The sequence below is a fragment of the Lepisma saccharinum genome, chromosome 4, assembly GCF_977018435.1.
Source record: "Lepisma saccharinum chromosome 4, izLepSacc3.1, whole genome shotgun sequence".
In the NCBI taxonomy this organism is placed as follows: domain Eukaryota; kingdom Metazoa; phylum Arthropoda; class Insecta; order Zygentoma; family Lepismatidae; genus Lepisma; species Lepisma saccharinum.
The window spans coordinates 74,140,898-74,212,986 of NC_139232.1; the positions used below are offsets into that span (position 1 = coordinate 74,140,898).

Sequence of the window (72,089 nt, forward strand, 5' to 3'; positions counted from 1 at the left end):
TGATCCAATCACAATTTATCCTCGTCGTCGCGATCAGTTAAAAGTAACAGGAAAACGACGCAAAAAATAAGCAAAAGTACAAAACCGCGTACAAGGGTCTCTTTCCTGTAAGCAGAGTGTGATAACATTAGCAGCATTCCAAACGCCAAAAACCACTTCCTTCCACAGGTCTTCCGCTCGGAGAGGAGATATGTTATCTAGCTGAAAATAAAATTGACATTGAAGAAGACGGTTCTAATTTACAATTGTACATCTTTCAGGAGCAACTACAGTTATAAGGAAACAAAATAATGGCGGTAAGCTTTCATAATTTTTCATGAGATTTCAGAATTTTCAATATAGCTTCTTGATATTAGTTTTTAATGGGCGAACCTTCCCCAGGCCAAATTTGGCACTAAATCATACGCCGGTTGCTAGTTTTTGCTCCGGTGATTGTGAACTAAGAATTTTAATCCAGTATTCTGCAAATGAGCAGCCACAGTCATGGGCGCCCACAGGGAGAGTCAAGAGGGGTCACTAGAAACCTCCCGGAAGTATGGAAAATTTGCTCAATCATTGCTAATTTCAGTCTTATATTTGTATTCGATTTTGACCTCCGGAAGAAAATTCTGTGTGCAGCCACATGCGCACGGGTGACCTACATGTAATCTGGTACTGCGCATCATGATAGTCATTGTTTTTATTGAGAATTTTCGATCGAAAATATCCGTGAGAGCTATTGATGCATATACAATACAAATTAAAATATGTTGACATCTCGCATAATATGTAAATATAGGAGATGCCAGTTTTGTTAGCATATGAAAGCAATGATATTAGCTAATACAATATCAAAGTATACAAAAACTGTCTTACTTTTAGCAGTGACGTGCCCAGGATTTTCTAAAAGGGGGTTGGGGTTACGTGTATTTTTCTTATTACTCAATCCCCATTTTGCCATCTTTTCCTGTCTTTGACATTTTTCTTTTAAGCCAAAGGTGGAGGAGATATGTCCCCAACAACCCTTTTGGGAACGCCACTGACTTTAAGTTTTTTTATTTTAGTGCAGTAATATTATACAGGGTGTAGCCGTATAATATGACAAACACTCACAACGTGTAGTGGGCGTCAAGACAAACAACTTTTCTCACGAGCTCTTGAAAACTTGCGTTTCTTTCCTAATATATGCAGCCGGGAGTGAAGGATTCACGGTTGCTACTGTCATTTGTTTTATCTGTCGGAAACATACTAAAAGCGAAAATAAGCTATAGCGCGCCAGGAGACGTTCTGCCTAGAAGTATTCACTCTCCACAAGATGGCCCGTGTATTGATTGATTGCATAGTCTGTCCTTCCCATGCTAACAATTCTGTCGTTTTCCGACAGAAAATATATCTCTCAGTTGCAACAGTGAATCTGTACGCATTGATGCATGCATTCACAAGGATAAAAATTACTGTTTATCAAGAGTTTGTTGCGTCGAAATCGAATTTCAACGAGTAAAAATGTAGGAAAAAAAGTTGTTTTTCTTAATGCCCTCTTCACCAAGGGAACACATGCAGTGAAAGTTTGTCGGTTATTGTACGGTAACACCCCGTATAAAATACAATCCCAAAAATAGTTGTAGGCATTTTACTAATTAACCCCCCCCCCCCATATAACGAATATCTTGAATATCAACAAGTGTTTACGCTGAGAAACAAAACATAAAAATCTAAAATTATTAATATAAATAAGTTATAGAACCACTTTTTATAAATTCCCTGTCCACCAATTAATTCACTTCAGTTGCTAAGACTATTTCTTATGAAGTAAGTTTGGTTTTGATTTTATTATATTTTATTATGCAACATAAATTTACTATAAACCAGCCTGAAATAGGTATATATTTTTAGAAACCTCGTATGCTATTTTATTGAATTCTGTTTTCTTTACTCCATATTGAAATAATTTATTAGTTGCACTAACTCACACTTAAATCGTTTTCCAGATCCTGTGCAGAATGCAAAATGTTATTTCCGTTATCCTTCTCATCCATTTGCTACAGACAGTTTCTACGAGTAGTATAGATTTCTACGGTGGAGATTTCTCTGAAGAGGAGGTAAGGCGATAGTTTCAAGCCTAATTTACACCCTGCCAGTGTCTGGTATGCCAGCTTCCACCGACGGGAAAGGCAGTCGAAGGTGGACGAGCTGGCGTCCAGCTAAAAAGCTTTGTCAAAATGTCGGGAGCCGAGAACGGATTTAATTCAAAAGAGAGTGTGATATTTTCCTTTAGTGTTGTGTGAAGAGTTATTAGAATTGTAGGAGAAGAAAACGAACCAAGACCTTTTGTAACTTAAAGTTCTTAATCAAGTATGAAATGCAAGCATATGATGAAGTTTGAATTTTGAATTTGAATTTGAATTTAAAATTTTGGGTGCGTCCGCACTAAGGCTATTTTGCACCCGTCACATTATACGGGGTCCAGCCCCTTATCGTTACACATAACAACTCTAACGTTGCATAAATAAAATAATAAAATATTAAAATCTTCTGACTTTCTTTAAAAGCTGAGACTGTAAAGTAGCACTCAGCACGAATAAGGACAAAACACAGGACAACACAAACAAAATTATACTGGCCATGGGGCCAGTCGCCAGAGCCTCGTTAGTCTGCAGTCCAGGGTGTACTACATGGAAGTGAGGTTGACTATTAGGTGCACTACGTGGAAGAAGCACCCCTTACACCGCACATGATGAAGTGAATGTGTATTTGTACTAATAATATTATATGTTAAAAGTTACAAGGTTGGAATGGCATTGAAAAGTGGAGTAAAATTATTGATATTTTCGCCAAGTCATTTAGAAAAACATGGTGGAGGCACATTGCACAGTGATTCGGATCCCACTCCAATCCCGATTAGTGGACTTTATACCCAACTCAAAGAAACAAATCATTTATAAAACTTTAAAAATTCAATTATGAATACATAATCAGACAATGCTCCTTTTTGTTTTAAATCCACCTTTACGAGTATTATCAGATAGACTAATGAGAATTGGACCTGTACCCAGCTTAATATGGATTGTGACCATGAGAATCGAACTCGTGACTCCTTGAATACAGGACGACAGCCTTACAATTTTTCTGTAATGTCAGTTACATAAATTATTTAGTACTTTGTTCTCGATTTTGTTATGGCTCATTAATTGCAATATGGATCCAGAGAGATAATATTTAGTTTAATGAGGAACGTACGAACAAAGATTCGTTTGTAAATTAAGTACTGAAAGCATATTGCTTTGACACAGAGAAGTTTCATGGCAATTTCGTTTTCCTTTTCAGGTTGCTGACGAACTTTCTGTTCCTTCTGCGAATGCGCAGCGTTCAAAGGAGGAGCAAATTTCTCCACGGAAGAGAAACTCAGAGCTAATCAATTCTATCCTAGGTATATCCAATTCGATGTATAACAATGGCAGGAAGTAAGGTAAATCGTCTGTGGATAAAATACAGGGTAATGATCTATGTTCGTTTGGTTGAGTTTTGTTTGAAATCCACTTTATGCACAGTTTGGATAATCGGAACTGGACGTACAGCTTAAATGCGATCCGATGCACTCTGTTCCTCCACCACGTATTGAACCCGGAAACGCTTTATTACAAGGCGACGACCCATGCTAGTTCGTTATTATTGATTATCAGAATGAACAGCAACATTATAAGACAGTAGAAAAACATTAATTTTGTATGCTCATATTTTATTATGTTTTATTATAAAATATACGGTCAGGATGACTATCTACATGTTATTTATCATTTTGAGGTGACAGGTACACGATAGAATGCAAACAAGATATTTTCTCGGGGGGGCAACAGTGTTCAAAGTGGGGGAAACGTGGAGTGATATTTTTTCCCAGTTAAAAGAAATCTCATAAAGCACCTCTACCACTAGGATAATTTACATAGGCACTTGCATAGCGTAACTTGGCGGAAGCAAAAGGGGGCACTTGCCCCCCCCCAAATTTTCAGGTTTGTTAAAATTTACAAGTTAAGAATACTTTTTTTAACATCCTAAGACCTAAGGAGCTAAGTAATAAATAGGCTAATAATATTTATGATTTCGCAAATGTAACAATTATTTAGCAAATAATATTGGACACTATTTTTATGGGATGAAAAACTTTTCGACTCTGCCCCCAAAAGTTAAGCCTCAAGTTCGTAGGGACCTCACCGATGGCGCAGTGGTAGCGTCGTCGCCTTGTAATCAAGGGGTTCTGGGTTCGATACCCGGTTGAGGCACATAGTGGTTCCGATCCCACTTTAAACTGTAGGTCCAGTCCCGATTAGCCTTACTGTGCATAAATTGGACTTATAACACCAAATCAACCAATCAAGTTCGTACTTGCCCCCCAAAAGTTAAGTCCTAAGTTACGCCCATGGGCACTTGATCTGCTGTCTTTCACGGAATCCCTCGTCCATGTTTTCAAACTACACTATTCGAATCATATGAAGTCTTTCCAGATATCCCGCTCCTCTGTTAGCGCCCTTGAATGCAACATGATCAATGCCTGTCTCTTAGAATCCACAATGCATTATATTTAAGTTTAATCAGTAGAATTTTCTGTTGAATCTTGGAAGCAGAATGAACATTGTCCTTGAGATACAGGAAAGTAGGATTTTCAAGTACTGCGGGAAACTTATTTTTTATGTATGTTCCACATCATATACAACTTCCCGGAGCTTAATGATTAAGATCTCATCTTTGGTGTTGGATTTCACTGCCCCTTTGCCAGCAGGCTACAGAACACACCGAATAGGAACAGTGACGGCACCAGAGGGAGAGGTAAGAGGGCGGACATTCCTCTTAGTCGACCTGTCCGCTCCAATTCTGTCCTGCCGGCAAAGAAGAAAAATACATAAATAAATATCATTTTAGCCCAAATATGCATTTCTTGTAACTTTGTGGCGTATTAAGTGACTGTCCCCCCAGAAAATATTTCCGCCTCCTCTGCCTTCCCACTATTTTTTCTCTGGCACCATTACTGAACGGGAATGTGAATACTAATTTTTGTACACTACCATACGACAATAACATACATACACACATTGAATAGCTATATTACATTAAACATATATAATATAAAGTTTTAGAGAATATCAAAACAAATTGTGAAAAGCATAGGACATTCGTGTAAAAATAGGATATTATATTTATTGCAGGTGCTCCAGAATATTTCTTCGGACGATGTTGGTTTCCACTATGGACACTGTCAAATAGGATGATTTCTTCAAGCAAATGTGAAAAACAATTCACTACATTACCTATTTATAACATATACAATAAAGTGTAATATTCATAGTTGAATTTTTGTTTCTTCATTTACCTTGAGATAAAATCGAGAAAATTACGTACGTAAAATTTCAAATTCATTTCTCACCTTTTAACTTATTCTCGAAAGGCATTTCTGAGCGTCTGTAGGCTTATTACACAGACATATGTTGATTTGTTTATTCTGTTTCGCTTTCTGCCACTTTTGGCTAATCGCGAAGATGAAGGTGAGTGATGATGAAAATTATGAAGGAATACTCACAAAGAACACCCATGCCCAGGCCGGGATTCGAACTTGGGACCCCTGGCGTCGTTGTCAAAGACAAATATACGGTGATAATATTTAATGAAAACTCATTTGTTGTCAGTGCAATTAAATTCTGCCGAATAAAAATTCTTATTTTAATTTCCTTTCCTCAGTTGTCTGTGTGTCTTACCTGATATTAGAATACACAGTTCAAATTACAGACGAACGTGCAAATCAAGGTCATTGTTCCAAGATATTTTTTTTGTTTGGAATGTGAAATCGTTTTATTGATAAACCTAAAATACAAATTCCGTAATTTTTGGTTCTCTGATAGAACCTAATCATGCGAAAGACAGATTCGCTTTTAGTACGTGATATGTTATTAAGCAAATGCATACATAAAGCATATTCGTAATGTAAAAAATTAGAAGACTTCATTTTTTGAAAATGAGTAGTTGAACGTTCAGTTTCTGTCATGTCACCAGGGACGTCGTTAAGGGGGGACCCGCGGGGGCACCGGCCCCCCAAAACGTTCATGTGGCCCCGGCAAACTGTTCTACATTTGCTGAAAATTTTACTTTGATGACAAATAATTCAAAATAGGATTTTAATAAATTTTACATTCAGTTTGAAACACTATTCTTCAATTTGAGTTTCACGAACCCCCAAGCAATACCTTTCTTTCCCATTTGACTGCTACAGTGGTTCCGGCCAAAGAATGGACTTGGAAATTATAGTTTTATCTTTTCCGTCGAAAGCCAAGGAGGCTCACACGTACGGCTGAACCAATCGGCTTGACTCAGTTGCCGTGGTGAGGGGAAATTCTCGTGGTACTCTGCGTTGCCAAATTTTTAATTTCCAGTCGTTTCCGAAATAGGTGGCACCCTCAACAAGGTCAAGCGCGGCAAAGCCTAAGGATAAAAATACAGTGAAGCACAGAACAAGTCTCACATTGCCAGAAACTCGCGAGGAGAAGTGTCAGGCAATTCAAACCCATGGAGTTAAATGGAGAACAGCATAGTGGAGCCCCGCTCCTGGCGAGAGGTTCCCAAGAACAAACAAGGTTTGATCTTGGGTCCTTTTTTCCAAGTGGCAGCTCTGTGATTGGCCCACTCAAGGTTACTCACCCTCCCTCGAAGTAACCCTTTCCTGCCCTTTTCACGTCCTACTGTGACATAAATATGGACTGAAAATGTTTTAATATGAATGAAACGAAAGCTCAATTCGTCACGGTAAATAGAGATAAACCTGCGATATGCAATAAATTGCATGGAATTTTGATTGAATGATCGCTTTAGTTTGCTTTTTGTGCTACTTTTGGCTAATTAGCGAAGATAAGGATGAGTGATGATAGCAGTGGCGGCTGCTTAATACGTGCTACCATACTATAGCACGTTGCTAAATTTGTTAAAATGAAAAGAAGAATAAAGCATATCTCACAGATGCAAGAAGTTTAATGAGGCCGCAAAGTGAAATGAAACTTCTCATGTTAAGAGCCTCAACATTTACCAGCGGTGCCACGTATTTCCGTCACGCTGTTGGGGCTATAAGGAATAGCGTACCGTGCTAAAATCTCAACAGCACGTTTTCGCCACTTTTTCATCACTCCGCACATGAATACTGTACACCCCCACTCTTCGATTTGTACGGGGGATAGGGTCTCGGCTCGAGAAAAATCGTCTGCTAGCGTGCTACAGGAAAACTCAGCACGGTAAGTGTGCCATCTCAGGATAAGAAGAAAGTCTACGACAACCTATTGTCTCTGTCAGAACAACGTTTTTTAATGTCATTTTCAAACGTTCTGTACGTTATCAGTGTAGTCTTACGTAATGTTTGTAACATGTTGTATACAACATCAGCAGCTGCAAAAAGTTGGATCTCGAATTGACACTACCCCTTAGCCTTTTATCTATTTCGGTGGTATGTTTTAAAGATTGCAACTCTGAAACTATAGTCCGTGCATTTTTTGCTTCCGAAAGTGGATTCTGTTTTTAATTTATGTTTAGGAAATTTTAATTTTATATTTTATCTAAATTACCTGTTTTTAAATGCTAGAAATACATTTCCTTGTGTTTATGTAGCACTTCAATAGTCAAGAAACAAACTTACAGAGTACCGTCATTTTTCCCCGCCTTCCAGACCCAAAAATTTTCCGCACGGTTCATTGTGTTAAAATCGCGTGGCGCGTGAAGTGGTGGTCATTGTTGTGAAGGATTAGCTTTTTGTTGTTGTTAGAAGTGAAAGTTAATTGTATGTTAGTGTACGATGAATTCGGTGGATTCTTTGTTGCAGCGACCTTTCTCTTGAAGAACACTTGAAGAAAAGTTGGAAATAAAAGCGCTAGGACGGCCGTTGCCACATTTGGATCTATCGCAAAATGCAAAGGGAGGTAAGAACGCTACGTCTAAAAGGCGATTTAATAGGAAACTGTACGATAGTGAACCATGGCTTTGTGGGTGTCAAATTCGAAATGCATTATTCTGTTTTCCTTGCATATTTTTGGAAGTAATGATTCGTGGTCTAAAGGAGGGGTAAAAGATCTAGGACATTTATGTGAATATATGAGAAAGCATAGTGAAAGCAAAAAGCACATGAATAATGAGTTAAATTTTCTCTCTCGGAACTGTCAACATAGCAACGCAGTTAAGCCACGCTTATCTAGAATCGCATAATGAGCAAGTTGGAAAAAAAATCGCCACGTCTTGTCAAAAATCATAGACTGCATCAAGTTCTGTGGAGCTTTTGCGTTCGCCCTGCGTGGCCGGCCACGATGAAGCAGATTCCTCCGCAAACCCTGGGGTATTTTTAGGGCTCCTTGATTTTGTCAGCAGTTTAGACAATGATGTTAAAGAACATCTTGACAACAGCACTGTATTTAAATTCACTCGATCTCGCCATCGAAGTTCCGGGTTGGAGTCTCGGCCCGGGTATGAGTATTCTTTGTAATACTTTGTAATAATGAAATTAATGAAGGGGCATTCACAAAGAATACCCATATCCGGGCCGAGACTCCAACCCGGAACTTCGATGGCGAGATCGAAAGTCGACCACAGAGCCGGAACGTATGTGTGGGTGGGGGTAGGGGTCATTATATGTTCATGAAAAACAGCATCAGTTGTAGCACGCATCTTTGAGAAGTCACGAGCCGCCGCTGGATGATAGCATGAAATTGATGAATGGACACTCTCGAACATCCATGCCCAGGCCGGGATTAGAATCCGGGACCCCTGACGTTGTATCGCGATATGTTAACCACTCCGCCACGGGGGCCGGCAAATTGCATTAAATACCATCTTGCAAATGTTGGAAGCACGTTGCTCTATAGATCGGCAAAGAAAATGTTTAAGTGCCCTTTTTTACGGATATATAGAAAGATTCATAGAGACCGATATATCCCAACAATATTCCTAATTAATCATTTTAACTGTATTTCTACTTTTACTTATTCGACGTCCCTTTCCTGCCACTTTGGCTAATGGCGACGAAGAGGTTGAGTGAAGATTAGATGTAATTGATGAAGGGGCACTCATAAATAATACTTGGACTCGTGGCATCGTAGCACATGCTAACCACTCCGTCACGGAAATATACATTACTCTCGTAATCACCACCATAATGGCTCCATTAGTATACGACCCATATGTGTCACAGAAGAATGTGTAACTTTTAAATCAATTTGTGGTATTCTCAGGTGGAATACTAGTTTTATTTATTTACACATCAAGCCTTACACCACATGAAATATTTAAATTAAGAGTAAAAATATTAATAATAAATATAACTCCAATACTACTCGTATTAGCAACACTGTAGCTATGTATTTGTAGACCCATTGTTATTTCATCCAAATAGAATTATTTACAGTAATTATTTTATTTGTTACATTTTTATGTCTCGTTTCAACCTTCGTGGCGGAGTGGTTAGTGCAGGGCACCACAACGCCAGGGATTCCGGGTTCGAATCCGGGCATGAATGTTTTTTGTGAGTGTCCCTCCATCAATTTCGTATCATCAATCGTCCTTATCTTCGCGATTAGCCGAAGGTGACAGAAAAACGAAGTAAAATAAACCAAATCATTCAACCACTATTATTACTCGATTCGCTCGGGCCAGATGCAATATATTGTGCTACGTATTTTTACGTGACAATTTTACTTTCTACAATGCGATAGGTGGGATTATAACAGGACTCTCAAATAGGAGGCTGCTTATATTTAAGTGGGTGGGGGAACGGAGTCGGGCGATCACATTTTACTCCTAAGCTTTGTAATTGAAAGTTGATTCACACGAAATTACACAAATATTCGAAACTAATGGCAAGCTAATCTTAATCTTCACTACCAATATCACTGGACATTTTATCTAATAGAAAATTGCGTAACACGGTCACTATAGCCGCTCAACTGAAACAATTGGCGGACAGAGCGGTTTGTGCGGGGGGAGGGAGATGCCTGAAAGTGTGACCATCTGTTCATTGGACCCCAAAAATGTTTGACCTGACCTGTCTCCGTGTCGATGAGCAAGGGTCCTTGTGCTTCACCGTGTTTAATGGTTAAATTGATGAAGGGACACTTACAAATACCCATGTCCAGGCCGGGATTCGAACCGCTACGACTCCAGAGGTACCAGGTTCGGACCTTGGACAGTTATGATTGCATCATGTCTGTCCCATCGCCATTTCATCGTGTTATCATTCAATCTCATCATCGCATTTAACCCAAGAGGTAGAAAAATGGTACATTATATTAATAGCTTGTTAATTGTTAATGGTTTGATAGAAAAAAAAATCTTACATTTTGGTTTTGGGCCCCCCCAAACTGATCAACCTAGCTACGTTCCTGCATGTCACTTATGTAACAATCGTTATAATAGAATCATTTGTCAAGGAGGAAAGACAACTCTTGTCAAACCATTGCGACATTTTTTCCTGAGATATAATCGCACAATATCATTAAAATGCAATCAATCAGTTCTTTGGCTTCCTCCTTAGCAAGAGTTTTAGAAATAAGATGCCCATACAGTAAGTCACATACATTGTTACCAGTGTTACAAAGGTAAAGGAATATATTTACTTAAATTTTTACTATTATTCGAAAAAACATAACTTTAAATATTTTTAATAATATTTTTACGTATAGTCATGGACACTTCTGGGTTGTAATAATTCTACTGAAAGTCGGTGGTATCATTACAACACGGAAGTGTACATGACTGTACAATATTTACTTCTTTCGAGTCAGTTTCGAATATCCTTTCTCAAGGAATTGTACACTAGAGTTCACAAGCACACAAAATTCTAGAGCACAGGAAGTGCATGTGCTATCAGACTTCTATTGCACGAGTGAATAAGCATCTTCACGTTCTTATTTTACAAAATTTAATAATTCTACTCATCATATTTTTCTCAGCGCAATAAGAAAGTACCTCGCATTTATTCTTCATTGTAATTTAATTATTAGGGTACGTATATAATTTATAATACAGTGCTTTTCATGGTCGAGTCGTCCGACGGGCAGTGAGAGTTCATCTGCCGGCAAAGTGGATGCAAGATCCGCGTAAACACCAAAACATATATGGTAGACCCTGATCCTCAGAGAGGTGTTGCTAACGATTGAGTAAAAGCTCTGAAATTGTATTCACTCCACAAAAAATGCACTACCATTGTCAGTGTGTAGATTAATCGAACCTGACTACCGTTAAGCATTTGCACAAAGTATATTTGACGTGCATTTGTGTACAATTTATTACGTAAAATAATTCTTAAAGCTTTCCTGGCGGGGAATGACGAAAAGGTTTTCTCGGGATATCAACCATGTGATTCCCGCATAGGCTTCCGATCTTTCGAAAGCTAACGTCACCCTCATCTTCAGGGATTGAAGTGATGAGAGTGACATTAGCTCTCGAAAGCTCGGATGCCTATCCGGAAATCACCTGGTTGATATCTCGAGAAAACCTCTTCATCACAATTTATTAGGTACTTATATATTTCTTCTATGTACACAATAAGTACAATCGTAAATAACACGATTTGACTTGCGTGTGTGCATGGGCGTCCGGAAGGGGGGCAAGGGAGGGCCGTGGCCCCCCTGGAAAATGAAAGTCAACCAAAAAATATGTATTTCACACATATAATTTCATTTTAGACACAATAATATGTGTTAATTATTGCATGAACACCATAAATTCAAATTTAAGCAATGTTTTTTAGGGAACAACACTATTTTTGGGGAAAATTTGCCTTCGTTTGCCCCCCTGGAAAAAAGTACCTTCCTTGCCCCTCCCTGGAAAAAATCCTGCGGACGTCCATGCGTGTGTGTCTCTGAATGCAAACTAACAGTTCTTATCGAGAAAACTAAAACTCCAAGATCTCGCAGCCGTATCTGAGAGTTGACGCTACGTATGTCATCGCACAACCAACACCCTCGAATGTGAGTCTTCGAAGCAATTTATAATATAAAAGTTTTCAAGAAAGATTACGTATTAAAACATAGGATATATTAACCACAACGTCCATGGATTTGTTTACATGTTCCGATTAAATCTAAATTAAACATTAATTTACTGATTAAGATGAAAGAATAATCTAAGCATTCGTAGGACCGAACGCTTAATTTTTCCGTCAATTTGTTGAAAATCTTAGAGTCTTTAAATTTAATAGAACGGATAATTGCTTTTGTTTTAGAAATGAAAATGAAGACTTTTTGCCTACCATTTACTACCTTATGCCTACATTTCGGCTGTTTTCGTTTTGAGGGGAACTTTGATAAATCGCCTGTAATCACATATATGGAGAACGATTTGAAGCAGTTTCTTTTGGCGCTGGAAAGATGCTGGAAGATGAAGCGTTTCCTTCTTGTGCACGAATCGTCAATGTCTCAGGGTAAGTGAACCATTGCGTAATGAATTCCTAGAGAGATTTTTCCCACCGCGAACTGCACAATTATTATTAATATTTGTCCAGTTGTGTGGTGTTATAATAGCATATAATCATTACATATCCAGATTGTCCATATTATTTTACTAAGCATCATATCTTATAATAAACTAATTTACGTCGTCTTTGTTGTCCTGATGGGAATTTCAGCCTACGAATCAGGAGCGTGTCAGGGGGGCGAAGGGGTACTTGCGCATGCGCACCCCTTTTTCAAAACCTAAGTTTTACCGAACATTAACTCTCATACGTTGACATATTATGTCGTGAGCGTCGAATGTTAGGTATTGAAGTGAAATCGCAGTTATTGTGTACAAGCAAGTTGGCCACGGCCTCTCTGCAAAATGGATGCCAACTTAAAATTGTATATTTCACACATATAATTTCATTTCAGTTAATTATTATAAGAGCGTTGCAGGAACATGATAACATCAAGACTATGAGTGTTTTTCTTCTTTTGAGAGGACAACACTATTGGGGGGGATTTTCCTCCCCCAGAAAAATACCTTGCTTGCCTCTCCCTGGAAAAAATCCTCCGGACGTCAATGTATGCCATTGGCCTTCCTTGAAAATAATTAATAAATTATATATCATTTGCAGTTTATTACAACATATGGTTGTTTAAAGTGCAGAATATTTCAGAAAGATTTCAACATGTTGCTCAGTCTTGTAAATTGATGGATTATAAGCCTTGCCAAGTAAATAATAATAAAGTTTATAATATACTTACTTACTTCTTCTTCCCCTTCGTGATGTTAGGCGTCGGGGTCCTTCAGCCATCTGCTAAAACTCTTCCTATCTTGTGCCATTCTCTTAACTTCCATTAGTGCCTTTCCTCATTTAGTAACCATCTCTGACAGGTATTGCTCCCATTCTATCCGAGGTCTTCCTCTTCCTCTCCTTCCTTCTGGTCTCGCTTCCATTACTTGTTTCGGTTTTCTTTCTTCTCCCATTCTCATGACATGGCCATACCAGCCCAGTGTTCTTCTCTCTATTATCTCTTCAATTGATTCTACTTGTAGCTGTTCCCTGGTTTTAGTGTTCAAGTGTATAATATAATTGTAATTAAAACTTATTATTAGTAGCAATATTGGTGTCCTAATTATTCCTACTTTATGAACTTTATTTATTTCTGTCGGTGCCCATAGATGTGTTAAAATTTGTGTTTATTTATTTATTTAATTTATTTAAGACTCATAATATGGAAGGCGGTGATTGAAGGTCTCTTGAAGTTACAGTTGCTTATGATGAAAACTCGATCGTCATTATTAGGAACTGCGTTATAGATTGCTAGGTACTTCAGTGTCATTTCTTCCTCCCAGACTTTAGAGTTCTCCACAACATATTGAAAATTCAAGAGGAAACTATTGGCAACGGGATCACCATCAACTACAGAAACAGCCTCAGATTTGATTTAATTGATTATTTTATACTTCCGGGCGTTGACTCACAGGATATGAACTATAAAGTTCGGGATATGGAGATCGTGTTGCTGTTTCTAAAGGGAAAGGCAGAGATAAAATTTCTAAAGCAGGTAAGCCTATTTCGTAACTTCTCATACAATATTTACTGTATAAATATATAATTCTTTGATTGAAGTCCTACTCGAGGCATGCATATGAAAAAAATAATAAAAAATATATATATGTGTATGTGTGTGCGTGTGAGAGGGGGAGATGGAGAGAAATATCTCTTGCAGCGTTTAATGGTCTGTTGATTACAAGCTCTTCCATATTCTTTTGACACATGAAAGTTGTTTAATTGAGAACAATTCATATTCTATTATGCAGTTGTTGTTGTTATGTTTAAAAATGTAAGAAACACCAATATGCTCTGAATAGGTTATTATTTTTATAATTATGCACATATGAGTTAATTATATGTAGATAGATTCAAATTAAGAAAACAAACATTATTGGCTTATGTGTTGAAAGACCGGTACGTTTGGTCAACTTTTTGGGAACCGTAAATAAACAATTCAGTGTTTTTTACTATATTTATTATATTTGGTAATTTTCACCAGATTTTTTGGTAGCACTAAACCAGTGCCGGATCTACAAATCTTGGACCTCCCGCAAAATATTACCAAAGGCCCCCCTACCTACCTACTTTCACACACCTCACACATTTTTTATATATATATATATATATATATATATATATATATATATATATATATATATTATGTGTGTGTGTGACTCTTGATCTCATGTTGACAAAGTCACATACTCGTACAAGAGCCTACAGGGTTATTCAAAAGTCCCTTAACACTCCCTATAAAGAGTAAAGGAATTATGCTTGGTACATGATAGAAACAGGTTAGGCTTAGGGGAACCACATTGGTATGTTCCAAGCGGACGTCCGTCATATTGGTGGCCGCCATATTGAATTCAACTCAAAACTTCTAAATGGGAAGAAGGTGATGTGCATAAGGGGGGGGGGGGACAAAGCTAAGTAAAGCATACATACTGATTTTTTTCTGTTTGCGGGCGGGGGTGGGGGCAAAGTTAATTTTTTTAAAGTTGGGACCTAATGCATTTGAGTAAAACTTTAAAAAATGTAATATGTAATTATATAACATATTTCTTTACATGTAACTTTTGTCTGAGAATTTGATTATCATATTCCGTTTCAACTTCTGCTTAACTTTCCGAACGGAAAGAAAAGTGTCTATTTTGCAATGGACTAGCTTATTTCTCTATTCTCGCACATATTCATTCATAATATACCATGCGTTTTCCTTAGTTCTTTGTCGGTTTGAAAAAGGAAATACTGAAATAGTAAGCGCACAAACACAAGAAAGACACTCAAACTGAGTAATATTCCAACATTATTGATTCTGCCCATTTCAGAGCAGAATTCTACGTGATTTCCCACCTGTTGAGTAAGAAGTTTCTGTGTGCAAGAGTTATGTAATATGTTGAAAGTTATAGATTGGGCTCCCTATAGGCGGGGGGTGGGTGTCAAACGAGAACTGGATCGCCCAGGTTCCCCCGATCCCCCTTGGTTTCGGCGCCCGTGGTGAAATATGACATTGTTTTCTCACACCTAGAAAATTATATATTTGTTACAATCATGCAGTCACAACATTTTCCTGATTAAAGATGGGTTGAAGAAACCTTCACTACTGCATTTCTCGTGAAATTCTAGCCTCATTTGATTCTAGTGTGATTGCCACATGGGAGACCCAGGGTGGGTGATCTGAGGTCGGAATTTTTCCAGCTTTGTCCCCACATAAAGTGGCTCCAGGGCCCCCCCAGAGGGTAAAGGCGGCCGGAGCGTGGTGCTAATCACATCACCTCCAAGATGTCAGACATCGAAAATATGTGGGGCCCTACTCCCCCATACCCTAAATGTACCTTCATGGCACGGTGCTATATGCACAGGGAACTTTACCTTTATATATTTTATTCGTTTCTGTCCCCCTGAGTAACTATGTTTTTTTTACATACGCGAACCCTCTACTATGTCAATTGGCCGAGGGCCCCCTAAAGGCTTACTTGTCTCCAGCCCCCCCCCCCCCCCGCACTGCGGGGTTTTGCGGCTTGTAGATCCGGCACTGACTAAACAAATGTGCACGCCTAGTAAAAGAATTTGGCTCTGATGAATAATCACTTTTTGTCACCTATTTAATCAAATATTTGGAACCAAAACTATTTTATGGTTATCCCAAACAAACATTTTTCTCTAGTATGGGATGTTGTGTATCGATAATCTGTTATCTAAATTATTTTAATCTATAGAAAATAATAAGAGATGATGCAGTATAAACATGAGGTAATATACATTGAAAATGCTGCCACGGCCTGAAATATCAGTGTCGTATCGTTTGACCGTTATAATACTCTCCAGTGATTTACTCACAGACCCCTAACACTCCCACGAAATATGTTCTCAACACCCCCTACATTTTGTTTTACAAAGGCCCAATTTATGGGCATATGGCTCGAAATTTACCATCACCACTACCCCAATTTTGAACTTGCACCCGCGCAAATGAAAAATTCTGAATAATGCTTCTCTCTACTTCTAGACTTCTAGCAATATAAAAATCTATAACGGTGTTAACATTTTGTTTCAAGTTGTTTGTTGTTGTTTATCACTAACAGGTATTTCGCTATGTATCTGTCGTCGTGTGCATCCTACCAGGACAAATGGTTCTCCCTAGGGATTTTAAATATGTGAAGGTTCCGATTTCCAAGCAGCTTCTTCTGTTAACGGAGGACAAGGTAGCAGAGAACTACAGGTTACTCGAAATCTTCAAAGTGCCGAAGAGCTCACTGACTCAGCAGATAATTGTTGGCGAGACGATGACCAATGGCGAGTGGAGGCTTTCAACCAAAAATGTCCTGGATAGAAAATCTGACATGAATGGCAGGAAAATAACGGCTGCTTCACTGGAGGTACTGAAAAGTTTACTGTTTACTGATCATGATTAATAGATTACTCTTGTCGACACAATAGTATTTTTTTGTGTAACACTGATCTGATATGGTGCTTCGTATAGTATTTTAGCGCTGATTTCAGATCTACTTACCACATTTATGAGGAGGACAACGTTTTTGAATTTTATATAGATATAATTTACTATCAGATCTCAGCATGTACTTTTATTCGATGATTTTCTTCTGTATTTTACTTGTACATCAATTTCTGTAGAGTCTAGAGTCGCAGCACAACACAGCACATAATTATTCGCAAACCACATGTTACTAACACGCGTAGATCCGACGCTTCAGGCCGCTAATGAGCTCCCAAAGAAAAATCCAGTATGGCGACCAATTTTCCAAGATGGCGGTATGTTCCCGGAGAGGATTTTTTTGAGAATTTTTTTAATGTTGTTCATGGATAGCCATGGAACATATTCACAAATTTTTAGCTTATTTCATTTTTCCTCACTTTAGTGCGTTGTTTCTATACTATGATACAAGAGGAGCAAATTTAATCCACTTCTGAACAGTTAAAATGTAGAAGGGTAGCAGCGGCGTATACTGGGTTAAGAACCTGGGATATCGCACCATATCATAGTGTTCGAATGGGCAAAAATTTGCTGGTGGGGGTATTTTTTTTTAACTCATTTGAGGTGGCGGCTTGAAGTGATGTGACTCTGTGATTAAAAATATATACCTCATAAATAAAACATGGAAATGTACACTGTCAGTAAGGAAAGGATTTCAAGAATTTCATTCTTGTTTGCATGTCACCCCCTTCCCACCCCTTACCCTAGGGGTGCAGGGGTGTCTTAACCCCACAGTATTACTTTCCAGATTGTAAGTCATATGTGTACCAAGTTTGGTTGAAATTGCTCCAGGCGTTCGAGAGTTAGGTCATTTTTGACATTTTACTCTTCACCCCCTCTGACCCCCCATGCCGATAGGTGGTGAACTTGGAGTTGAACGGCATTGGGAGTGTCACTATTCATCTTAGCGACCCCGAAAACTATGGATTCCACAGTAATATCGGTCGTTTTCGATTATTTTTACATGTCACCCCCTTCCCACCCACCCCTAGGGGTGCCAGGGGTGTCTTATCCCCACAGTATTTCTTTCCAGATTGTAAGTCATATGTGTAGCAAGTTTGGTTGAAATGGCTCCAGTCGTTCTGGAGTTATGCCGGAACAAATATACATACATACATACATTTATATATATATATATATAGATTACTGCCCAACCTCTAAACTTTATTTACATTTTTTTCTCAACAGTGGAAACTTAAGAATTCGTCTTCAGGCCTTGTTGTTGAGAGAACTGAAAACGACGCAAGCGCAAACATATTCGTAGAGTTCCTAGATTCTCTTAACATGACGTAAGTAGATCATATGTTAGAGCCGATAGAAACATTTCTTTACTACTTATATCACTACTAGCCGGTCTTCGTGGCGGAGTGGATATCAGAGCGCGCTATGATGCCAGAGGTCCCGGATTCGAATCCCGACATGGGCATGGCTGTTCTTTGTGATTGTCCCTTCATCAATTTCATCATATTATCACTCATCCTCATCTTCACGATTAGCCAAAAGTGGCAGAAAAGCGAAGTACAATAAATCAAATCAAATCAATATCAGTACTGCATTATGCAAAAATTCCCTATATCCTCGGAGGAGGAACAAATTCTGAATTATACTTTACATTGTGGACATCTAAAATATATTTTATGCATGATTGTGTTTGAGAAAGATATCACCGTTTTAGAGAAGTATTTATTGTTATTTTTTTAGGTAAGATTTTATTAAAAACTTATGCAATCCAGAAAATGCATAGAGGTCCATAAGTTCTAGATGTAGTATTTGTGAAATTTCAACAACCGTTTAAAGCAGTGGGTTATTATACGCGACAGTTCCTATTGACTTAACATTCGATGTATGAAGTACTTCGAAGAACCAAACTCGCTTAACTATGTGTGAGTGCTCATGGTCGGATTGGTTGACACACGGCATCTGGATCCACAATGGTGGTCTCCAATTTTCGATGATGCCTTTCCCGTCTCTACAATGGTCGAGCCATTTTTGTGCCATGTTTCGTTTGGTACTCACATGGTCGTCAACAGCATAAATTTCAGCTGCGGCTGCACCTACAAAAAGGCATTTCTCCAACGATGATGCAACAAATGCAAATTTCTCATCCGTTTATATTTACCTCTAAATTTGCAAAACTCTCGATATAATGTTCTATGCTGGTTAAACATGAAACAGGAGAGTATGTGCTTTGCCATTTGCGTGAGCACTAAAAAAATTGAGACATCCTAATATGTACTAATTTCTTCTTCCAAATCCTAGTTGTAATCCAAAATAATAGGCAAATTGAAATGACAGTTGCATTTACAACATAAAAATGTCGCAAGTCGTTTACCCTTCCTTGCTCAAATGTCACAATGGCATTAGCCCTTAATTCTTCCTTGGATTTACCTCTTTTCTCTGATGGTTTGAAAACTTGGTGTTGTTCAAATAAGTATAAGCAAAACTGAAGTTGAAATTTATTTTTCCAACTAATTTATGCAAAATGTATGATGCTTCTTTCCGTAGATTCTCTCCAAAGGAAGTGGAAGGGGCTGCAGAGAACAAGAACCCGGTAGAGGAGCTGGTGAAGGAGATCGGTGTTCAGCTGTGGTTCGAGGTGATTGCTCTCATCGGCCAAGCAATGCCTTGGAGAATGCTGGATACTTGCTCGCCTCTCTATCCTATATACCGCAGTAGGTAAGAATCTGCATTCAACAATGCCTTCTAAACAACTACTTAGTATTTATTTCATCGATGAACTTGCTTTAACACCATTTACCACACAATAATTAAACCATAACCCTTTCAACACATGCATTTTTACAGACTTTACGCAACTAATTTGTTATATTGTTGTGCACGAAGAATTAAATGACGGTCAAATTTGAATATTGTGTACAGTGACACCTGTGTTCCAGATTGAATTGTTTCGCCCTTAAGTACAAACTCCTCCCAGTTCATCAGCGAAGTATCAAGTTTACTTTGAACGCAGAATATTTTCTTGGCTTACGTAAGACTACAGACGTCCTCTTTTTCTAGGTCATGTTCTGCATTTTAGTGTTACGTCCACCTTCCGGGAGCAATTTGAAAAACATCGTCAATTTCTCACTTTTGAGTAACACCTAAGTTGTCTGAAGAAAATACTTTTTCATTTATGAAACAGAAAATCACAGGACAATAAAAAAAACTGACTCTTCGGCTTTAAATTTGTTATTGTATGTCTCTTTTCTGCAATTTATGGCTAATTGCGACCATGGGGATGAATAGCGATAAGATGAAATGAATGAAGTGACATTCACAAGCACATGAGAAGGACACAAGACAAAAACCCCAAGGAGGACAACATTGCAGTTGCCGGGGTGTATTGTGGAGGAAGTGAGGGCGTTGACTTTGGCGCCTTCTTGCCAACCTTTACACTCCAAGGGCTCTTCGGAGAAGTAATGCTTAAAAAAACATGTAATACGGTTACTTATTATAAATTTGGGAATTTTTTGCTTAAGGAATCGTTAATAATTCATTTTTTGAACCGAAAATATGTCAATTTCACATTATTTGCTAACATTTATTAGTAATACCAGGAGTTAGAATTTACTGTGAATGACTTTATACTAAATATTCCTTATTGTCCTTCATTGAGTGAAAGATCTCTCACACTGTAGCAGGCCCGTACCCAGGAATTTTTGGAGGTGGGGGGGGGGGGCAGATCCGAAAATGTGCTGTTGGAGTATATATGTCAATTATTAAATAATTAAATAATATCATCAAATAGATACATAGGAATTCATTTGCTATATGTTCTAGCAAATTAATTCGTTTAACAACTGGTTCAAAATGTCAAGAAATTACAAATTAGTTGAAATATTTTTATTAAGTATTACAAGTTTATTTAATTCTAAGACAACAGCGTTAACATTGGAAGACCTGTTCTGAACGCAAGTGAGATGTTTATGATGTCAAGTATCGAAACTTGGTTATTCATTGTATAGTCACCGGCAATAATAATGAGACATCTAGATCCTGAAATGCTCGCTTGCCTTCCAGGTGCTGTGTGTGTTGCCTAACTCTACGGCGGTGGTAGAAGTTGCCACTGAAAATGCGCTATTAAAACCCTCTTATCGCCGTAGAGTTAGGCAACACACATAGCGCTTTGCAGGCAAGCGAGCATTTCAGGATCTAGGTTCCGCAATGTTATTGCCGGTGACTGTACATTAACTACAAAAGACAACTTTGTATATTCCCGTTTTGTGATGTAGCTTACGTGATTTCAACACACAGGGAACTAGTTCTTTCACATGTTCTTAATCTTCAGGTACCACATTTTCTTTCGGGCACCAGAGTCAACATATTCCTGGCTGTCGTTCGTACAGTGCTTCAGCCTTTCCATGTGGACTGCCATCATTTCCACCCTTGTCTGCATCTGGGTCGTCATCTTCTTCACCCACAATGTTACCAGCAAGATAGGAGTAGAAAGGAGGAGAAACGTAGAAATTACTGAAGCCATGTTGCAGGTCATAGGAAACATCTGGGGCCAAGGCAAGGATAATTGTTTAAGTAGTACCCTTCGTGTAAAGAATGAACTGATGTGGAAAGAGATAATACGTATAAGTTAGGGATGTGCCGAAGCCGATTACAGATGTATGAAAATCGGCCGAAATTGACACATCGGCATCGGTATCGGAATCGGCAAAAATCCGATATTTAAACCGGTACAGATTATACTAGAGTTTTTACCTTCTAATAAGTTTTAAATTTTAATTTTGTAAGATTTATTGAAAATTAGTTTATGATTCGTCATTATTGTAGAGTTTTTGTAATAAAATTAATGCAAACTCATTCAGAGGATCAACCTAACTATAAATCGGAAATAAAACAGTACATTGCTGAACCAGGATCTGCTGTTGTATTTTAAATTCAAAAATGAATATTCAAACCTGAAGCAAGTCCTGAGAAAATACTTGGGCATACCTGCTGCATCAGTATTCAGTGATTGAGTGTTCAGTGTTGCTGAACAGATTTGCGATAAGAGAAGAAGTAGGTTACTTCCTGAAGTGCTTCCAAATCTCGTGTTTCTGAAGTTGAATCTGGCAGAACAGGAATTCGTTTTGCATTTCAAAGAACTGCTTGTGTACTAATGTTTAATCTCTTGAGAATCCATGTTCTTCTTAAAGGTTCACATAACATTTTGTAGATGCAAATGTACATTCGCATCTCTTGAGAATATATATTATATACATATGGTATGCAATAGAAATGTACATAGCAAATTTATTTTTGTCACGCAGAAAATAACATCCCATTTCTGTTTAATAATCTTATGTATCGGAATCGGTTAAATATCGGCATCGGTATCGGTTCCATAAATTATCGATGAGTACATCGGCATCGGTAAATTTTCAGCTTCGTCACATCCCTAGTATAAGTATTTATGAATTTGTGGGGAAATGCAGCGTTCACATAAAGTCCAGTAATTCAATGTATTGCACAAAGATTACAAATTATATAACTTTACTATTCACGTATATAACGTGTCCCGCACCGTGGCAGTGCAGTCTAAGGCGTCAGGCTCTGGGCTTGGGCTACAATGGTTCGAGTCTCCTTGGGAAAGAGTAACAACTTTTCTCCTGACATTTCGGCCAGTGTATGGGACCAGTGGCCACCCAAAATCGTGAGGATATTGGGGGCTACGAATGAGTAGCGTAACCCGGTCATGAAAACCTACAGCAACGACTGGGGATACGTTGTGCTGACCACACTAGTTGAATGATCAACTCCCTCTGCTGAGGCATGTGGGAGTGAGGTATGTAGCCCCTGGCCTTCAAGGACTGTTACGCCACGGGAGATTTCTACGTCATGTGAAAGAGATACTACTACTTTTTTTATTGTTTTATAGCTAAAACTCAATTAGCATTACTTGTAAAGATGGCGACCATCTAATTTGCCATTGACATAACAGTTATCAAATATTATTAAATAAAGTTTACAAAATGGCTTTGAATGTTAAAAATAATACGTATTAAGAATCTCGATTATGCTTAGTTTCTGTCACAAATGGTAGAGGAACTCAAGCATAGAATTCGAGAAGTATGAATTTTTATGACAAAGATTTGATTACTGTGTGGACATCTGCCGAATTACTCATGTCAAATTTCTGTGAATGTGATGTGATATGGGATGAAACCAGGGTTGTTAAAGGTCCAGAAATTTTAAATAAATTCAATTCCTGTCTAGAAGAGAAAATCAGCAAGCGTAAATGGGTTCTGGACCTTAAAAAACCTTTTCATCTGTAACGTATTTCAATTCGGTCCAGAGGAACCTTTTTTCCGGATTAATTTAAATACGGTCCCGGAACCCTTTTTTCTGAATGAATTTAAAAACAGTCCAGGAACCTTTTTTCCGGAGCAACTTGGATAGATTACGGACCTGACGATAAACAATTATCCACTTGTGAGCATGAAAGAATAACCCAGGTGCTGTCTGCCTCTAGAATCTAAGGTACAAGGTAGAAATGGACGAAACGCAAACTCTGCAGTTACGTTACCCCTCTCCATTTAGCCCCATTCTCTCGCGCGTGTTCCTTCACTTGGTTGTAGCAACACCTCTGGCAACACTACCTGTCCCTGTTGTGATATCTGCTGGGCGGCTTCTATTGGCTGTAGTTCCTGGATCGGATGCCCGAGCAGCACATAACGGGTTTGTTTGAGCTCAATGTGACTCCACGCTAATGTAGTCCATTGCGTTATGTACAGTAACTCTTCCACAAGGGAGTTTTTGAACCTGGCCCACGAGAGAACAACAGCGTTATTATTTATTTCCTGTGCTACTCTTTCTACAACAGGAGCGTGACATTCCAATGTAAAACGTACTTGTGGACATTTTTAGAAGGCAACTTTTAATCGGTCAACCCTGGCCTAGGAATTGTAAATAATTTCAATTCCGGACTGGGAGAGAAAAACAGCAAACGTAAATGAGTTCTAGACAGTGTTTAACCTTTTCATATTTAAAGCATTTCAAATTAGGTCCAGGAAGATTTTTCCGGATCAATTTAAATACGGACCGGGAACCTTTATTCCGGATGAATTTCAATTCGGTCCAGGAACTTTTTTCCAGAATGAATTTCAATTCGGTCCAGGAATATTTTTTCCCACATCAATACAGTCCAGGAACCTTTTTTCAATGTAACAATACGCAACTTGGACCGAATTTATATTGTGCGAGAAAAAAGGTTACGGTCCTGCAGTGGAACCCAATAGAACCCATTGGAATTTATGGGTTCTTGAACCTTTATCAACCCTGGATGAAACCTTGGGACTTTCTTGCTCAACTTTCTTGCTATATGCATATGAAAGTTATATCATTTGCAGTTTTTATACATTATATAAAGGACAGCGTTACGGGTCGTAATGTACACTCTATTTAGGCTATTTTTTTAAGATCAAATGATTATATAATAATTGTATTCTTGAACACTTGAACTTATTGGTTGTATTATCTGACGAGCAAATGTGATGTAAGTTTTCTTTATAATTTTACATTATGAACATATTTGTGTGTGTGAGATAGGGGGAGGAGGGAAGAAGTTATAGAAGAAAATTTGGTTCATTTGTTTGTTGACATGGTGACGTTCTTGAACGAAATTATACGATGTCAGCCAAACACAATTGAATCTGTTACTGATTGGTGGCTTCCCAACTACCAGTTCAAAATAGGAACATTATACTTTCTCAAATTCGCCACGTTTTCTGTTCAATGTCTTTCGTTCCAGGGTCCCAGTTCGTGTCAAGAAGCACCTCCGGGGCTTTGGCTTCTCTTGTGTCACTGGCATTTGGCTACCTCATTTACTCCTCGTACACCTCTGTGATGATGTCCAAAATCACTGCGAAGAAAACTCTGATGCCTTTCAACACTTTGGAGGAGTTCGCAAAGCAGAACGAATATTCTTTGCTGGTCAGCCCGAAGACAACTATATACTATGGTATAGAAGTAAGTGAAACCGACGAGGTTACATCTATTCTGCCTGATCCTGCTATCATTGTTGATGCAAGTAAGTCATAACAGATTTACAAGTATGCCAATGTTGTAGACTTGCAAGGAGTACTATAGATCAAGGTAAAAAATAATATACATATCAAACTCAAGAAATAGATCATTTTAGGTAATGTAGCATTGTCGCAGCATCAAAAATTTCCATCATTACTTAAGGATGAAGGCGCAGGCACATAAGTAAGGAAGAGGTTAAAAAAAGTTCTGGGTATGGGTGTTCTTTGTGGTGTCCCTTCATCAATTTCGCCATATCATCAGTCATCACTCATCGTCATCTTCGGGATTAGTCAAAAGTGTCAGAAATTCTATGTAAAATAAATCAAATCAACCAATCAAACTGCAAACTGAATGTATAGTGAAGGTTAGAATAGTTTTTTTTCAGGGTATCATTAGCTATTATAAACTAAGTTTTCTTTCCTGATGGAAAGTGAGTATTCATAAATGTTTAGCACTGTTCTTCTTTTTTTAAATGAAAAATTTTGTTATTTAACGTGTATTATACATCGTTGCAGTTTGGCTACCTCCAGCTCCTGGAGGAAATCCGAGAGAAGTTCGTAAAAGGAAAGGAAGTGGCGTACCTGGACACGACAGCCGCCCTGAGGAGCGTCTGTGAAGGGAAGAAAGTGATTCTGGGCTTTTACGACGAATTGAGGCAGACTCTGGGCAATGCAGGGTGTAATGTGATATACCTGAAGCAGGGGCTGCTGGAAGATCGCTGGGGCTACGTCGCCAAAAAAGACGACCTTCTGGAACACATCTACAACCGAAGGTGAGCTGAGTTGCAAAATTAACTTATCTCTAAGGTGAGGTTAGCTGTGGAAAGTTGGGCATAAATGTACGCATCGTCGAAATTATGAATGACAATACTGAGGTCGACTAACACCAAAATTAAACACCGTGTCCATATGGTAGCAACCTTTTTTGGGACCCAGTCCTTCCAATCGGCATTTCATTGAGTAACACATTTTTTAGTGAATAGAGTCCCATCGCTGCTTTATTATCTATCTCTCAAGACTGGAGTCCTGTTATATCTTCGTAGCAGATTGCAATTGACCTTGTGATGTTAGGTCACCACCGACAATCCAGAGGTCCAGTTCAACCCCCATAACTGAAATGATAAGTTTGCTTGAGTGTATTACTCACTATTAGTATTAGAAGGCTTGGCCTGGTGCAGCCAGGGGATGGCTTTTTGGGCTGAAGGCGCATCCACCTCAAAGTCTAAAAGGGGAGCGTTTACTGTTATTTAAACAATTCTCCCAAACGGTATTGTTTAATTGAATTATATAAATTGTTGTTTTAAGACCACTTTATGCACAGATAGGCTAATCGGGACTCCATCTACAGTTAAAGTGGGATCCGAACCACTATGTGCCTCTCACGGCTTTCGAACCTGGAACCTCTTGGTTGCAACTTACAAGGCGACGACGTTACCACTACACCATCGGGAAGGCTCAGTATTTTCTTTAAAATATCTGCGCATTATATCAAACATATTTTTAAAGTGTTCCAAGGAAAAGTACAAAGGATCAAGAAAAAATATTTGGCTGTGTGAAGCTTCTCCCCTCCTTTACAAGAGAATCCTGGCTGTACCATTGCGTTAAAGTAAGAGAAAACATTTCCAAATTCTTCCTCCAGCTATTCTCAGAGATTCAGACCATTCTGATTTAGTTTCGAGAAGCTACTACACTGATAACAAAAAATGGGAAGGCAGAGTATTTGGGGGTAAAAGTTAATTTCTTGTACATCTGGGGGGAGCGAGTGATTAGTAGACCATTGTACGTGCATATCACTCTAGCATGATCTCGATTTTTTTAGTAAGGGGTCCCCCAATATTTTACTTGCAGAGGGTCCCCAGAGAACTGCGCTACGCCACTGCTCTTAATCCAGCGCTAATCTTGCAGTTAGCCACATACCATATAAAAAATAAATATTTCGACTAAAAGAGCATTTACTTTTATAGCTTTTCCCGTTTGCTGCGAGGGGGCGATAATGACTGGTCGAACGGGGGAAGGGAACTGGACCTTTTCTGCTGATGCGGTCACTGTAAGGCAGCCAAAATACAAGACCAACTTTCCACATAATGTCTTAGATGGTATTGGAATAGGAACAGTACCCAATTAAGTTGCACTCATTTGCAACTTACATCTGATATGTTTACATACATAGCTGTAAATAGGTAATAGTTAAGTATCGCTCTATTTATTGCCACGTCCTCTCACGTGAGCATCTGCCAGCTTAGCACAGGGTAGAAACAATGAGATACCTCTGGGCACAGATCAGGGTGACTAACACTACGAATATATGGAAAGAAACAATAGATTTAACCCACTACGGAGGGTACAATTCGTCATATATTCTTGAATAATCATGTACAAATGTTAGATAACTTTGGAAAATCTTTTCATACAATATTTTATTCTATTTTTATTTCTTATTAATTGTAGCCAATCTTCTTCTTCTTGTAATTGCTGAGGCTTCTTCTTCTTATAATTGCTAAGGCTTCTTCTTCTTGTAATTAATAAAGCTTCTTCTTATAATTGCTAAGGCTTCTTCTTCTTGTAATTATTACATATTGTGTACCTTTTCTTCTTTCTTTTCTTTATCGATCTCATCCAAATTGACGGAAATAAAAACGATCTCCCAGACAAACAAAGAGAAAGGGTGATACGGTCTAGGTATGGCTACAAGGCTTAGTCTTCACGGCAAGAAGAAGAAAAATCATAAGCAGATATATTCTGTGTAATGTTTGTTATATCATGGTTCAATGTATTTGAATGCTTCGGACATAACGTCCAGTGTATATTAAATGTATTAATTGTTCACCGTCTGGTTATTAATCCTCATTACCAAGTCCTTCACCCCGAACCATATCAATTTGGCGCTGTGGACAGTGAATAGAAAATTGGAAGGATTCTAATCGTATCGTCAGGATGACTTTATCGGCACGGGATTATAACAAGTAAGATTTCTGTAGCAAATCAACAAGACGGTCTTACATGTAACGTTTAAGTTTGCTAATTTTCTAAATGCAAGTTTCAGTTACACATCGTAACTTTCATACATGCCAGTGATTTCTATCAGTTAATGTAATTTGAAGTTTCGATAACATGGCTCTCAACATTACATTCAGCGAATTTGCTGAAGAAAATGAAGATATCGAGAGTTATTTCATGCGTTTTGATCAACTCTGTCTCGCCCAGAATGTGGCAAATGAAAGAAAAGCAGCAGTTCTCTTAGCAGTCATAGGTCCTAAGGCTTTTCAAGTACTTCGCAATATTACGGCTCCTGAAATGCCATGTAATCTAACATATGCTGTCATTCACGACAAAATGGTTCAGCACTTCAGGCCCAAAACCAACAAGTTTACAGAGAGGTTCAAGTTTCGAAATTGTATCCAATCTCAAGGAGAATCAGTTACTCAATTCGTAGTGAAAATCAAACAACAAGCAGCCAAATGTGCGTATGAGCAGTATTTAGATGAGGCACTTGTTGAACAATTTCTTGTTGGTGTACAATCTGACAGTACTCGAAAAAGATTATTATCTGAAAGTGATCTTTCCTTTGCTAAATGTCAAGAAATTGCTTTGCATTGTGAGTTATTAGAACGAGAAGTTAAATTATTCTCGAATAAGTACAATGCAGATTCTGTGACTTTTGCCACCAGCTCAAGAAATTTGACGCGGATGAATCCAGATCGCCACACAGGCGCTTCAAAGAGTTCACGCTCGGGCGAAACGAGGCAGAAGAGCTACAATCAACCTCAGAACACAACTGCTACCAAGCAAAATCCTCACTCCCAGTGCGGCAACTGCACAAAGAATCACCCACAAGGTCTATGTCCGGCAAGAAACGCAATCTGTAGCTACTGCAAACGACAAGGCCATTGGAATATACGATGCAGAAAGAAGCAAAAAGATAGAGCCGTGAATAGAACGTCCAGTTCAACCTCACGGAGCACAACACCCGATGAGTTGTCTACGTTCAGCTTCAACCATCTCAACACTTGTGCGCTCAGTCATCGTTCCACACTGATTACTTCTACTCAACATATTTTGGAGCACCAAATCAGTTCGGATAGCTTCATAATAAATCTCCAAATCAATAAGTGTATTGTTAAATATGAAGTAGATACTGGGTCTGCTGTTACTCTTTTCAACGAGAAGTATTTTGATCAGTTGTTTCCACACTATGTTAAATGTAATTCTAGCCTACGATTACGAGGTGTAAACGAAGGATATGTTCGTGTTACAGCACAAACATCCGTCAAACTATACTTAGACAATAGGGATTATACTTTACCTATCTTTCTCTGTCAGGAGAAACTTTTATATCCATTGATCGGTCGTACATGGTTGGACATTATTCAACCATCTTGGAGGCGATTATTAGTTACGGCCAGTGTTCTTTCAACTAACACAGTACAAGGTACTATTACTAACGCTGGTGCCGACGACCTAAGGCGAGAAATTTCTTCTAGATACGAGAAAATCTTTGATGGTGATTTGTCCAAGCCAATTACACCTTATTTGGTCGATATACCACTGAGATCCAACTCTGCACCAATATTTCGTAGACATTACGAAGTTCCTTACGGTATTCGAGACCGTGTTCAGGATTCTATTCAAAATCTAGTGAAAGTAGGGTTATGGGAACCGGTCGGATATTCTGATTGGGCCTCACCACTTGTCGTTGTTACCAAGAAAGATGGCTCACTTCGTCTCTGCACTGACTTCTCAGGAACGGTGAATAAAATGACTGAAAACGTCAAGTTTCCCATTGCTAGAGTCGAGGATATTTTCTCTAAGTTGGCCAGGTGTAAATACTTTACGGTAATTGACCTTCAAATGGCTTACGGACAGTTGGAACTTTCTGAAGCTGCCAAACGCATCACTGTCGTCAACACACCTTGGGGCTTATATAAACCTCACAGACTACCTTTTGGCATAAACATAAGTGGAGATCTGTTTCAAATGGTCCTAGCGAAGATTCTAGATGACATTCCCGGAGTTTCTTTCTACTTTGATGACGTCATCATTGGAGGTGAAACATTGCAAGAATGCTTCACACGCACGTGTGATGTCCTGAATCGTCTGGCCAAACACAATGTCAAAGCGAGCGCCAGCAAAAGCCAATTCATAACCTCATCTATCGAGTACCTAGGATACAAGATTGACGTCACTGGTATACGGCCGTCAGACAAGAACTTGGAGGCCGTCCTAAATTCTCCACCACCTCAAGACAAATCACAATTACGTTCCTTCATCGGGATGATCAACTTTCATCGAAAGTTTGTACCGAACTTAGCTTCGAAACTTCACTTTTTACTTTCTTTACTCAAGAAAAACGTCTCTTGGAAATGGGACGATAACTGTCAACACGAGTTCGACAGCATCATGGCGGAACTTCGACAGATAAATCCTATTGTGCCTTTCGACCCAACAAAGCCAGTTGTACTTATCACTGATGGCTCTCCTTTCGGCTGTGGCGCACAATTGTGTCATCGAGTTGAAAGCGGTCTACAGACCATCGCCTGCTCTTCTACCACCTACAGTGAGACGGAGCGGAGATACTCCCAGGTAGAGAGAGAAGCTCTAGCCATAATTCACGGTATCAAGCGATTTCACAAATTTTTACTCGGATTCAAGTTCGAGATTGTTACAGACGCACGTGCTGTAAAGTTTATATTTTCTCCAGATCGAGCCATTTCAAAACATTCGTCTAATAGATTGATGAGATGGGCTCTACTTTTATCTTTATACCGATATAATATAATTCATTCCAGCAAGGTAGAAGTAGCTGACATGCTAAGCAGGTTGCCTACGCAAACACGTGACACAATACCAGCTGGAGAAGAAGAACTTCATGCATATTTCGGGTCCATTGAAGACGCTGTAGCTCCTCTTTCTCGAGACTCAATACAGAACGCCACTTCAGAAGACCCACTGCTCTCATTAGTTGTGTCCTGTGTAGTAAATGGCTGGCCAGATCGACTCGACACGTCTACTGAACGGAAGAAGCTCGCACCTTTCTTCGAAAGAAGAGCTCACCTAACGTACGAGCAGGGAACGCTCATGTGGTCGGGTAGACTTATCATTCCCACAGTTCAACGGAATGAAGTTCTTAGAGCTTTACACGATGGACACATAGGTTCAACTCGTATGAAAGAGTTGTGTCTTTCCAGATTTTGGTGGCCAGGCATGTCAGCAGAGATTACGGATTTTGTAGCGAGCTGCAATACATGCCGAGCTAATGCTCCTAAGGTCCGCAACGGACCCGATTCTTCATGGCCTCTCACTTCGTACGTGAACGAGAGATGGCATATAGACCACTTTTTCTTTGCAGGGCGTAAGTTCCTACTGATAGTAGACGCCTTCAGCAAGTGGACAGAAGTGTGGCCTGTACACACATTGGACACAAAGGAAACTATCCGCTGGCTTATGCAATCTTGCGCCACGCTAGGGATACCAAATACTATCGTATCCGACAACGGCCCAACGTTCACTTCTCTCGAATTTCGTAACTTCTGTCTTAAGAATGGCATCAAACATGTTACTTCACCACCTTATCACAGCCCTAGCAACGGCTTAGCCGAACGATACGTTCGTACTGTCAAAACCGCTCTTGTCAAGCTTATAACTGACAAACCCAATCTGAGCACGCTTGAACTTGATATGGGGATCGCCAACCTTCTTTTCAGATATGGTACTTTCGCCATCAACTCAGCAGTTTGGGTTCAATCACCTAAGCACGGTACTCCAAATTACATCCCAGGAGTTGTCATTCGTCGAATTGGGGATAGTATCCTCTACGAGATAATGTTGGAAGATGGAATCAAACGAGTGGTACATCCCAGGTGGTTCAAGAGACGTGCTTCACGTGACACTGCAGATGACGACGACTTCAACGTTACAATACCAAATAGAAATTCAGCCAACCCCGGTGGAACAGTACCAGAACCTACCCCAGGCAGAGCTGGATACCCAAGATCAGGTCCTAGCACACCTCACTCATCTCCGAGAAGGTCTACCAGGGTTCGCCGCCCACCAGATCGATACGGTCATCAGCATATCTGATTTTTTTATGGGACACCTGGAGGGATGATACGGTCTAGGTATGGCTACAAGGCTTAGTCTTCACGGCAAGAAGAAGAAAAATCATAAGCAGATATATTCTGTGTAATGTTTGTTATATCATGGTTCAATGTATTTGAATGCTTCGGACATAACGTCCAGTGTATATTAAATGTATTAATTGTTCACCGTCTGGTTATTAATCCTCATTACCAAGTCCTTCACCCCGAACCATATCAAAGGGGTTAGTTAAAGATCGCCGCCTGGCAGGCGCTAACCTGAACTTGGAGCTGCAATAGATGCGCCTACCAAAAGTGCTTGGGTGCCTGCCGTGAAATGGCGCTACACCTGGGAAAAAACAACCCAAAAGCCGCACGAAACTCTCAGTTTGTGGGAACCGAAATAGACACAGAATCGTAATTACAATCCGACTTCTTTACTTTTATATAATGATCACTTATGCTATTACTGAATATTAATTACCCTTTCCACCTTATTTATATCCTGTTATTGTATTAAGTTCATTTATTTCTTTCATTATAATTAGTATTAATATCTACAATCATTATTTCACCACATCAGCGCTTTCCTTTTTCTCTATTTACAATTGTATAAGTTTTCGTGGGTGCTGCCATCTCTGGCCCACTTTCTAAACTGCTTTATGCATCATCGAATATAAACGTCGTTCTTGTTGCATGCTGCCATCTATGATCCTCTACCTCAAAGAACAACAATGCAGTTTGTGTACGTGACATTATTCAAGGTGACCCGTATAAAGTGAGTCAGAACCTGCCTGTCGTTGCAGGCAACTTAACTTTACAAGTGTTAAATAAAATCCCAGAGCAATTATTGAGATTAAATTTGTTATTTGAGCCATTTTTGCAAAATTATTAAGTAATTTAGTCAAAATTACCATTTTTAGTAAAGAGCACTATACCTAGTTATATTTTTCTTTATGACTACTAGGAAGGGCCTCCCCGATGACGTAGTGGTAACGCCATTGCCTTGCAATAAATGGGTTCCGGTTCGATGCCCGGAGGAGACACATTTCTCAGGGAGTCGGCTCTCACTTTAAACTGTAGGTCCAGTCCCGATTAGCCTATCTGTGCATTAAGTGGACTTAAAACTCAACTCAACTCTATGACTACTAAGCAGTTCAATCGAAACGTGTTTCGTTAATTAAAGGAAATCGGTCTTTTCTGTGTAAGTTAATATTTAAAAAGCCGCAATGTTTTGTAAGTAGTTTTGTTTCCTTTCCAGGCTGTTCAAAATGCAAGAAGTCGGGATAATCTTTTACTGGAAGCAGAAGGCGTTGAAGCACACAAGCCAGGCTCGGAGAAAGGTGGAAGTGATCTCCTTCACCCAAGTGTATCCGGTGGTTTTCTTCTACACCTGCGCCATTGGAATCAGTTTTCTGATTCTCTTGTTTGAAAATGTACTATCTCGGTGCAGAAGGATGTGCACGAAAAAGATTAACACTTCGTTACTTTGTGTGCAAGTCTCATGGTGAATTGAGAAAGTTGATAGATTTAATCTAGAACATATTCATTAAGTGTGGATATCACTGAGTGACAGTTTTCTGTTTCTTTTGGGTTATGCACACTGTGTGAATTGTGTGAATTAAGATTTTTGCTTTGGGGGGGGGGGGTCACTCGGTGACGTATTTGTGATTTTTCCTTTTGGGAGGTAGCCTAGGTTTTTTGGGTATGCAAATTTGTATATGATACCAATCAGTAAACTAAACTACTGTCTTGCCGTTCTAAGTACCTAAAACTATTGGTTCTAAGCTTTATCATGGAAACTTATGGTAGCATTTACATGCAATTTAGAAATGTTTAGTATATTTACATTTTAAGAAAACCCAAACTCATACACAATAAAGGTATCGAACTAGTAACACCGAAAACTTGGCCAATTTTCTATATCCCAAGTTCAAACTTAATGTCAATCTAATCTACCTACAAGTTTCTTGTAAACACTCTAACACATGTAAAATATCAGCACTATGCCATGAAAACTTAAGTGGAAAACAGCCTGCTGGAATGCGATGAACCCTCTATTGTCTCGGCTCGATAAGGTTAGTCAGTTTCAGAATGGTGTCCTTCTTTAATACACAAGACTGGATACTTTTCGGGAGGTAAATCTTTGATGACTATGACTGGGCCATTAATGGACAAGAATGTGTTTTCAATTGTTGTTGATTTTTGTTGTCGTTGATTTGGTGTTTTAAGTCCACTTTATGCACAGTCAGTCTAATCGGGACTGGACCTACAGTTTAAAGTGGGATCCGAACCACTTGTGCCTCCACCGGGTATTGAACCCGGGACCTCTTGATTACAAGGCGACAATACTACCACTGCGCCATCGGGAAGTCCTGTTTTCAGTTGTGTTTGTAGGAAATGGTATATTATATGGTTTCAATCTCACTTTCCTTGAGGAGGTTAAAAGCATACCTGTCAGGGATAAAAATAATTTTCTTTTGCCGGGGATAAATTGTTTGTGGCGGGGTGGGGTGGGAGGATCCCCGGCATCCTCCCCGTTAATTGGCACACTGGTTATGTACACCAATGACTGACAACTTTTAACTTTGTTTTCCCAATCATCAAACCAATTTGAGTTTTTCGTAGCAATTTAAGTTCGGGGAGCGCGGAGGGGTTGGCTAATGGATTGCTTTCTTTTACCACCCACGGTCAATCAGGGAAAATCCTGAATAAACTCATGTTTCATTGTATCTTCTCTTTCACGAAGAGCATTTCCTATGGCGTACTGTTAACGCTGACGCTTTATAATCAAGGGTCCCGGATTCGATCCGCTGTAGAGGCTCAGTGATTTTGACTACCTTAAATTGTAAGGGCAGTCCTGATTGGCCTACTAGTACATAAAGTGGATTGAAATATTGATTTCACTGATAATGTATACATATCGGATTTTCTACAGTTCATCTTCAGTAAACTATCTCTACGTTTGATATTTGTTTATATTTTGTAAATTTACTTTATTTTATAATAATTGTCATCAAATCGAAGTTTTCAGTAAATTCTTACTTTTTAATCTGTTGTGTTTGTCTTGTGCAGGTTCCTTTACAACCTGGCACTTTTAACTTTTCTCAAGTGACTTTTTACACCCCTCGTTTTAACTTTTTAAGTACGAATCTTACATTAAGGGACATTTCCCCGTATATATTGAAGGGTGCAAAATGGCCAGACGTATCAGCTCACCCAAAAATAATTAAATCAATCAATCAATCGAATTAAGAAATGGCAATTTTTGCCGCTTCTAGGACCTAAATCTGACCCTGGATGTACGCAGATGATATATCTGCCGTAATGTCTCATGCGTTTGATCGAAAGTTCTGCACCGGTCAATGGTACGTACCTGTTACTTCCTAATACCAAAGAAAACCAATAATTTCTTCGTCATTGATAAAGAATTATGTAACCATGTGTTCCGGAAAATTGAACAATTGCTAGGAGAGCCGTGGTTTATCATCGAAATAGAACAGCTGCAAGTAGAAATTGATTTTACGGCCGTCGTCCGTTCCTTTGCGCCTGTGTACTGCTCGGCACCGTTGCCATGGAGACGGTCGAGGTCGTCGGTAAACAAGTCGGGGAGAAAAACGCAAACAAAGGGCTAACAAGTTGCTCTTTTGTGTTCTTATCGCTTAAGTAATTTCGCGTGTCGTGTCTGTGTGTGTGTGCGTGGAAGGGGGAGTTCGTTAGTGCACGTGACGCCAACAACAACACGATGGCCAGTGTGGCGGAGACTGTTCTGAAGAGCGTTTCGCTGTTCATCGTCCGCGGGCGACGGTCGGCGCACAAGTCACCCTCTCCCAGCACCGCGGCCAGCCCTAAGAAGAAGATGGCGGAGAAGGGCCCTCGCAAGGGCCCCGCGAACGTCCTCGAGAGTTTGAGGAAAAGGACCCACTTCAGCCGCCAAGAACTGGAGAGCCTCTCAAAGATCTTCCGGAAGCTCGCCAACGGTGGGACAATGGACCGCGCCACCTTCCGCGAGGTGCTGCACAACACCTTCGACATGACGGAGGATCTCCTCATGGACCGGGTCTTCTGCGCGTTCGACAAGACCTCCCAGGGAAGCCTCGGCATGGAGCAGTGGGTGTGCGGGCTGTCGGTCTTCCTCAAAGGTAGCCAGGACGAGAAGGTGGCATACTGCTTCGCCGTGTACGATCTCAACGGCGACGGGTACATCACCCGCGAGGAGATGTTCAACCTCCTCAGGGACACTCTGGTGAGGCAGCCCCAGGATGAGGACCCGGATGAGGGCGTGAGGGACCTCGTGGACATCACCCTCAAGAAAATGGACTACGACGGCGACGGGAAAGTCTCCTTCGAGGACTACAAAAGGACGGTGCACGAGGAACCCCTGCTGCTGGAGGCGTTCGGACACTGCTTGCCGCAAGAGAAGACCTGTAGGACATTCATATCTACGTTGTAACGGTACGGGCAGTGCCCATGATTTTCTACAGGGGGATTACATACACCTTTTTAGTAATCAATCCTCATTTTGCCATCTTCGCCTTTGGCGTTCTTTCTTGGGAATACTGGTCCAAAGGGGGTTATGACCTCCACCAACCCCCTCTTAAGCCCACTTTAGACGAAAGCATTTTCCTTACCATTTTTCTTAACATTTATGCCATGACCAAAATGCTACCGTGTAAAGTAAATTATCTTATGGCATTTCAGATGCCATGGCATATTTCATGGCATTTCTCAAGGATAGGATCGGTCCTATTTCCGTAGCATTTTTCATAGCATAACCAATCTGAAGCTACTTCTAGGTCACAAGTGTAGATATAATGGCGGCTGCGTGAGATGTAAACAATGTATCACTTCACGTTCATAAAAGACGATAACTATTCAACCGAGAGGAATAACGTTTCCTATGAAAAGGTTTTAGGTACAAAGCAATGGCGCTGCTTAAATACTGTGGTGTGGTATAACATACTTTATAACGTATACAGTACGTGTATAGAAGAATATTTTGGTAGTTTCAAATGTGAACACCGCGTACTCACCATAGATGGTGTAACCCGACGTGCCTTTCCTGCTGTATACATTATACATTGTAATCGCAAAAGCTAGCCGAAAAGTTACATGAAATGCTTGCGTGTAAAGTACTACCTGCTATAAGATTTTTGCAAGGATTTACATAACATTTATGCTAGCAAACATGTGAAAGGAAATGTTTCCATCTCAAGCTTAACTTAAGCACGCCACTGGTTCCGGTGTTCCATAACAATGTGAAGACTAAGTGCAGTTGAATTAAGTTGGATGAAGTTATCAGTTGTGCATCGGAAAGTGAATTGAGACGATAGATTGAAGATGGCCTCTAGGGGAGGAAATCAAGAGACGAGACAAAAATACAAGTGATTGTCATTGTGGACCCCAGTTATAAAATGCATTCCGCAGCCTAACTTGTAAATATCAACATTTTCTGTGCGGATTTCAGCAGCGCATCTAGAAAATTTAAAAATAGACTGCAGTTTTGTGTTCTACTGTTATCATGTAATGATGGAGCAGATTGCCCACCACCGTCCTCAAGACAAACAATTCTTGAATTCACACGAGGATTTGTGTAAGGATTCCTCATTTGTTATCCTTGCTCTTATTTGTTGAGATTATACACACTTGCATTCAATTAATATAAAGAAGAAAGTCTATGCTTATTATCTGTTGACTTTTCTAAACAGAAACACACACATATCTAATTTTTCTTCATTTTACAATGTCTACATCATGGATATCGTTATTTTTTTCTATATCACTACAAACTCTATATTTATTAGGATCAAACCACAATACCGTTTTCTACTGAAATACTGGAGCTCTGAACTTTCACAAATGGCGCGCGTCACATTATCATACAGTTAATAAGCCAGTCATGCTTTCAATTTCGTTAACTGAATTTCTATGTTTTTCTTTTTTTATATTTGGATATTCCTATTTAAAGGTTTGGCAAAGCTGTTTTTCAATCCACTTTATGCTGGGATAGGCTGATCGGGACTTGACCTACAGTTTAAAATGGGATCCGAAGAATTGTCTAATCTTCATGTAAACGGATCGAATCTGGCACCTCTTGATTACAAGGACTCGGACTCTGAGAGTTCCTAAATTATCAATTCGTTCATTCGAGACAACAAAGACGTTCCAAAAGTTAGCCTCATCCGATGAAATTTTTTTCGAGTTTTCCTTCTGTTTGTCGATGCCTGTCAGCCAGATTTAAATTGTAAGTTTAGTCCCGATTAGCCTACGTTAGCATAAAATAGACTTAAAACAAACTTCGACTTTTCGTTTTGCTCGTATGAAAGCTGCGAATCCTCCAAAACAGCATTTTATATACTCTATTTTATATAATCTATGTATGCAAGAACGTGACGAAGATTCACGGTTGCCACTGACTTTTATTATTTGACAAGCGACAACATGATACGGGATAGACTAGGAGTCTTGTAGAGAGTAAATGTTCTTACCGAATGCTTACTTTTACGCAAACTCGTCGAGTACGATATGCAGCATTCTACACGTGTCTACGGTGGGTGATGAATGTATTATCAGAATAGAAAGGGGTAAGATCAGTGACTTTACCATGACCGCTCCTCTGCTGGCATTATCTTGTTGGTATTGTTTCCATAGCATATTATCGGTTTTAGAATCATATTGGACAGCATAAATAATAAATAATGATAGTGGCAACCACGACACTCTCCATGGGGTTGATTATACATTCAGGATAAAAATGCCATTTTTCGATGGTTTCCAATCAACGAAACGTGGCATGCACGAGCAAGCATTTACTATAAAAAAATACCTTGATGTCCTCTACACATTTTGACAGATGTCGATGTTGTACGGCGATACAGAGTATATTTATGTTCAAGAAAATTCCAAGTATCAAAAAAAGTTGCAGAAAATTCTGATTGACTATATTCTACTGATTTTATTATTACAATGTGTATCTTTTTTTAAAAAGACTATTGTTAAAAGTATCTCCTAAATATTTGAGAACAAATTCTAGTACCTCTTCTGCTGTGATTTGGATCTCTCTAGTTATATTCATAAATGCTAACACATTCTGTGACCTTAGGAATCGACTTCGGTTGCAGAAAAACAGTACGTTTGAGAAAGAAGACTAGGTTTTGTAAACGTCTGGTCAGTGGCGGCTATTAGGACAATTGTGTTGTCCAATTCATGTTAGAGATCTTTAGATGTAAAAGTCTAACATACCGAATTGTATTGAGTTTGGTTTTAAGTTTACTTTATGCACAGATAGGCTAATCGAAACTGGACCCACAATTTTAAGTAGGATCCGAGTCACTATGTGCCTTCAGCGGGTACAGAGCCCAGGACCTATTGATTACAAGACGACGTCATTATCACTTCTTTTTTAATAAAGGAGAACCCCTTAGCGGAAATTTATCCTGACATTCTCTACCACTTTCTTCTTACATCCACTTTTACTTTATTCCTATTTTTTTATTCAAGGATTCGAACCCAGGAAAAAGAAAATCCACATCTAAAAACAAAAATAAAAAAAAATAAAAACACGGATCCTCTTAAACTAAAAGTCACAGTATACACACAGTTGCGAATTGAACGCACATCGCACATGTATTTACAATATTGGATAGAGTATCAAACATTGTTGGTCCAACTTTAGAATGAACTGCAGAAGCCTTACAAATATATTTTATCCCACAATGTTTTAAATACCTCTACTTTGACATTGACATAAGTAATTACGTAAGAAATAATGTCCTCTTGTCCTCGTTGTTTGGAATTTTCATCTACTTGCAAATGCTTAATCTTTTAAAATAACTATAATATTATTTAATGACGGCGATAAAATTCCCCCTCCCCGTGCACACACCTATGCTCTCACGTATTTTTATAATAGAAGAAAATGTTAGAGTTTCTTTCAATATGATTGTTAGGTTAGGGAAAACTGGAGACCTGTCTTTGTCCCTTTTCTTCCTTCTCTCTTTGCACACCCATCGCGGTTAAACTATTACATGCGAAGTTTATAAAAACAAATCAGGAGCTGATTTGCATGTTTCGTTGGTTGCTTGGCAGTTAACTTGTTTCGCTTTGATTTTTGTATGCTTATTATTATCAGCTTTTTGATTGATTGATTGAGTTGATGTTCTAAGTCCACTTTATGCACAGTAAGGCTAATTGGGACTGTTTAAAGTGGGATCCGAACCACTATGTGCCGCCACCGGGTATCGAACCACGGACCCCTTGATTACAAGGCGACGACGCTACCACTGCGCCATCGGGGAGGCCCTTATTATCAGCTTTTTTCAGTATTTATTTCATTTGCTACATAAATGAAAATGATTTATAAAGCCTCTTAGAGTGAATATGTTTTATTGAGTTTCATTTTTACATGAGGAGCAATATTCCGCCTATCATAAAAATAAAAATAATAAATCACCCATAAGCACCCTTATTAACATGCGCTGTAGGTACTGTTGTGGTTTGGTGCCCCGCCCCCCCCCCCCTCTTCACCAAGCACCGATAATTTATGTACGTCCTTCTATATTTTTCTTCTTATGCCATGTTTTGTGAAATTTACAGCCTGCAAATTTTGAAATGAGGACACAAAGAAAAACTTTAAAAAATAATAATACAGGATATATAAAGGTTCGTAGTTTGCATTTCTCATTAGGAATAAAGTTTAGCATATTTAAGAATAGTTTAGTTCTTAATGTCTGAGGATCATCTTTAAAAGAGTACTATTCCTTCTACAAACTTTGGGAAACAGAAAATTCCAGCAGTGTATTGCCAGAATTTACGCCTACAAGTAAAAGAAGAACTTTAAGAATAAGAATAAAAACTGTGCCGGGTTGAATAGTGACGTCTATTTTCACGTGGATGACCCCTCACCCCTCTCTCTCCCCGCAACGGAAGTATCTAGTGCAGGCCCGTACCCAGGATTTTTTTGAGGGGGGGCAAGCCCAAAACCGTGATTATATATATATATATATATATATATATATATATATACATACATAATTGTCATGATTTTTTTCAATTTATAAACATATATAAACAAATTAATTTCCTGCATTCTTGATTGATTTTAAGTCCACTTTATGCACAGTAAGGCTAATCGGGACTGGATGTACAGTTTAAAGTGGGATACGAACTACTTGTGTCTCCACCGGGTATCGAACCCGGGACCCCTTGATGACCACGCTACCACTGCGCCATCGGGGAGGCCAATTTGCTGCATTCATAAACTAGCAAATTAATTCCTTTAACAACTGGTTCAAAATGTCCAGAAATCAGAAGATGCGTGAAATGTTTTTAATAAGTGTTAGATATTATTTAATTATTGCTTTATATTACAAATGATAATTAAATTTGCATATTTTTATTGTGTTATGTTTTAGTAATGGTGTAAATCTATTAATGGTCTCTCGAAAGGAAATATTTCCTTATCAGAGTTGTAGCTAGAGATTTCAGCGCCCAGGACGGGAATGATTTTCGTACCCCGTGCATCGAATTTGTACTCTCTACCCCTACCTAGATGTAGCTGGCATACTTAGACATTGTAGAAATTTTTAGTACGTACGTACTTTATCCCGATGAATCCGATTAAAATAAATTTTTTAATTATCATTCAAGAAATGTGGCTAATAAAAGTGCAGTCGGTTCGGTTGTGCATCCCACATCATCTTCATTGAAGCAGTTTGTGTTATTGGTCAAATCTGCCAACTCGAATCCAAATTTAAAATAACTAGATTAACATGGCACCAGTCATTAGATATCTTGTTATGACTCTTTAATACTTTCTTATGTATTTAGGTGGAGGGACAAAAAATGAGAAACTTTAAGAAGGCATTAATTTCCTTCTAAATTAGCATGTAAGTGCTTGGCATTCGCTACGAGACTCGGCGGCAAGCGGCCCGGCGTCAGTGCTTGTCTTTCCCGGCGAACGGAGAGAGAGAGAGAGAGAGAGAGAGAGAGAGAGAGAGAGAGAGAGAGAGAGAGAGAGAGAGAGAGAGAACAAGAGATGTATGCAACATTTACACACAGGCAGACATCATTCTTTGTTCTTGCTTCTTTGTATGTGTTTATGATATTATTCTTAGTAAAGTATATTTGAAGTCAAAACCAATTGTTTATATTTGTTGTTATAACACAAACTATTACCCTCGGAAAATGTTGAGGGGGGGGGGGGAATTTTAATAGAACAAGATCGTTGGTTGGAAGTTGGGAGATCCCCCTTCCGCCATGGCAATTCATACCCTGAATATGACCACCAACGCTATGGAATGATCCTTATAATGAACATATCTGAATGTGAATTAACCCCAAAAAATGACATTTTCTCATCAAAACTGCAGTTCGAAAAATGTCAGAACAGGGAATATAAATGGTGAACTGTCACGACCAAATTGAAACATTTAGTAGCTTTGCATAAATGGTTATAAAACTAAAATTACAAAATATAGTAGACCGCAGACTTCTGGAGTCTGCCTCTCTCCAGACACAACACATTCATTTTTGAAAGAAGAAAATCGAAATTCTTTCAAAATCTTAAAAATCGTCCATGTTTTTTTTGTAGGTTTTTATAGCTTTGCATTAAAATATTTCATTGCTCGATGGGGGGGAGGGGCATGGCCCCCTTGGGTACGGGCCTGATCTAGGGGTCACCTTATCACCTTGGGAACAAGGGTCGAATAACACCTTGTATGCTTTACTTCTCCCCTTACCTCTGCCAAGCGCAAATTTCTCTGTCGCATATTCTGATGACGCATTAGCCATGTATCACGCTCTCCAATAAGGTTGGCTGTGACGACAAAGGCACTATTGAAATTCCCTGTGAGATATTCGTAGGTGCACTCGCATGCCCTACAGTCATTTATTTGCAAGAGGATTCTCATTTTAAACTGTAGATCCTGACCCCATTATCGTATGTGCGCTACGAACCAAAAATATTTTACGCGTACAACGAATACATAAACTGCCAACTCCAAGACTGATCTATGTAGTTTGTAACGAGCTAACGTTGTTTGAAACGAAGCATTTTGTATATAAAGTGGTCTTGCATCTATTTTTTAAACCTTTTTCTTCTATTTTTACCGTACGTACACAGTCTGCGTCTATGCGTAAATTGTGTTACATTTATTGCCACAGGAAGTATCTTCTGGTATCTTCTTCAGCATCGAGATTTGTGCTGGCAACACTGATTGCTGTAGCTCAGTCCCCCGAGTGTGTGCTCATCGGTAAGACCTTTCGCTCTATGCGCAGCTAAAAAAGTAACGCGGGCCCGACGAAATGGGTCAAGTGTTACTTGTGTCAGTGTTAAATTGTTATTGTAAAGATAATTATTACTTCAAATGTGTCCCATGTTGTGTGGCAAATCTGCACGAGTTCATGTATGTGTGTGAAAGGTACAGAATCGCCGGAACTTCACGACAGGTGCAGAAGAGAAGAGAACGAATATGGCACTTCCCACAATATGGTATGTACAGTGGTGGAAAAAAGTTCTTCCCCATAAGACTTTAATGACAGTAAATAATGCCGGAAGGGTAGGCAACACACATTGCACCATTAGGTGATCGGGTGATTCTGTCTGTCTCAAGAGCAACTCGTCTTTCATGCAATAGCCAACAGGCACAGGAAATGTAGGAAAGTCACGTGACTTGTCAGGTGGAATGTTGTTCGTCAGAAAATCGCCTTTTCTCAAGCCAGGTCGCAGAACCGACAAGAGCTACACGTTATATCTCCGAAAATGATTCCCCTAAAAACGTTGAACGAAACGCTAAAACAATTCTTGCCTTAATTACTGTATGTGCCGCAGTAGCACAGTCGTTAGGGCGTTTTATTACCATGCGAGAGATCTGGGTTCGATCCCCGACGGGGGATAATCGGGATTTTGTCCACCTGTTCAAGCTGCTTCGGTGGCAACCCAGCGTCGTATAAAGTGGGTACCTGGAGGAAACTCTGGGGAAAGGGGGGGTAAGGCGGCCAGGGGCGTGGTGCTGATCACATCATTCCCACCTTCGGCCTGATGAAGAAAGCGTGGGGGCCCCAACTCCACTAACTCCACACCCCCTATACGCCTTCATGGCTTGGTGCAAAGCACAAGGTAGCACTTTGCTTTTTAATTTACTATACATCCCGTTTTTGTCGGAACGGAACTTCCCAATCCCTACGTGGGCTTTCTTCCAAGTTCCGTAGGAATGTGAATAGGCTCCAATATTTCTTGACACAATTCATACATGTTATATTTCCTTATAAGAACAACAGCCGATATATTTTGTGTCCGTGTGTGTAAGGGGGGGGGGTATAATCCAAACATGTGAGGTGATCCTTTTCCCACTACTCACTCCATTCTCAGAAATAAATCGCAATTCCAAACACTGAAAATGCAGCACTTTCTACATCTTAGCATGCAAATATCTACATAGCAGCAAAGTAATGTGTGGAAAGAGAAAAATTAACGATTTGTAACGGCACTCTGGAAATTTTTTAGTTTATTTTTTTTTTCAATTTGAACTGACATTCATAACATTCATTAACAATCCCAATATTGACAAAAGAATAGCTTAGTCGTTCTGCTACTTTCAATTCTTCATTATCGTAGTCACCGTAACTCTCTCTCTCTCTCTCATCCTTCCCGATGGCGCTGTTGTAGAGGAGTATCCTTGTAATCAAGGAGTCCCCGGTTCGATACCCGGTGGAGACACAGTGGTTAGGATCCCACTTTAAACTGTAGATGCAGTCTCGATTAGCCTTTGTGTGCATAAAGTGTACTTAAAATACCAAATGTAAATAAAAATCAAAATCACCGTAACTCTCTACAAAGCCAGAGGATCCATTTTTGAAACCTGTTGAGGCTTAGATGTAGCATTGCATTCGTATCATTACCCATCATCTTCATCGTCGCGATTATCGCAAGAGGTAAAAATGCGACACAAAATAACCAAACAGAAGCTTGGAATCAATCTGAATATTGGTTACCTTGGATACGTGGTAGAATTGTTTTAAATATCACTTCCTGTGATGTAATAGGGTTTTTGATTAGAGACCATTTGTTTAATACATATCGTTGTTGCGAACAATAAGTAGTTTCACGTTCACCACACTCTTCGGTTGTTTAGAAATCGTAAGGAAGAAGGATCTCTAAATTTCCGCTTTCACATGTCAATGAAACTTTAAAATACGTTCAGCGTAGGTCACAAAAGAGATTTACATATTGTTATGATATCTTTTAAACACCACGAAATCTAATTCCAATAGAATACGATACTACTCCTTACGTTCCTGTAAATGTTCACCATTAGTCTGGCGAAAAAAAGTAACGAAGAATTCCGTGTTTCCTTGAGGAAAGATAAGGCGTCTGCTTGTAGGAAGCAAGCACTAACTGCTTCGATCATTGACCTTCACTGTCAGAGTGACTCACAGCTGGCCTGCGCTCGTTCCAGTGTGGGTATAAAATAGGTATTTTATTTCGTTCGTTCTAATCCACAGTTATATCAAGCTAACATTCTAATATTTTCGTAAAATATGTAGTAAACAAGTTGTATACATTATGGTCTTCCAGAGTGTTGTTGCCTTCTGCGTGAGATGGGGGTGTTGTAAACATTTCTGAACCCAAAGGTCGAGCACGAAGGAAAAGTTGTGTAAGCATTGGAGGTAATAACAAGGTAATAGAAGTTGAAGGAAATGCTGGAATAAATTATATCAGAAAGAGTAAAAACAGTTCTCATCACACATAGGGCTATCAGATCACTCGTCAGCGGAAAGTAGGACAAAATGTCTCAAAATGTTGAACACGATCGTATTTGCAGTAAAAATAATAGGTTACTAGGACATCTTAGCATATAACGAGAATATGACACATCTTCAGCTGAAAAATTAATGTTGAAGTGAACGGTTGAGTTCAAAATTCCTCAACTGCTAATTAATAGCACGGCTGTATGTGATTTCAACTTGTGTATGTAAGACAGAACGTTTTTGGTCGATGTGGGGCCAGGAAGAGAAAACAATCCATGAATTCGGGAAGGAAAAAATTCACAATTTCGTAAACAAAGTCTGGAAGTTCTTCTTTATTAATATGTAAAAAACTACTATACACTGGGAAAAAACAGAATTTTGTGCCTTATTTCTCCAATAAGTAGAATAATTACTTGTTACTTCGAACAAATTACCGACACTTATATCGATAGAACTTCACAAAGTAAGCATTTTTAAACATATATCCGGACTTTTCCGGATCTAGAAAATCGTGAAGTAATTTCTGAGCTTTTCCGAACATCCAGTAGCAACCATGCACACTCTTTGATTTAAGCATACTTCTCCAAGGAACCACGTTATCTTAGACTCCCCTCAGTTTTTCTGTTTCTCCATCTAATTTGAAGTTACGTGATGCCCAAAATACGTATAAGACATTTTAGATTTCTTTCAAATTCCTTCCGGAGGCCAGACACAACTATAAAATGTAGGACACGTCCGGAAATAAGAATGATTCTTATAAGTCTTTTTATTTTCTTATTTAGCGTCGTTTTTCTTTCACCTATTGCTAATCGCGACGACGAGGATGAGTGATATGATGAAATTGATGAAGGGGCACTCACAAAGAACACCCATACGCACGACGGGATTCGAACCCAGGACATCAGACATCGTAGCACACTGTGCTAACCACTCCGTCACGGACGGAATTCTTATAGCCCTAATCGTTCTTCAAGCATTTTTCCAATATTTAACTACACACGAAACATAAAGAACAATCTAAATAAACAGGCGCCAGTTCACACTCTAACCGTAAAAAAACATATGCATGTGAAAATGCAAAATAATATTTATTTTTAGGTAGTTGTGATTTATTATTGTATATTAAAGAAATATATTAGTGATAAAATGACGGAAGTAGAGGAACATCTTCAATGAAACACTCATGCCTTATGGATATTTGTATTTCTTGCCGAACAAGGTTCCGAGTTCGAGTTCCGACCAAAATGGGTTCATTCTGTATGTTCATTCTTGTCTTTAATGTAATCATAAATCGTCGTCATGAATAATTTAACTTCAGAGGAAGAAAACTGAGGTAATTACTAATAAAAACAATAACAAAACAAATTTGATCTTAAAGCCCTGGCTTTGCGCTACATCTTCCATCACGTGGATCATAGGCGTGAGCCCAGGGGGCCAGGGGGAGGGCAAATTCCCCCCTAATCATGGAGGTCTGCAGATTTTTTCCACGAAGAGACAAGCAAGGTATTTTTCCATGTGGCATATTACCCCGATAATAGTGTTGCATTATCGCATTCCTGCATCCTCATTATAATAATTAATGTAAATTATTATGACTGAAATCAAATTATAGATGTGAAAACGTACTTTTTGGTTGACATTCGTTTTCTAAGGGAAAGATGTGGCAATACTTGCCCCCCTTCCAGACATCTATGCCCCTATATTATTATATTTTCACCTAGAAATTTAGGATAGATGAATCCTATTGCCGCTATTAAACTATATTATACTCTTAAAGAAAATTAAGTATTTTCAAGCTGATGAAAGTTCAAAGCAACTACTGGGGAAGGGGGTGCAGTGGCGAAACCACAGCCCCCCACAACCTTGAACGGAAATCAATTTTAGGGGCATGGAAATAAAGGAAAGCAAGAGTAGCAGAATCTAAGAGTAGCAGGACAAAAGGATACTCAAGATGGATTTTGTTTTCACGTCTTTCTTGCATTATTTCTTCCAGACTGCCAAGAGCACCTGCGGGGGGGTGGGGGGGGACAGAGCTGCAATTGCCCCCTTGATTTCAAATTTTATACAAATATAAATACCTTTTGTAAAATGTTCTTGCTCGCTTCGTTCGCAATGTCTGCTTTTCTTGCAGTCTAGTCAAGTTCAGAGCCGTAGCTAGGGGTCGACGGGAGTTAACCCTGGACGCCAAACGATCTAAATGAAAAAAAATTGTAAAAGATAATAATATGGCGCTCCATGAATTTTTTTCCCCAGATTAAATCGACATTGTTTTCATTTTGCAAAAATTTGGATCTGAAAATTTATTGGTCGCTTCGCTCGCAATTTGTTTTCTGTAATGCATTTTAAATTACCGAGGAGAGAAGTACTGATGCTAAAAGGTTTTCTCTTAAGTGCATGAACAATTGTTTGGAGGAAAAGGAACGCTCAGATTTGAGAGACAATTTATATGATTTTTACTGTTGGTATATATGTATATGTTGTGTGTGTGTGTGTGTGTGTTGTATATATATATATATATATATATATATATATATATATATATTTGTATGTACCATATTTATATGTGTGTGTGGGGCGGGGGTGGGGTTTATATATAAACACACCCATCAATGCAATAAAATTTAAGCAAGTGCGATGAAATTACGTTATTCTTTTCCGGCCTGAACTATCATCAAGGCTATCCCCCCCCCCCTTAATCAGAGGGTCTGAGCACGCCTATGACGGGGACTGACACTTTACGTAGGTGTAGACAGGCTTCGTACAATTTGATGATATCGCGATTACGTAATGGATGTGCAGCCACTTAACTGAACCCCCAAAATTCGATTTCGATTTTTTTTCGATTTAGTTTATTTTATTTCGCGTTTTGTGCCTCTTGGCTAATTTGCGAAGATGGGGATGGGTGATGAAATGATGAAATTGATGAATGGACATTCACAAACAACCAAGCCCGACCGGGATTCGAACCCGGGACCCTTGGCGTCGCAGCGCGATGTGCTAACCACTCGGCCACAGGGTCGGGCCCCCCAAAATTCACTTTTTATTACTAAATTCTAAATTAGCATAATATCACATAGTTTACCTATTCATAATATGCGCCGCTTTGGTGCACTTTGTGGATTGTGTATTAATCAACATCAGGTTAATCGCGGCAGGCAAAGTGGAGGGAAAATGACAATGAAACACAACGAGGGGGCCCTTGGTTCCCGATTAATGAAACTTTGTCTACATGCAACTGAGTCGCTGCATGAAATCGCTGAAATTGTCGTTTATTAATTTCTTAATTTTGCTTATTTTATATTGCTTTTCTAGCACTTGGCGTCAAGAAAGGCGCTGGGTTGACAGCATGTGTGTTGCGCGATGATGATTCGACGAAAACCACCATTTCAGTGAACTTTCTTGACAATGACTCTAATATCAGTAAAGAGAACAATTTCTTACGAATAGCTGTTGTTAAGAAACCAATTCCTGAAACTTTTTCTGGTGGTCTCACGGCACCCACCTGTCGTTTGTTATGGCTGGGCTTGGGGTATGACTCACGCTGCTGTCAATACTCAATCATTCCAGAGAATCCAGGTCCGCCAGGCAAACCCAAGCGACAATTTTGTTATTTGGGTTGCATAGACAATAGGCTTTAAGATGTTACGATATCGTAGGTCTCGTGGCCCAAGAACTACTTTCCATGACTGTACAGTGATTCAAATATTCTCGTAGCCACTTGCCAACCCTCTTTTTTGTACAAAAGCGAGAAAATACTGTAGAGCGATTCTATGAAAAAAAATCAATTTTGGTTATTTTCTCGATAATTGGGACGATATTTAGTCCGTAGTGAACTTATTACAATAAACGACAGAACAGGTTCGTGCATAATCGTCGATTCGAAACCAGTTACCCTATATTCTCTCCCTCCGTTACGCTAACAGCTACAACACCCGCGGGTGATTCGAATAACAGTCCCTCGGTACATGTACAGTGAGAAGATTATTCGTGCACTTTGAACTTTAAGTTTAAAGTAATTTTGTAGTGGTAGCAAAGACACCAGAAGAAAAGCGTGGGAGAGAAATGAGGGTAGTCAAATTTAGTTGGAGATTGTATCCCTCGGAGGTGTATGGATAAATTTAGAGTCAAAATGACAATATGTTAATAAACCATCGAAATCTACTGACTAAAGAAATTTGCACCTGTTTTTTTTCTTCGTTTGAGTGTGCATACAACCGCTTTTTAGGCGCCAAAAACTGTGAAAATTGTACGTGATTCTTGTACCACTTGCCGCCATTTCACCGGAAAAAAACATAGCGGGAAAATGCATAGTTTCATGATAGTTTTATTTCTTTAGGAGTGTGAGGTTTGACAGTAATAGTAAGTTTTAATTGATTTTGCTTGGTTTGATGTCATTAGCATTTGAACGTGATTTTTCGCTCTTTCACTGCATACAACCGGTTTTTAGGAATAAAAGCTGAAAGTAAGCAAGATAGGTTTCTTTACGTAGGTTATACTTCGGGATCAAATATATCTGTTATTTCTGGTTCCCTTGCCCTGAAACTAATTTTGTTACATAAAACGTCAAAATCTATCTATTTCAAAAAATGCAATTCTGGGGATGCAATTGGGGTCCTGTATGGATAAATCACTGCATTTAGTATACTCCTAAATATCACATAAATAATCCATTTCTGGCCTAATAGGGCATTTATTTAGTCTTTTCTAGCTTGCTAGAGCATTCCCTGGCATTCGCTACGAGACTCTGCGGCAAGCGGCCCGGTGTCAGAGCTTGTCTTTCCCGGCGAACGGGGTCCGCGACAGTCGGTAGAGTCTGCTATTAAAATTACAGCATTCATATTGTGTACTAACTTTGACTACAGAAGGTGTTGAAAATGATGTCCCTCTGCTGCAACACATTCCTGGCATCTCCGAAGGAAATTTGCATTCACACGTGCAAGTTCGTCTACTGTAATTCTCCCGATTTCTCGTACAATACTCTCTTTCAACTCACGGATGGTGTGCGGATTGTCTTTGAATACTTTATTTTTTAGATTTACCCATTTATCTTTCAACTTTTATTCAGAACTGACCCTGTTACTCTAAACTTTTTACGAGGTTTAATATAGTGGTCCTATGTGGAACGGGAACACCAGGAAATTTCGTTGCAAAACATCGTCGCACTTCTCCACAATTCCTCTTGCCGAAGTAACACTCAACAAGATAAATCCTTTGTTCTAATGTAAACTTTTGTGGTGCCATATTAAGCCACAATCTTCAACACACGGACACGACACAACACAACTTCCGATGGAGGATTATACTCGCGTCAGTCTGCAACGTCAACAAAAAAGGGAAAGAGAGCGAAGTAGGGAGAACGAAAAGAAACAACAGATTGTATCGTGCGACTGTCACGGACCCTGTTCACCGGGAAAGACAAGCACTGACGCCGGGCCGCTTGCCACCGAGTCTCGTAGCAAATGTCGGGGAATGCTCTGTAGAATGGTGTTGTCTGACCTCTCCTCTGAATTTGCCACTGTGACGCAATATTTTCTGTATCGGGAAATTAATAACACATTTTTCAAGACAGTATTAAAGACTTTTAATCACTCATCTTCGTTTAAGCTTTGTTAGTCTTGAGACGCAGAAGCACAGTGATCGCTCAGTTTTAAAAGATCATAATTTATTCTTATTTGAATATTTATTAAGAAGTTTTAGCCACCATATGGCCGGGCACTGAAATTTCCCATGCTCTTTAATTTAATCCTCACGTAAATTTCGGTGGCTCTCTCAATGTACGCCATAAATATAATAAACAGTGGCGTAGCATGGACATTTCGGGTGGGAACGCCAAGTCCGAAGGAAGAGTCGCCCCTCTCTTGCTTAATAATTTACTTATGGTATTAGTCGCCTCAGGTATTATTTGCCTGAAGTAAGCTGGGTTTTCAATAAAACATCATCATTGCATGTTTTAGCTAGAAAATTAGATGCCTCACTATGCCACAGATGTTTTGAACTCTGGTGTTCTATACCTTTTTTTATATCTTTCTGCATGACGCAAGTCATTAAAAACCTACCTGAATCACAAGCGCCTCTGCACAGCAGTAGACGTCATTGTTGTGGGCGATCCAACTACTGATTGATTTGGTTTATTTTACTTCGCTTTTCTACCACTTTTGGTTAATTGCGAATATGAATATGAGTGATGATATTGATGAAGGGACACTGACAAAGAACACCCGTGCTCACGCCGGGATTCGAACCAGGGATCTCTGTCGTCTTGGCGCACTGTGAAAAGCAGAGTGGATGATCCAAATATCGTACACTCTACTGACGTAACAGTGCCGATTAGTAATTCAGACCACTGTTTATTACATCTTGAGAATGCTGATAAACATTTTAAAATAATTTTCTCCAGAGACCATTCGATGTTAAGAGTTTTCAAATGAATGCTAAACATTTCCATTCACACAATATTAAGTAGTTAGATAATAACGAAAAAATACAATAAAAAAATAATAGTTTTGCGGGCTAAGTGGTAGAGCAGCCACAGGCTGAATTTCTATCACGAGGACTTCATCAACTTATTTGACAAAAACTGTGTTGATCTTTTAGTTTCTAATACACATCGCTGTTCGTGCGATAAATTATACAATGCAGTGGCCATTAAGAAGCAGTATATTTGAGATTGGTAAAGTTACGTCAGTCAATATTGCGTATTGTAGCATCACACAACACGAGTTGCATGAGCGCGAAGAGCGAAGAACCGGGTAGGAATTCTGCCGCTGTCGTCTGCTTCAGAAGGCAGGAAGGGTAACATGAACCAATCACGGTAGACCTCTCGTACGCTGGCGTAGGAAAGCCAATTTACGCGCGTGCTGTAGAAATGGAAGCTTTCCCTCCATAAAGACAGCAAGGAATATAGGAGTCCTGTACGCCGAACCTGCTCGGCGTCCGGCCGGGAAAGGCATTGAAAAGAGATGCTAGAACGAGTGTTGAGAGTGCAGCGTTGCAAGCGGATCGCGAAAAATAGCCATTATAATGCCATGAAGGTCAAACATATATGAAATTAGTCACGTTTTACTTTATAATGACAGCATTTAAGCATTTTTGAAATTTTAAATCTGGGAACGCCGGGCGTACGGGCGTACTATAACGCTACGCCACTGATAATAAAGGCAATTTTAATGTTTTGCTTGTGTTGAACATTTGCGACACTAAAACTATAGTGAAATCGCACTTACTCCCGGTGCGGGAACCGAGTTTCTGGCAGTGACCCTCTGTTGCCCCGTTTACCTACGAAGGAACTTGCGGTCAAACAGCCGGTAAATGTTTACTATCCTTCGGACACCTATATCTTCTGAGTTTCGTCAATTTTTGACATTTGTACTTACCTATCTGCTTCGCGGATCATTTTTTAACGTTTATTCACGTTTTTTGTGATCATTTTTTTTTTTTTTTAAAAAAGTGTTTTTGTAACTGAAGAACGTACGTTTCCGCAAATGGTTTGTGAGGCTATGTGGCAATGGTTCGTAGGGCTATGCGAGAATGGTGTGTGGGGCTACGCATATTTTTTTCGAAACCAATTTTTAACTATTGTAACCTATTGTGACCCTACCTAACCTAACCTTTCCGGAAATTGTTCGTGGGGCTATGTATGAATGGTTCGTGGGGCTATGCGTCAATGGTTGAATTTCCGCTATGAAACATTCCCACATCACACAAAACACCTTCCAGACGTTAGACAATACTACAGGAACTTATTACGGTAAGTAGTTTCTTCTGTAGAAATGAAGAAATCTGTCCGAAGGATAGTAAACTAGTACCATACAGTAGTTACAGGTCCTCGTATTTATCCGCTCACATGGCCACCGAACGGTCACATTGGATCCGGTTTCTGCCGAACTTCTTTTTACTTATCGGTGTTCTACCGACTTCGGGTTTGATACCGCGGTGAGGCACATTGCCCGGCATTTCGGATCCCACTTTAAACTGTACATCATGTCCCGATTATTCTGAGCATAAAGTGGACTCAAAAACTTACTATACCAAATTCTACTGACGGACGTTCTGGCGATATGGTGGTCAAAACTCGGGGGGGGGGGGGGGGGTCAAGGACACTTTACTTTCTCTTGGTAGACAAAGTTTAGCATTAAGAGGACATAGTGCGTGAGCAAAAAGTTGGGGGTGGGGCAACTGGCTCCACGCATCCCTCTAATCCTTCCCACTGATGATCACATTGCATGAGGAAAATCGTCAACGTGCTGGTTGATGCGTAGAATGTATGGAAATGTTACTGTTGGAAAATTTTCCGCGGAAAACAACTATTGGAGATGGTGAACGGTGTGGGTCAATTGAAGGTTAACATTTGTGGTATTTTTCATGACGAAAAATTAATTTTCTGGCTCTAGTTTTTGATAGTTCTTAATTGATGTGTGTGTAATGGTTTACGTCCGTGATAACCAACAGCTCAGTAGCTAGATATTTTGGCGCTCTAGGCAGGATTGTGGTTTGACGCCCCTCCCCACCAAACACCAACATTTTACATGCTTCCTTCGATATTTTCTTATGCCATGGGGTACCCTTGACCCTCTGCACCCCCTGGAGAAAGTGAAATATTTTGCATGGTTTATGAAGATTTTATTGTTTATGAACGTTTTCACAGTTGATTTTAGCTCTCGAAAATGTGTTATTGTGAAGTAAAGTACGTCTGTTACCTAGTTAGGTTAGGATCAGTGGCGTTGCTTGGGATTTTTAAAAGTGTTACCGGTTATCAGTAGGACATTTAAGGGAGGAGCCGTAAGACTTGGGCGCCTCCCCACCTCATCCCCCCCAATGTCTTCCAAGTAGTTCATATAATATTAATCTGGCACGTCTGCAATTCAATACTAGATTTTGGTAAAGTTATTAATCAAGAAAAAAAAATGTTGACATAAGGACTGAAGTGAAATCGTAAACATTGGTTGTTGACACAATAATACTCAATCCGACGATTCTTCTTCTTTGAAAATAGTTATATGATGCTGTGGTCCCGGGTTCGAATCCTTTAGTTGGGCATGGACGTTTGTGATGTCTATTCATCAATTTCATCATATCATCACTCATCCCCATCTTCGCAAATTAGCCAAAAGTGGCACAAGCGAAGCAAAATCAATCAAATCAAATCAAAAAAGTTCTATGATGCTGTCATAAAGTGAAGTTCTTCATTTGAATTTGAATTTTTGGGTGCGTCATGGTCCATGTTATCCACACCTGAATTTCACACTTTTTTTTCATGAAAAACTAAATATGCTGACCAAGGCAGTAATTTATTTTATTAAAAACATAAACTAACGTAACGTTTCAACCTTCTAGCAAGGTCTTCTTCAGACTCTGTATCAAGTACAAAAAGACTTTTTGTACTTGATACAGAGTCTGAAGAAGACCTTGCTAGAAGGTTGAAACGTTACGTTAGTTTATGTTTTTAATAAAATAAATTACTGCCTTGGTCAGCATATTTAGTTTTTCATAATCATGGAAACAAGGCTTAATGGAGTTATAACTTTTTTTCACCCGAAAATAGAGTACATGGCCAACAAAAGAGTTTCGACAACTGCGCACATCCACATAACCACGGATAGTCGTTATACCACGAAACATTGAAATGTCTGTCATATCCAACAGACGACTTGGTTTCTAATCCGTTCAAAATAGGCTTTGGCCTCCCTTTCGCCACAATTTCGCTTTTTTTCTGCAAAAGAACGAACCAAAAGATTGCTTCAAAATATCTTCTATCGCACAATTACACACACTGTTCAGATAGCATGAACCCGCCATCTCGGAACTCGGAGCAAACTCCATTCCGTTGTTAATTAAAATGTAACAAAAAATATTTTTTTCTGTTCCTGGGTAATAATTGTTAGTTCCTAATTCCTTGTGTTCCAAAAGTATAGAAAATGGCTATTATTCTTCATAAACTTTGTTTATGTAGCCAGGACAATGATGTTTTGAGATTTACCCTTTTCCAGTACACGTTTTTTCTCATTACGAATAAAAAAGATAAATAACGTGTCATATTGCGCGCTGTAGCAATATACTGGTCTCCCCCAAGGACAGGTATGGCATTCTGCCAGCAACAATAGTGCAAATCGTGCAGTTTGAAGCGGGGGCCTCCCCGATGGCGCAGTGGTAGCGTCGTCGCCTTGTAATCAAGGAGTCCAGGGTTCGATACCCTGTGGAGGCACATAGTGGTTCGGATCCCACTTTAAACTGTAGGTCCAGTCCCAATTAGCCTTACTGTGCATAAAGTGGACTTAAAACACTAACTCAAACAAACAAAACAAGTTTGAAGCTGTTCATTGTCGTCCTAGCTGCCTAATTAGATACACCTTTACAATGGCATCAAGAGGCTGCAAGTACATGGTAGACGAATTTTGTTATGTCTGTGCCCATTTTATCAAGAAGAGAGGAAGTAAGTACTCTGTGAAAGCATCTGCTAAAATATGTGATGCATACAGAGCATATTTCGGCATGTCTGTAGGGGAAAAAGACAAAACCTGGGCACCTCATTTCACCTGCGAGAACTGCAAAAAAACTCTGTAAGGTAAGACGGAAAATTGAAATGTAAAATTTTAATAATTTCAATTATATATTAAATATTTAGGGTTTTCTTGAAAAGGCCTAGAATTTTTTGATTATTTCAAATGTATTTTGAAAAATTACTTTTACTAACACCTTACATGTTTCACATTTAATAAACTGCTATATACTTTATTTTTACCCACATTAATGTTGAATTGTACATCCTGTTTTGTAAGTTGCTTGTGCACCTATTCAATAGTAGTGCACCGAAGTCACAAGATTTGGGTGCAGTTGTGCACCTGATTGACAAAGTTAATAAAATATATAATTTTGTGCATATTAAATATATATCTACATATCTCACATGTTGTGAAAATACACATTAGTTTATTTTTGTCTCTTGTCTTTTGCAGGATGGTACAGAGGAGAAAAGAGAGCCATGAAGTTCGCTATCCCAAGAATTTGGCGGGAACCCACTGACCACTCAAGTAATTGCTACTTTTGCGTGGTGAATCCTTCCAAACGTCGGGCTGGAAAGAATGTGCAAGCTATTATATATCCGAATATACCTTTGTCCATCGCCCCTGTGCCACATTGCCCTGAGTTTCCCGTGCCCACTCGTCCGGAGAAAAAGCTGCCCTCTTCAGACGAGAGTAGTAAGTCAGAGAGCGAGGAAGACATTGATCTTGATACTTACAATTTTCGAGCCGAGGAGAGAAACCCGTACTACCCCAATCAAAAAGATCTTAACGACTTAATAAGAGATCTTGGTCTCACCAAGTCCAATGCAGAACTCTTTGACGTCCAGGCTTAAGCAGTGGAATTTATTAGATGAAAGTGTGCAAATAACAGATCAGAGGAAGCGTCATCAAAGTTTTTCCAGCTTTTTCATAAGTCAAGATGGACTCTGCTTCTGCCACAATGTCACCGGTCTGTTTGAAGCAATTGGAATTGACTTCAGTCCAAATGAGTGGCGCCTCTTTATTGACAGTTCATCCAGAAGTCTTAAAGCCGTGCTTCTTCATAATGGAAATACATACCCGTTCTTCCACTAGCTCGCTCAGTCCACCTGAAAGAGGATTACAACAGCATAAAGCGATTGCTAGATACCTTGAAATATGATGAGTATGGATGGGAAGTCATCGGAGACTTCAAAGTCATAGGATTTCTAATGGGTCTCCAAGGCGGTTTTACCAAGTTTCCTTGTTATCTTTGCCTATGGGACAGCAGAGATACCAAAGCGCACTAAAACACGAGGTACTGGCCACAGAGGACCAAATTCTCTGTGGGAAAAAACAACGTCAAGTGGGAGCCACTGGTAGACCCCCACAAAGTGCTAATGCCTCCACTCCATCTTAAATTGGGCCTGATCAAACAATTTGTCAAAGCTTTAGATAAGGAGTCAGCAGCCTTCAAGTACCTTCAAGACTTCTTTCCTAAGCTGTCTGATGCAAAGATCAAAGCCAGTGTCTTCGTCGGCCCACAGATAAAGAAGCTTTTGGCGTGCGAAGAATTCCCAAAGAAGCTCAGTGAGAATGAAAAAGCGGCTTGGAACTGCTTTGTCTTAGTGGTTAAGGGCTTTTTTGGGAAATCAAAAGTCCGAGAGCTATGTGGAACTGGTTGAGACTCTGGTGAAGAACTACGGCAAAATGGGCTGCAGGATGTCCCTGAAAGTTCATGTCCTCGATGCTCACCTTCATACATTTGAGGATAACATGGAAGCGTACTCGGAGGAACAAGGCGAGCGTTTCCATCAAGATATGTTGGACTTCGAACGTCGCTACCAAGGCCAGTATAATGAGAACATGATGGGAGACTATATTGGGGGGCTGATTCTTGAAAGTAATGTACAGTATAATCGTAAATCCCGGAAAACTACTCACTTTTAAATCTTTTGCAATAATTTTGTTCACTACTAGAGTGCAAATATATGCCACGTTTGATGTATATGTGTCTTTATGTAAATGAAAAACACGAATTCGTATATTTTCTCATTGAAAACAGGTAAAATTAAAAAATAACACTGTCCTGTTCACAAAAACAAAGTTTGAGGGGAATAATAGGCATTTTCTATGGTTTCCAGTCAGAAGCCTTTAGGAAATAAAACTCACTACACAGGAACAAAAATCGTGTTACAGGGATGCCCGAAAACAACAAAGACGAAAGACACCACTGTCCCTCCCGCAAACCGTTTACTTTTGTAACACGTGAAGCACCCTCCTTGCCCCCTCCCCTCTCAGCATCGGCGCTTCCCCAATATTTCCTTCGGAACCTGCAAGAAGTCCAGTTCTACTACTGTTGCCATCTTAGTTTTTTTGAAACCAGATTTGCCCAAATCGCGAAACTTTTCGTTTCAAATAAGACGTATGTAGAGTAGATGTAGTCTTCATCTGTTTCCTAACTAGTCCCACTCCCATGTATAGCTAAATCCACTGAAATCTCATTTCTGACACCACTACTATTTCGTATATTTTACGTCCCTTGCTACTTTAAGGCTTTCGCTTTATAGGATAATCGTGACGATAAGGATGCTTGGTGAATTCTTGAAATAAAATTATTATTTCTTTGTGTATGTAATTATTAATTTTTATAATTATGTAAGTAAAATAATAACAACAAACATTGAAATAACCATTTCTTGCTGAGGATTCGAACCTGCGACACCTGACACTTCAGAGCGTGCTAAGATAACAATCGGGAAATTATGCTTGTAAGTAATGTTTTCACCCAAAAACAGTTCCACCACCTCAAAGACATTGCTTCAATCCGAAATTATCGCATTCCTGCGACAACGTATGTTAATCTCAATCGGCCCTTTCAACAATTATCACAAATTCCTGTAACCGAAATAATATTATATGTGTGAAATATAGAATTTTAGGTTGACATTTTTAGAAGGACAGCGGACCCCTTGACCATACCCATCCATCTCCTCTGCTTCTCGCCCATGATGTCGAAGAAGGACAAAGAGGACTTTCGTAATCGCTGATATTTAGAGTAAATACAAAATATCACTTGGCAGTTTGCTTTTCCCCCAGTGTGATTTAATTTTTTAAAATTTTGATTTGGCAATTTAAGTCCACTCATGCACAGTAATGTTAATCGGGACAGTTTAAAGTGGGATCCGAACAACTTGTACCTCCACCGGGTATCGAACCCGGGATCCCTTGATTACAAGGCAGCGACGCTACCACTGCGCCATCGTTCCCCAGTGTGACTGGACACCTTCAGAGTAAGATAGACCCGATTAGGCGACTTAGCTCTTTTCTGTCAATTGAATATGGCAACACTGATCTGTATCCGGCATGGATCACCGGCAACTGCGGCGGCTAAACAGTCATGCCAATAACCCGCCTCCTCCTCCCGCCGTAACAGTCTTTGCCGCGACGGAAAGTTTTCCTTGGGTGGGCTCAGGGCCCTTTCCTCATGTTGCCTGAGGAGGGTACCGGATCAGTCAGGTGTTCTTCATTGGTTCACTTGACATGGAATGACCCGAGCATCATGCATCCCTATCGTCGCGATTAGGTAAAAGTGCCAGAAAAGCGACGCGAAACAAGAAATTACAAATACTAATATATAGCCTGCCATTTTATTGGACTTGAGCTTTATTAACAGTTTGTTAATTGAAACACGCTTCAGTAGCTTCTTTCGTAGTTGAAAGTATTATTTGTCCTGAGAATAAAAAAAATCCATACTCCGAGAATGCACTATAACTCTTTCCATTATTTGATGTTAGAACAAGTAATTTTAACGATTTTTCTTTTGTGAGAATGTTAGGTAAAAGTGGTAGAAAAGTGATGCTAAACAAGAAAATAAAAATACGAATATTTCGCCTCTCATTTAATATAATCATACCTGAGCTTTGTTAACTACCATAAATAATGTACAAATATACAGTACTCTTCTGTTAATGAAAAAATAATCCTCGGCATGCATTATGAAATTACATTAGTTAACGTTATAGAAATATTTAATCTTGGAGAAAAATTGAATTTATGCTTATTATATACCTTTTTTAAGTATTTTCCAAATTTTTAGTGAAATTTTGCCTGATCATTTGTGAAGTTTTGTAATGACCTTGAGCATTACACTGAAATTTAATGTTTTATTTTCTTAGTGTATTTATGTTAATTCAAAATTTATCACTTTTAAAAATATTTATTGTCACAGACGACACTAATTGAAATAAAAATCTTTTAGCTAAATTAGTTTGGCTCATGCTTTAAACTATCCTCATAATCTACTACCGGCGACGTTAAAATTGTAATTCGCTGGATTAAGCGCATGGGCCTATCTTATACGACTGCCTTACGACGGCGAAGGGGGAAAAATGTAGAATTGTCAACTACATGGTGTTATCAGAGAAAGGATACTTAACAGTTTTGAGTTTTTGGTGTCTAGTGAATGAACGGGATTGAATTTTAATGGAATCTTCCGTGCTTCATGTCAAATGTACAAGCTAATTGTGTTCGCAATGTTGTCATGATTGAACTGAATGCTACTGTATATGAATGTTCCTTTTCAACAGCTCTAGTCTTATGTGAGTAACCAACGTTAAATTAAAATTTCCTGCTATTTCCATTTCCTGAGAAAGCTCCAAGTGGCTGTGTTGAGTTTTCTTGCTCACTTTGTTACGAGCAAGGTGTCTATCATTGGCGTGGAGGTATGTCACAGCTTTTAGTGCAGCCTACAAATCCGGCCTCCTGTTATTACTAATCGCGCCGTTTATGTGTTTACTTGTATACGCTAGCAAGTTAGGTATGCCATACCATCTTATTACTGAACAGGTACTGAGGGTGGTGGATCATTTACGAATGTATCCGGGTTCATGTCAGTGTCTCTCATGACGAAGACAGCGAGATCAGAACATTTGGATGTCTCCAGTCTCACTGAATTTTTTCTGCGCACAAAGCTTCTTGTGTCACGAAGCAGCTACTTAGCTGAATCTCCTTGTCGTGGGAAAATGGCAGATTGGCCTTTCCTCACACTGCCCCATCAAATCCGTTACTGGGCCACTTGACAAGGAAATTCTATTCTGCAGCACGTTGAGGTCTTTAAGTCTTAACACGTGCATAATAAAAGTTCACGACATTGTAACGATTGTTATGCGCGTAATGAGACAGTGCCCCATTGGAAAAATATATAACCTTCTCCCACAGGCGTGCGCAGACCCTCTGATTAGGGGGGGCAAAAGCCTTGATGAAAGTTTAGTCGGGAAAGTAAAACACAATTTTATCTCACGGTTATAGTTTTATTGCATTGATGGGTATATACATACATACATACATACACACACACACACACACCCACATATACCAGGTGGTTATAATTAAAGTGACTGTGTTCAGAGTGGTACAGCACGGGCTGCAATGAGAGTAGCAGTCTGAAACTTCGTAAATATGCTAATGAAGCAATGCGCTCGCGAATTATGAAAAAAAGTTCCAAATCTCGCCACCAGGGTAAAAAATGGCGCTGTAAGCAGTCAAAACGTGGAATTTTCCGTAACTCTGACGTCAAAGTCGGTGATATTGCCTAACCATTGCGTGAGCTCCCTGGTTATTGTTGGTGACGCTTGTTGCTTTTTCCTTTGGTAATGTTCATGTAATTCGAATGGTGAAATTGTAGCGATATTTTATTACAAAGAGTATTGTTTTCTGCGATTTATAGTGCCTTTTTCCTGTAACTATATCACGTTTTGACTGCTTACAGCGCCATTTTTTACCCTGGTGGCGAGAATTGGAACTATTTTTTCCCCCCATAATTCGCGAGCGCATTGCTTCATTAGCATATCTACGAAGTTTCAGACTGCTACTCTCATTGCAGCCCGTGCTGTACCACTCTGAACACCGTCACTTTAATTATAACCACCTGGTATATAAGTACATATATACATATAATGTGCAGCAAAAATAAATTGTCTCTGAAATGTGCCGCGCTCCTTTTCCTCCAAACAATTGTGTGCATACATTTAAGACAAAACTGTTTAGCAGCATAGTCTTATAACTTCTCTCTCTGGCAATTTACATTGCATTACAGAAAACAATGAAATTGCGAGCGCAGCGAGCAAGAAAATCTTCAGATCCAAGAAAACATTATTTAAAACGTCACAAAGAATCCATGGGCGCCATGGTATTCTTATTTACATTTTGTTTTTCATTTAAATCGTTCGGTGCCCAGGGCCAACTCCCGCCGCCCCATAGATACGGCTCTGAACTTGACAAGACTAAGAAAAGCAAACACTGCGAGCGAAGCGAGCAAAAAAAAAAATTACGAAATGTATTTTTATGTGTGTACAATTTGATATCGAGGGGGGCAATTGTCCCTCTGTGTCCCCCTGCTCTTGGCCGTCTGGAAGAAATAATGCAAGAAAGACGTGAAAACTAATTGCATTTTGAGTATGCTTTTGTCCTGCTACTTCTAGATTCAACTAGTCTTGCTTTCTTTTACCTCAATGTTTGCCCCCCCCCCCTTGACCCCCAAGAATTGATTTCCGTTCAAGGTTGCCCACTGTGTGGTCTCGCCACTGCACCCCATTCCCCCGTAGTTTATTTGAACTATAATGGGCTTGAAAATACTTAATTTTCTTTAAGAGTATAATATTCTTTAATAATATAGATCTTGCTCAAGATAGGGAAAGATGGAAGGCCTGTGTTGCTGCAGCCATGAACCTTCGGGTTTAAGAAGGCTAGAGAGTTAGTTAGTTATATCCTTTAATAACGGGGATAAGATTCCTCTACACTAAAATTCTAGGTGAAAGTATAATAATGTAGGGACATAGACGTCTGGAAGGGGGAGTCAAGAATGGCCACACCTCCTCCTTACAAATCGAATGTCAACCTAAAATTATATATTTCACACGTATCATTTGATTTCAGTGATAGTAATTTAATTTACATTAATGCGATAATTTCAAATTAAATTGTTGTTTTTTGAGGGGCAACACTATTATTGGGGTAATATACCCCATGGAAAATACTTTGCTTGTCCCTCTATGGAAAAATCTGCGGACGTCCATGCTTAGGGGGCAATTGCTCCCTCTTGCCCCCACCCCTCCGTGCGCACGTCTTTTCCAGGTTTTCCACATACTGTTTCAAAAACGATACCAACTCCATTTGAAAAATACAAGAACCGTCGATACCGTGTGGTCTAAAGAATCTTATATGATGATTTAATACAAGGGCTCAACTGGACCATCATCAGACCATCTCTAGAAGCATGTGAAAGGGTGCACTGTAGTTTGAATGTTTGGCTTGTGGATACCCTGAACCAGTGGCGTAGCGCAGTTCTCTGGGGGCCCCCTGCAAGTAAAATTTTGGGGCCCCCTTAGCGACAAACAATTATGATGCCAGAGTGGGACGGAACTACACTGTAGTTAGCTAGTCCCCTCAAGTTGTACAAGAAATTAACTTTTACCCCAAATACTCTGTATTCCCATTTTTTGTTTTCGACTTATATATCACTGTAGTACTTTCTTGAAACTAAATCAGGATGGTCTGAATCTCTGATAAATGACTGGAAGAAGAATCTGGAAATATATTATCTTACTTCAACCCAGCGGCACAGCGAGGAATCTTTCTTGGAGGACGGAAATCTTGCCGCTAACAAACATGTTGTTCGTGATCCTTTGTATTTTTTCCTTGAACCATTTTTAATGAGGTTACGTATAATACACAGATATTTAAAAAAAAAAAAACTGTTTTGCAGCCTACAGTTTGAATTTCGCGTTGTCGAGTGAATTGTCCATCCCGTGCATGTGTAACAGCTTTGTAAAAACACTCAAAGACACCATAGATGTTTTGATGCCTGATGAGAAGAAATGGAGAAACACACATACTGAGATGATTCCGGCACAGAATGTTAATGCATGGAAACAGAGGAGTCTAGTGGTAAAAAACGTTCCGATTAAAATGGCAGCTTTAAACAGTGGCGACAATTTAGGGGACAGTTGCTCCCCCTTTTTTTCGCCTCCACACTAAAGTTAATGCTAAGCCTTTAACCCCCCTTGTTTTGGAACCCAATCGCCACCACTAGCCTTAAACATATGATTGTGAGGTTCTCCTCTCCGAAAGGAATTCCTGGATACGTGCCTGCCTCTCCATTACGTTTTCTACGAACTCGGCCACAAACAGCAAAGATTTGTTCAGTGAACATCGATCCACTTGTTACCATTGATGAAACGTAATGCCTTCAATAAAGTTTACTGTAAAGAATCTTTTAAAGCCCCCTTGGGCACACCACTGGATTGTTGAGTTGCAATTGTTTGACTAGTCAAAATTACATGTTTGCATTATTATTTACTTCTGAGGTATCAGTGGTTAAACATACGTATATATGGATTACTGCAGTAGTGCGCCAAAGATTTTCGGAAGGTGTTATGTATCCTTTTTTTAGTAGTCGGCCCTCATTTTGTCATCTTTATCCTGCCTTTGACTTTCCTTTCTTCTAGAAATACTGGGCCAAAGGGGGAGGGGTTATGACCTCCGCCCCTTGGGCACACAACTGGAGTGTTGAGTTGAAATTATGACTAACATACGGAGACAGACATTTAAGTCGAGATATAACGTCTAAATAAAGTAAAAATCAATGGAATTGTTACAACCCAGAAGTGTCCGTGACTGTACAACGATATTAGTAGCAGGCTTTCTTTTCCATCAAACTTTGACCTCTCTCGAGTAGATCGGACACCATTGCAACTGTTTTTTTTTTTCCTTCATTTTACTTGACACCATAACACTATAGGTCTCGACATGTGCTCGAACCGCATTATAGGCGAAGCGATAAAACATACATTAAAAGTAGCTGGACCCTGTGGCCGAGTGGATAGCACATCGCGCTGCGACGCCAAGGGTCCCGGGTTCGAATCCCGCTCGGGCTTGGTTGTTTGTGAATGTCCATTCATCAATTTCATCACTCATCCTAATCTTCGCAAATTAGCCAAGAGGCACAAAACGCGAAATAAAATAAACTAAAACAAATTAAATATATTAAAAGTACAGTCCAGGGTTATTTAGCAAAGTTTTTCAGATCCACACTCTAGAAATCTCTGATTTTGAGAATGTACCGAATAAGTGGCATCTAAAAGAGACTGAATATAGTACACATAAAAAAATCTTAATATAATGTGTATTTTTATATCTAGCTATGAGGGCTCTAGAATTAGATGAACTGAATTGGCACTCTATAAATTTGATATATTTAAATATTGCGTGGGATAGTACAAGACGAGGCGGAGGAGGGAAATCCCACAATTCCCCTTTCAAATCGCACAATGCCGCAAAACTGCTTATATGCAAATATTGGAAGAATTTGAAAAGCATGAAACGCAGGAAAAATCTCAATCATTTTTAGGGTTCATATATGTGTGGGCATAGTAAGAATATTTTTCTCCATCCCCTCCCCCCCAAATACTCTGTTGCACCGAAAACGCCGACTTATTGCCCGAACTAGGCCTCCCTGATGGCGCAGAGGTAGCGTCGTCGCCTTGTAATCAAGGGGTCCCGGGTTCGATTCCCGGTGGAGGCACATAGTGGTTCGGATCCCACTTTAAACTGTAGGTCCAGTCCCGATTACCCTTACTGTGCATTAAGTGGACTTAAAACACCAACTCAATCAATTATTGCCCGAACTGCTTCACACAAAAATACTGCTGAATGTAGTACTCAAGCTCTCCAGAAGCTGGCGCTAATTCGGTGTTCAACACCGCTGACATCTATTGAGGAGACGTTGAACTGCTTTCTGCGGGGTTGTTTCACAAGCAATAAAAGTTGCAAAATCAGTGTGTCAGCAATTTATTAATTTTCCTAATTTTAAATGTCTTTCGTATGTGTGTATATATATATATATATATATGCTTGTATTGCGTCATATTCAGTATATATATTATGTACAAAAAAAAAATGACAGGATATGCACTTCCTTACAGCTTTAAGAAGGGAGGGCCCAAAGCAGGCACGTATCCAGAAATTCCTTTCGGGGGGGCTCAACACCATTTTTTAAGGGGTATAGTAAGAACCTCACAATTGTATGATTAAGACCAGTGGTGGCAATTGAGTTCCAAAACGGGGGGGGGGGGGGGGGGGTTGCGGAGGGCGTTGCAAGGAAAGTTTACTTTCTCTTGGTAGCCAAGGCTTAACATTAAGACGCCCTAATTTTGAAGCAGAAAAATAAAAAATGGGGAGCAACTATCCCTTAAATCGTTGCCACTGTAAGGCTATCATTTTAATCAGAACGTGAAATCGGAACATTTTTTACCACTCGACTCCTCTGTTTCCATGCATTAATAATGTGTGCCGGAACCATCTCAGTATGTGTGTTTGTCCATTTCTTCTCATCACGTATAAAAACATCTATGGTATCTTTTGAGTGTTTTTAAGAAGCTGTTACACATGTACAATCCACTCGACAACGCGAGATTCAAATTGTGGGTTGCGAATTGGACGCAGACAGCTCTCGAATATTTCTCTCTGATTCGAGCCTGAACACCACTAACGTGTCTTGTCCTCCCATGTTTGCAGCTCTTATAAAAGCCGAAACCCACCAAATTGTTCAGATTCAGGCCTTAGCACTCACAAGTGTTCAAAAATGCCTGTCACAGCTTCCGCTGTCTTGTTATATATCGGCACGAAACAAAGGAAGTCTTCTCGAATACAGGTGGATCACGAAACAATTAATGCATAATGAAAACCCTTCCGTTCCCAACACATCTAATGTTTCGTCTCCCAGTATGATCAAATGCTTACTCATTTATCTCCAGTGACGTGCCCAAGGGAGGGTTGGTGAGGTAATAACCCCATTTGACCCAGTATACCTTTTTTTTTTTTTAAAAAAAAAAAGAGGAACGTCAAAGACAGGGAAAAAATGGCAAAATCATACCAAAAATAGTATGCGTAACCCCTCTCCCTTCCGAAAATCCTGGGCACGCCTCTCTTTATCTCGGACACATTTTTTAAAATGAACTCACCAGAAGTTTTTATCATCGTATTGGAGATTGAAGTAAGATGCGTTCTTCCTGCAGGTTTGAATATGATCCTTTAGGGTGCTGTCATCTGCCTGCCTTCACACCTAACCTTAACAAGGCCCTAATTTTCCATCCTTGTGACTTGGATTTTCAAGACTTAGGAAGGTTTCAGACCGAAGGGACACGCGATACATGTCAATTGGAATGGGCCAATCAACAGCAACGTTTCACACCGTAGCGACACAAAAGGCCGCACGAACCTAATCTTCCGACGATACGGTGTGAAATCTCCCTTATTAGGCCACTGTCATTGTCACCTTGAAGTAGTAGCTCTTGTTGACCACAGAAAAAAATTATCCTCAACCGGTGATAATGCTCCTCAGTTTTCTTCTCTCTCCTATATTTTCTGTGCTTGTTCACTATACAGGCAACACCTTACGATTTGATATACACAGGACATGTACTATGTAGACATTTTAACGAAAAATCGGTTGAAGTCAAGGATGACTAAGTGGCTCAGTTGGATCCTGGTAGAGCCTGCAATTTCCGCCTAAAAGGTCTACATATGCAACATCTTCTTGCTTTCTCTTCTCGACATTCATAAAATTTTCGGCTGTCTCTTTATGGTAGTTAAGTGTTTGAATGTGTTTCGAACCCAGTAGGCTTAAACAAAAGTATTTTTTCATATCATGAAATTCTCAGACTGCATATACGAAATTTAGTTCTGGCAAAACTAAATCATCACTCAAAACTTTGATTTTCAGTTGATCTATGCAGTTTATTTCTGTTTTAATATCCGGTACTGATGAAATATTCACTTTAGAGAGAAAGAGAGAGAGGCCTTGATCTCTTCGGCCTTCGAACCGAGCTAGCACTACTCTGAGGCCCCGGAAGTTCTGCTGTCGCCAATGTCTTCATTTTCAAATCACTATATCTTATAAAGCAACCAGAGGACGCTGACTGATCTGATCACCAATCGACTGTATGAATTGTCACACTTACCTCTGAAATCTCATTAACCGATTCTTTGTACAGATCAATCGAAAAATTGAATCGGCGTATTTATATCCTCATTATATTGTAGAACGTTCCGCAGATAAAACGATTCGTTAATATCGCCAGTAATTGACTCCTTCTCTCATTCAAGAACGTACCCTCTCCCGCCTTCCAGAGATTAGAAATTACAACGAATCGCCCTACGTGTGGCTCTACCTTTGTTGTGAAGCTTCCAAATGCTGACAAGTCTCTACATAGTCCTCAAGTGCGCTGAGACAACACCGAAAGCGCAAGTAAAGTGTAGGTGCAATATTACCAACAACAGGGTTATAGAACATTCTCCGTCTTGCCTCGATACTTGTCTATCTCCTTAAATCATCGTCACATTATTCAAAAAGCCAAAAACCTAATTTTATCTAGTGTAAAATAAAAAAAAATCCTGGGGGGGAGGGCTCGAGCCACATCAACCCCACCTTGGATACGTGCTATTAACAATAACAGGGTTATAGAACATTCTCCATCTTGTCTCGATAATTATTTCTCCCAAATTATCATGACATTATTCAAGAAGCCAAAATCCTAATTTTATCTAGTGTAAACAGAAAAAAACCCTGAAGGGGTTCATCCCAAACATGGGTCAGCCTGAATTTGCAAGGTGTGGTTCTGCTGTTTCAGTTCAGCGAACTTTTCGACAGCAATGTGAAAGTGATCCTCCATCCGAAAACAACATTCGCCGATGGTTTAATAAGTTTGAAAAAACTTTTAAGTTTCAATCTATTGCTCCAGACATGCTGATCCATGTTATTCTGGTGATTACGTATGCCAGCAAGATAAGCCACTCGCCCCTCTGTCACAAAGAAGTTTATATGTACCTACATCAATCACGTGCTTCCATGATGTTTGATAGGATACGTACAGCTTAACATGACAAGAATGCCCCTGCCAAATTCACGAACTAAAGTGCACAGTCATTTGTTTTCTCCTCTTGCTTCCCTTCTCTCGTGCTTGGGTGTTACACTCGCTCTCAACCCCTGATTTTCACTTATAAATATGTCATAGTGTAATGAAATTTGCTATGGACTTAAGTTGGTGTATGAGAAGTATGGTGACGTCACAGCGAGTGTTGTGGTCGCCATTATCTTTAATGCATGCCTGCACACATTGTTTCCACACATTCTCCGTCTTGCCTCGATAATTATTTCTTTCCTTAAATTATTGTCATATTATTTTATTTCACACCACAAGAAACAAAAAAAACTCATTTTACCTAGTGTAAACCTAAAACTTTCGGGGGGGCTCGAGCCCCCTAAGCCCCCCTCTGGATACGTGCCTGGCCCAAAGCAATGAAAAGCTTTCACCTCATTGATCCTCAATAGTAACAAAAAATATGAAAATAATATTCAGTACGTTATATTTTAATTAATTATTATTATATTACATGTTATATTTAATATCATACATTTTAAATTTAATTCGCGGCAGACTTAGTTTTCGAGAGTCTCGGTTTCTCTCTCTCCTTTCCTTGCTTTACATGTCATTTCTACCTCTTGGGTTAATAGCGACGATGAGGATGAATTATGAACTGATGCAGGCCCGTACCCAGAATTTTTTTTGAGGGAGGGGCCAAATCCGAAAGTGTGGAACAAAGAGAACTAAGATCCAAAATGCTGTTAGATTAATTGAAGTAGGTTATTTTTCATCGCTACCTTGCCACTTTCGATAGTCGCGACGATGAGGATGGTGATGATATGGATGAAGGAACATCCACAAAGAATATCCATGCTCATTCCTGGATTCGAACTCTGAACACTGGTGTCATAGCGCGCCGTCGCTAATCACTCCCCCGCCAGCAAAATGCTGTTATAGTATTAGATGTGACAAACAATGCTATGTTAATATTGCAGCTAGAGCTAAACGTATAATTCTATAGTTGCAATATTACGGTTCAAATTAACAGAAAAAATCAACTCATACGGTGTGAAACTGGGTGCTTATTGTTTACATTCAATTCACAGAAATATTCTAATAATACTATGTTCTGCAAATTAACAATGTTTTCAGATTCCCTTTATTTTTCTTGTACCAGCACCAAATAACAGCAAATAATAATAATAATATGTTTAGAAAATAATATAGCTATTTATACATTAAATTATATGTAGGCCTATTAGCAATGATTCTTATGATGAATGATGTGTCTGAATGTTAGTTAATTTAACAAACGGGAACATTCTTGCATCACTACTGCATTGCAGTTCTAGAAAAGCCGAGATAGTGATTAAAAAGACTAAATCGGGACGTCTGGTGGACTTGCATCAATAGTTTTTAAACTAAAATTACCAAATATTGCAGACTGCAGACTTCTGGAGCCTGCCTCTCTCCTTAAACAACCAATTCATATATGCAAGGAAAAAATCGAAATTCTTGCAAAATCTGAAAAATTGTTAGTTATTTTCGTAGGTTTTTATAGGTTTACATTAAAATATTTCATACCTTGAGGGGGTGACCATACGTCCCGTTTTATAAACGTTTTATAACTAGGAGTTAGCTTGAAAACCAAGTCTTAATTTGAGAGAGATTTCATGAAAAGATATGGAATTATTTACTAACATCATGAAAACATTGTGGCTGGACTACATTTCAAGCACTTCATAAGAATCAAAATGTTTGATTGTTATCGAGAACCTTTGAGCAGACAGCAATTTACAACTTAAGTTAGCTCGCGTCGTGGGTTGTGTTGTTTTGTGTACACCCTGGCCTGCATTTTGCAGACTAACGAGGCTCTGGCGTCTGGACCTACGGCCAGTATAATCGTAGGGTTGTGTGTGTGTGTGTGTGTGTGTGTGTGTGTGTGTATTGTCCAGTATCAGTATAAAAAAAAACCTGATATTTGGGGTTTGTACGCTTTGGTGGTGACAGGCACCCGTGAGACCTCACGCAGCGAGAATGGAGTAAGGTGAAGAAGGCCCCTTCCTTACACTGTATAGTTGATTTCATATTATAGTAATTAAGGAACATATTTTTCATAATGTAAAAAGCATACAAGATTCCCCTGCATGCAACTTAATATGAAATGACACCGTAATCCGAGAAATCATTGATCAATCAATAGGTTTCCATTTGTTTGTCGGGTGTCAAACACCTTTACAGGCTCAGCTCTTAACCGAAGTAAGAATATTTTAGTCCCTAGACATTACAGTTATGCTATCTTAGTTATATTTTACGTGGTCTGTTCAGGCCCGTAGCCAGGAATTCTTAGTAGGGGGGGGGGGGGGGCAAAGGCAATTCTTGAGGGGGCAAATTTTTAATATATTGTGTCGCATTGGCAGATATAGTGGGGTACACAGGAGGACACGTTGCCCCCCCCCCACACACACAAAACAAATACTAACCGGAAAGGGACGGTATCGTGAAACTCCAACGAAAAAAAAAATCGAACATCATCAAATATCAATAAAATTTAAGATAAATAGGCTAATCCGGACTGTATCTACTTGAAATTTAAATGTGCTGCCACCGAAAATCAAATCTGATGCAACTAGATTGCAGGTCGATAATGTTAATAGACGATTAACACGTACTAACTTTATAAATCGTGCTTCATAATGTTTCCCTCTAGTTTCCAGTATGCACGATTTTTACGTATAAACGAATCTAACAAGAATTCAATAACACCACTGTGTTGTGTTAAGCAATAAAAATCGAATAAAGTTAATAATAATGGTTACATATTATCTACACTTTGATGAATTCTGTAAAAATTTGTAACGTACAACGT

At 39.3% G+C, this 72,089-nt stretch overlaps 2 protein-coding genes and 1 long non-coding RNA gene across 3 annotated transcripts; all 3 read left to right on the plus strand.

Moving 5' to 3' along the window:
- The first annotated feature begins 208 nt into the window (after positions 1–208).
- On the plus strand, positions 209–5,310 carry LOC145987205 (uncharacterized). The gene is made up of 4 exons (XR_014441627.1): positions 209–296; positions 1,968–2,078; positions 3,304–3,445; positions 5,178–5,310. It is a non-coding gene; the product is annotated as an uncharacterized LOC145987205 (long non-coding RNA).
- A 7,008-nt stretch (positions 5,311–12,318) lies between these two features.
- LOC145986977 (uncharacterized) lies at positions 12,319–33,581 on the plus strand. Its single transcript, XM_083121440.1, has 9 exons — positions 12,319–12,412; positions 13,786–13,997; positions 16,573–16,866; positions 18,171–18,271; positions 19,488–19,658; positions 21,271–21,494; positions 24,724–24,941; positions 25,514–25,770; positions 33,332–33,581. The coding sequence occupies exons 1-9, from the start codon at positions 12,319–12,321 to the stop codon at positions 33,579–33,581; spliced, it is 1,821 nt and encodes a 606-aa protein (XP_082977566.1).
- A 2,130-nt stretch (positions 33,582–35,711) lies between these two features.
- Positions 35,712–37,742, plus strand: LOC145987206 (calaxin). Its single transcript, XM_083121724.1, has one exon. It carries the CDS (start codon positions 35,816–35,818, stop codon positions 36,521–36,523), a length of 708 nt encoding a protein of 235 aa, XP_082977850.1. The 5' UTR covers positions 35,712–35,815; the 3' UTR covers positions 36,524–37,742.
- The last annotated feature ends 34,347 nt before the right edge of the window (positions 37,743–72,089 follow it).

Excerpts from the sequence above, each read along its gene's own strand:
- LOC145986977 (XM_083121440.1), top strand. The coding sequence starts at position 12,319 with ATGGAGAACGATTTGAAGCAGTTTCTTTTGGCGCTGGAAAGATGCTGG. Across the intron at positions 24,942-25,513 it reads CTATATACTATGGTATAGAA|TTTGGCTACCTCCAGCTCCT; the intron begins GTAAGTGAAACC and ends ACATCGTTGCAG. Across the intron at positions 25,771-33,331 it reads GAACACATCTACAACCGAAG|GCTGTTCAAAATGCAAGAAG; the intron begins GTGAGCTGAGTT and ends TTTCCTTTCCAG.
- LOC145987206 (XM_083121724.1), top strand. The coding sequence starts at position 35,816 with ATGGCCAGTGTGGCGGAGACTGTTCTGAAGAGCGTTTCGCTGTTCATC.